Source organism: Arachis hypogaea, chromosome 9 (assembly GCF_003086295.3).
Source record: "Arachis hypogaea cultivar Tifrunner chromosome 9, arahy.Tifrunner.gnm2.J5K5, whole genome shotgun sequence".
Lineage (NCBI taxonomy): Eukaryota > Viridiplantae > Streptophyta > Magnoliopsida > Fabales > Fabaceae > Arachis > Arachis hypogaea.
The window spans coordinates 73059620-73131708 of NC_092044.1; the positions used below are offsets into that span (position 1 = coordinate 73059620).

At 36.9% G+C, this 72089-nt stretch overlaps 1 non-coding gene across 1 annotated transcript; it reads left to right on the top strand.

Moving 5' to 3' along the window:
- Positions 1-28925: 28925 nt before the first annotated feature.
- On the top strand, positions 28926-29033 carry LOC112713831 (small nucleolar RNA R71). The gene has a single exon (XR_003158792.1). It is a non-coding gene; the product is annotated as a small nucleolar RNA R71 (small nucleolar RNA).
- The last annotated feature ends 43056 nt before the right edge of the window (positions 29034-72089 follow it).

Here is a 72089-nt window from a genome sequence, read left to right on the forward strand (position 1 = left end):
CCTTAGAATTGCTAAAATCATCAGAGAGTGTTGGTGTTAAGCTGCACCAGTAAACTGTGAACCCGGTTAAACCGATTTTCCGTTTTTAACTAAAACTGACCAGGTAATCTTATAATATAATTCAAGAAGCTTCTAATACTAATATAATGATAATATTATCCTATTATCTATCGTCTCTCATGAATTGAGTCCGGTTCGTCAACTTAGACTATTTACAAAAAACAGAATCAAAACTCATAACCGATACGGTTAAAAAACTGGGTTCTTCCTGACTACATTATCGAGCTTGCCTCAGAAAAAGTTCTATCTTAAAGATGACATAATGACAATGAGGATTGAGATACTTGATGATATAGCAGAAGTTCTCCCGTTACTGATCTTCCAGAGAAATCCATATTTTCAGAAAAGATCTCGCGTACTCGAAAATCGGGGTTGTTACACCGTGCAAATCTCCAAGTCACGCGCACGCGTCAGGTGCACGCACGCGTCATCCCTCGCTGGTTATCCCCTTTAATCCTTGTGCTCCTTCCATTTATGCAGGCTTCCTTTCCATCCTTTAAGCCATTCGTGCCCTATATAGTTTGAAAACACTTAACGCACGGATCAAGGCATCGAATGGTATAAAGGGAATTAAAAATACTGAATTAAAGGCCAAAGAAGCACATTTCCAATCATAGCACAAAATCAGGAAGAAAAGCGTAAAACATGTGGATTCTGTGAATAAATATGGGAATAGTGGATAAAATTCACTCAATTAAGCACAAGATGTACCACGAATTAGTGGTGCATCACCCATTTCGGATAGTGAATGGGTGAGTCCCGTCCAAGTTGTGCCAAAAAAATCCGGGGTGACCACAATCAAGAATGAGAACGAGGAGCTTATAGCTACACGGGTGCAAAACTCTTGGCAGGTGTGCATTGACTACCGACGGTTGAAAATGGACACTAGAAAGGATCATTTTCCTCTAGTTTATCGATCAAATGCTTGATCAGTTATCCGGTAAATCTCATTACTGTTTTCTAGATGGCTATTCGGGGTATTTCTAAATCCAAATTGCTTTAGAAGATCAAGAAAAAACTACATTTATGTGCCCCTTTGGAACTTTTGCTTACAAGCATATGTCATTTGGCTTATGCAACGCACCGGCAACTTTCCAAAGGTGCATGATGAGCATATTTGTGGATCTTCTAGAGCAATGCATGGAGGTGTTCGTGGATGACTTTAGCGTCTATGGGAACTCTTCTGATCATTACTTGGATAACATTGCAAAAGTGTTGGAGCGATATACTAAATCGAACCTTGTCTTAAATTTTGAGAAGTGTCATAATATGGTTAGGCAAGGTATCATTTTAGGACATATTATCTCCAATGATGGTATTTCTATAGATCTAGCAAAGATAAATGTTATATCTAGCTTGCTTTACCCCTCCTCCGAAAGGGAAGTCCGTTCATTCCTTGGACATGCAGGTTTTTACCGAAGATTTATCAAGGACTTTAGTAAGGTAGCATTGCCTCTATCTCGATTGTTGCAAAAGGACATTGAGTTTGATTTAAGCAAGGAGTGCATGGAGGCTTTTGACAAGCTTAAGGTGGCATTGACCCAAGCTTCCATCGTGAGAGGGCCGGATTGGAGTCGGCCGTTCGAAATAATCTGTGATGCTTCAAACTATGCGGTGGGAGCCACGCTAGAACAGCGCGAGGGTAAGAATCCATATGTCATAGCCTTTGATAAATGAGACATTACTCGGTGGTCTAGAATTCCTCTCATAGAAATAAGAACTAATTCGTTGTAAGCATAGTTCTAAACCAACAAAGAATTACCACATCAAAAATTTGAGTTGTCACAAGTACAAACCCCAAATAAGAATTAACCGAAGTATTTCAACTCCGGGTCGTCTCACATGAAATTGCAATGAAATACTCAATTATTGGCTATGAGGATGCAAAGGAGTTTGATTTTATATTTTGACAAGAAAAGTAAATAACAAGAAAGTAAATGAACAATGAACTAACAAAAGAAATAGAAAAGTACTATTGGCTAGACATAGGTAATTGAGATCACCATCCTTGTCTACAAACCAAATATTGATAATTATGAGGAACCAAGCTTATTAAGTCTACCTTCAAAAGCCTTAAGTACGTATAATCTACTCCTAAGCTTGAGGTACGTCAAATGGCTTGATCAACATCAACCCATAAGGTCTAACCTCACTACTAATTAACCTAGTAGTAGGCTAATGTCAATGGCTATGAAGTTGATCACCAAGGGTTCTCAAATCACCAATTCATTGAGACCGAATGATTCAAGGTCACTCAATTCCCTTAGCCTAGGCCAAGAGTAAAAGAAACTACTCAAAAACTAGTGAAAGCATTTTAACAATGAGGAACCAAGCTCATTAAGTCTACCTTCAAAAGCCTTAAGTACGTATAATCTACTCCTAAGCTTGAGGTACGTCAAATGGCTTGATCAACATCAACCCATAAGGTCTAACCTCACTACTAATTAACCTAGTAGTAGGCTAATGTCAATGGCTATGAAGTTGATCACCAAGGGTTCTCAAATCACCAATTCATTGAGACCGAATGATTCAAGGTCACTCAATTCCCTTAGCCTAGGCCAAGAGTAAAAGAAACTACTCAAAAACAAGTGAAAGCATTTTAACAAACACCTAGAGTGCAAGAAAAGTAAACATCATCAAATGCAACAATTAGCAAAACCCATAACTATCACAAGCAAGAAATCAACAATAACAATGAAGATAAATATAGAAGAGCATGGAAACATAAAATTGCATTAAAGAAAAATAAGATCCAACAATTGTTCAAAAATATAAAAGAGAGCAAAACAAGAAATTAACTAGAGAAACTAAGAAGATTAAGACAATAGAATACTAAAATATCAAGAGAGTTTTCATCATGTTTTAGGGTAGAATTCTAGAGAGAGAGGCTCTCTCCTCTCTCTAGATTTAGGATAGAACACTAAAACATAATGATTGGATTTTTGACGGTTTAGAATTCCACAAATGAAGTCTCGTTGTAAAGTATAGTTTCTAAACCAACAATAATCCTTTCATGCAAAAAATTGGTTGTCACATGTACAAACCCCAAATAAGAATTAACCGGAGCATTTGGACTCCGGGTCGTCTCACGAGGATTGCAATGAAATGCTTAATTATTGGCTATGAAGGAATATTTTGGGGTTTTGGAATAAGAGACATGAAAAGTAAATGATAAGGAAATTCAAATAACAAAAAGGCCTTGGCAAAGGTTGGTGGTCAAGGATCTCTATCCTTATCACTAACCACAACATGAGAATTGGCAAGGATTAACCCCATTAAGTCATCCTCTAAATGATAAAGGAAAGTCAAATGGGCTATGTCAATCCAAGTCCATAAGTCCTTGTTCTCCACCAATTTAATCAGTAAGAACTAAGGTCAATGGCTCCCAATCATCAATTACTTGGACATTAGCAACTCAAGAGTTCCTAAATTACCTTCCCAAGCCAAGATCATAAAATTGTACTCTAAAGCCCAACCAATCATTTTGTCAAACACTTGGTGGGTACAAATGGAAAGCATGGTAAAAGTGCAAGAAATATAAATCTAACAACTACCAATTGCAATTAAACAAGATCAACAATTCAAATCAACAATAAAGAGGACATCAAACATCAATGGCATTAAAAAAATCCAAATCCAACAAGTGTTCATCACTCATAAGCAAAGAGGCATAAAAGTAAAATTAACATCACAAACTAAGAGAATGAAGGTGTAGAGGCAAGAATTCATAAAAGAAATAAGCTGAAAACATGAAATTGGACCTAGATATAGGATGAAATTAACCAAATCTAACCTAATTCTAGAGAGAAGAGGGAGCTTCTCTATCTAGAAACTAAACAACATGATGCTAAGCTACAAACAATTGCTCCTCCATTTGTCCAAGCTTGAATTCTGCATGAAATAGCATTAGAAATGAGTTGGATTGGGACAAAACGCTCCACAAATCACTGGCCACGAGTTGTTTTTAGTAAATCACGTGCACCAATCGGCGTGCATGTGTACAGTGCGTGTGCGCGTCTCTAGACATCTGGCAACTATGGCAAATTTTATATCATTTTGAAGCCCCGGATGTTATCTTTCCAACGCAACTGGAACTGCCTCATTTGGACCTCTGTAGCTCAAGTTATGATCGATTGAGTGTGAAGAGGTCAGGCTTGACAACTTTACGGTTCCTTCATTTCTTCATGAGTTCTCCCACTTTGCATGCTTTTTCTTCATTCCTTTAATCCAATCTTTGCCTTCTAAACCTGAAACCACTTAACAAACATATCAAGGCATCGAATGGAATTAAAGTGAGTTAAAATTAGCTATTTTAAGGACTAAAAAGCATGTTTTCACATTTAAGCACAAATCAAGGGAGAATTGCAAAACCATGCTATTTCATTGAATAAATGTGGGAAAAGGTGGTAAAATCCCCTAAAATAAGCACAAGATAAACCATGAAATCGGGGTTTATCAAATCTCCCCACACTTAAACTAAGCATGTCCTCATGCTAAAATCAAGAAAGAAGCAAAGGGTATCAACATTTATTCAATGCAAACTAACTAAATGCAATCTATCTAAATGAATGCAACTACTTGGTCAAAATAAGTCAACTTCTAAGAATACATATAAGTACAAGGGCTAAATCATAGCAATAAAAGAAAATCCACAATTCTATTGAATCATTGAAAGATTTTACAAACTTGCAAGAAAAGATGATCATAGATGGAAACATGTAATTGAGCGATCGAACCCTCACCGGATGTGTATCCGCTCTAGGCACTCAAGTGTATGGGGTTGATTCACTCGATTCTCCTCTAATCATGCTTTCCAAGATTTGTTTTTCATCTAACAATCAACAATTATTTTATGCGTACATACAAATATCATGAGGGCTTTTCCATAGGTTGTAATGGGGCTAGGGTCAAGGTAGGATGCATATGGTCAAGTGAGCTTGAAATTTCAATCTTTGATTAATTTAAACTTTCCACCTAACCTATGACAACCTATACAATTCTAAACAAACCTAGCTATCCATTCTTCACTTTTTCACACACTCATGCATTCCCTTTTGATCACTACATATATGCATTGACTCTTATTGAACTTCACTTTGGGGCATTTTGTCCCCTTTTTATTGCTTTTCTTTTTTCTTTCTTTTCTATATATATTTTTTTTGTTTTTCTCATTTTTTTTCTTCTTTTCAAACGAAAATATATACAAGAACATCAATGCATATGGTTTACACATGATTAATACATGAGTATGTACCCAATTCCCAAGATTTTCAACACAAATACAAAATATACTTTTATCTCTACCCAATATTTCCAACTTTCCCAAAATCAAATGATAAACACTCTCACTAGTCTAAGCTAATCAAAGATCCAAATTAAGGACATTTATTGTTTTTCACTCGGGCTTGTAATGTGCTACAATTAAGAATAAGTGGGTTAAGCATAGGCTCAAAATTGGTTAACAATGGAAGATAATAAAAGGTAGGCTATTTAGGTAAGTGAGCTAATGAAACAATGGCCTCAATCATATAAGTACATGTATACATAAAATAATGGACATATAAAATTAAACAAATCAAATATTACAATTATAGAAAGAGAATACTGCACACAAGAATGAAAATAAGTGGTTATGTATGATGTAACCACACAATTGCGGCTCAAATCTCACATGCTTGTGTTCTTAGCTCAAAAACTTGATCCACAAAATATATAATTCAAGCAAGTTCTAAAAAAAATTTTTTCAATCAATTGGGGTGTCCTCTAGATAAAATTCTTGAAAAATTTCAATATTTTGACCAAGCTTAATATATACATATGCAATGCAACCAAAATTCCTAAGAGACCTAAAAGTGAAATGCAAAAGTGTTGGGATTAGAAACTTGTCATCAAAAAATGCCGAGTGGTCGGACGACCTCCCCACACTTAAAAATTTGCACTGTCCTCAGTGCACTCAAAGATGAGCAAGGGGGGTATGGCGACCTTCCTAGTTGCCACCTCCAGCTGGTGGGTCAACTGGTTGCTGCATGTCCTTTTTCTGCTTCTATTGTTGCTTATGATGACTTATCCTGAAAATAGAAAATAGGAGATAATAAGACAAGTAAATGCACAAGCAAAGAAGCATGGATTGTTGGAATGATGTAATTCACTAGAATTGAGTGAGTGAGTTAATGTGACATTGATGAAAAATAGGCGTGTGGGTCCTAACTTGCATGTGGTTTAGAACTCACACCCTGGTATTTAAAAGTCATGTCACAATTATACAAAAGTATGTACTTCACTCAATCTAGTGTGCTTGAAGTACTTCAAGAGACTTGTAGGTTAAGGAAACCAAACAAGTAGTGAAGAAGCATAAAAGCATTCAAGCAAAAAATCAAGAATTGTGAAATTGGATAATGCATGGACATTGATTGATGTGTAAGTGAACTTATTCAACATAATGGTATATGAAAACCACAATCAATGACACCTATTGAAGTTGCTGCAACACCTAAGTGACATAGAGGTGAAACACATGGGTGCTATGGAACTTAGAAAAAAGAAGATAGAAGTGGAAATCCATCACATAGCAAGCATGGTCCACAAAGCTAAGAAAGCTAAAAAATATGTTACTAGGTAAGCTTTCGATCCATTTTCACAATTCTACAATCTCAATGCATGAAACAAGTGATGTGCATATAGGTAAACCACAAACAAGAATCACCTAAAAAAAATGCAATGATAATATACAATTGCCTAACAATGGATGACGAATGCATGGTGGCCAAAACATGCAATACAAAGAGGTAAGATGCATGAAGACAATGTAACATGTACTTGGTATTCACAAATGTTAAGCATGGAAAATTCTAAACCAAGTAACCAAATATAATCCCAACAAAGAAATCCAACAATGACAATTAACAACAATGATATTTAGATAACATCCTATTAATAATGAGCAGCAATAAACAGTAGACGAGATTAGTAATCCAACACTTATAATGGAAAACAAAAATTAAACTAACTAACTAACTAAAAGAAGTGGTGTTACATGATATTTGGTAGTGTTGGATGATGTTTGAAGGGTGGAAAGAAAAGAAGAGAAGAGAGAAGAAGGGAAGAAATGGAAAGAAGAGAAGAAAAGAAGGTGGGTGAAACAGGGGCAACCCACGCGTGCGCGTCATGTGTGCGTAAGCATGGATTGATGAAATGGTAGCGACGCGTATGTGCAAGGTACGCGTGCGCATGCCCTGGGGCACAAAATTGGCACACTTCAGGCACAACTTTCGGGTGATTGTATGGGAAGTGAAAACATTCAATCCACGCGTGCGCGTACATGACGCGTGTGTGTGGATGGTCGAAATTGCTTGATTCACGCGTACGCGTGAATCACGTGTGCGCGTGGATGGTGCTCTGTTTTTCAAAAATTTTTCTATGTTTTTGCACTAAACCAAGCATTCCAAACCTCCAAACAACTACCAAAACATCATAAAACCTTATTTAACATACTAAACTCCCGAATGAACATATCTAACCAAACAAAACATAAAATTAAACCTATTTTACCAATATGTACAAAAGATAAAGGAAAGATGTTACCATGGTGGGGTGGCTCCCACCTAGCACTTTTGTTTATTGTCCTTAAGTTGGACTTATGGGGAGCTATCCATCAAGGTGGCTAGTGCTTGAATCCATCCTTGAACATCCACCAATGCTTGGACTTCCATTGTGCTTCATCATTCAAAGTTACTATCTTCAAGCTTTGATGGAGTTCTTCACAAACCATGGGCTCCCAAAGTTGATCTTCCTTGTGCAATCCGGGATCCCACACTTTGTTTTCACACCCGTCCTTGAGTTGATCATGGTGATTTTCTCCGGGTGGCAAGAGGGATGAATTCTCATGGAAGCACCAAACTACCCTCCTAGACCCATCCCTTGCTCCTTGAAGCTTCAACCATAATGAGCCTAGACTTATAATGCCAACCACTAAACATCCTCCTCTTACACTTAATTCCACAAAGCGCCCTAAGTTGGCCATCCGTCTCAAGCAAACCAAATTCAAGTGGGATAATAAAGCTAAGAGTTAGAAGTTTTACCCACTTAAATGAAGGATTGGATGACAACCTAGGTGGAGGAATTCCCAACGGTCTTGATAAAGCATGCTCTACTCCCATCCATCCTCTCCTAGAGGCTTCCACCACTTGGCAAGGTTCTTCAAGCTTTACCTCTTGCCAAGCTTCCTCAAGTTCAAGCTCTTCTTCACCAATTTCTTCAAGCTTTTCCCCATCACTCAAATCATAGATAGGAGGTTTAGTGAAATCTACCTCATCATCAATACCAAGCATATTGGGGAAGGACTAATCAAGCTCAAAAGGATCACATGTTGATGCGGAATCATCATAAATAGGAAGGCTTGTTGCTTGGAACACTTCTTCCAATTCTCCAATCACATTGTTCCTTGGAGGTTGTGCACTTTCCTCCTCAACATCAACTTCAAACTCCATGGAAGAAGGCTCTTCAACTTGTGATTCCTCTATGTACTCAACATATCCTAAGGTGCCAACCACTACTTCCTTTGGTTCAATAACCTCTACCTCCTCCTCTTGTTGCATTTCTTGCTTTAACTCCTCTTCTTCACCTTGGAGCTTCAAGTCCATTCCCTCACTAAGCTCCTTGGGTGCTTCTCCACATTCAACAATGGGAGTGCCTTGATCGCATAGGCTTAGGCGGGATGAGACTATGTTACCAATGGCTTCTACTATGATAGCCATTTTTGCACTTAACTTCGCAAACTTCTTTTCATCCTCCTCTTGTCGCCTTAAGAGATGAGATCCAAGATCTCTCAATTCTAGCATGGGGGCTTCATCGGGAGGTGATGGTGGAAGAGAGAGTTCATTGTTTGAGGGAAGGATGTTGTAATTGGAAGGTGGTTCATATTGGTGAAATTCTTGAGGTGGTGTGTATGGATTTTGTAGTTCATGGGAGTATGGGTGTTCGAGTGGTGGTGACTCTAGCTATGGTTCACATGGTGGTCGGTATGGTGGGTATGGGTTAGGATCATACGGAGGTGAATGGTGGTATGAGGCTTGTGAGTATGGTGAAGGGCTATATTGAGGAGGGGGTTCATATGCATATGATGATTGTGGTTGGTAACCACAATGAGGGTCATCACATACATTAGATTGGTATGCATCAAGATTTGAATTGTACCCATAAGAAGTCGGAGGAGGTTGTCGCCAAGAAGGTTGTCCATAAGATTGGGGCTCCTCCCTCTTTTGATCTCCAAATCCTTGATGCATGTTATCATTGTAAATTCCAACTCCTACAACATAGTTAGAACCACACTCATAGCCAAAGTCGTGAGAATTCATAGTGAAAGAGAAAATAAAAACAAAAGCTAACAAGAAACAAAGAGAACAAAATCCTACAACTAGCAAAAACTAACAAACAAACCAAAAATCAAGATATTCACAATATATACAATAGCCAATAACATAGTACCATTGCGATCCCCGACGATGGCACCATTTTGATGATTGGATTTTTGACGGTTTAGAATTCCACAAATGAAGTCTCGTTGTAAAGTATAATTTCTAAACCAACAAAAATAATTTCATGCAAAAATTTGGTTGTCACATGTACAAACCCCAAATAAGAATTAACCGGAGTATTTGGACTCCGGGTCATCTCACGAGAATTGCAATGAAATGCTCAATTATTGGCTATGAATGAATATTTTGGGGTTTTGGAATAAGAGACATGAAACGTAAATGATAAGGAAATTCAAATAACAAAAAGGCCTTGGCAAAGATTGGTGGTCAAGGATCTCTATCCTTATCACTAACCACAACATGAGAATTGGCAAGGATGAACCCCATTAAGTCAACCTCTAAATGATAAAAGAAAGTCAAATGAGCTATGTCAATCCAAGTCCATAAGTCCTAGTTCTCCACCAATTCAATCAGTGATATCTAAGGTCAATGGCTCCCAATCATCAATCACTCGGACATTAGCAGCTCAAGAATTCCTAAATTACCTTCCCAAGCCAAGAGCATAAAATTCTACTCTAAAGTCCAACCAAGCATTTTGTCAAACACTTGGTGGGTACAAATGGAAAGCATGGTAAAAGTGCAAGAAATATAAATCTAACAACTACCAATTGCAATTAAACAAGATCAACAATTCAAATCAACAATAAAGAGGACATCAAATATCAATTGCATTAAAGAAAAATCCAAATCCAACAAGTGTTCACCACTCATAAAAAAAGAGCATAAAAGTAAAATTAACATCACAAACTAAGAGAATGAAGGTGTAGAAGCAAGAATTCATAAAAGAAATAAGATGAAAATATGAAATTGGACCTAGATCTAAGATGAAATTAACCTAATCTAACTTAATTCTAGAGAGAAAAGGGAGCTTCTCTCTCTAGAAACTAAACTACATGACACTAAGCTACAAACAATTGCTCCCCCCTTTGCCCAAGCTTGAATTCTACATGAAATAGCATTAGAAATGAGTTGAATTGGGCCCAAAATGCTCCACAAATCGCTGGCCATGAGTTGCTTTTAGTAAATCACGTGCACCAATCGGTGCGCATGCGTACAGTACATGTGTGCATCCCTAGACATCTGGTAACTATGGCAAATTTTATATCATTTTGAAGCCCCGGATGTTAGCTTTCCAGCGCAACTAGAACCGCCTCATTTGAACCTCTGTAGCTAAAATTATGGTCGATTTAGTGCGAAGAGGTCAGGCTTGACAGCTTTACGGTTCCTTCATTTCTTCATGAGTTCTCCCACTTTGTATACTTTTTCTTCATTCCTTCAATCCAATCTTTGCCTTCTAAACCTGAAATCACTTAACAAACATATCAAGGCATCGAATGGAATTAAAGTGAGTTAAAATTAGCTATTTTAAGGACTAAAAAGCATGTTTTCACATTTAAGCACAAGTCAATGGAGAATTGCAAAACCATGCTATTTCATTGATTAAATGTGAGAAAAGGTGGTAAAATCCCCTAAAATTAGCATAAGATAAACCACGAAATTGGGGTTTATCACCTATGCATAAAAAATATTGGATGGAGCCCAATCCAATTACACTACCTCCGAGAAAGAGCTATTGGCTATTGTTTTCGCTTTGGATAAATTCTGAGCTTATCTACTTGGCTCCAAGGTGGTGGTGTACTGGGATCATGCGGCATTAAAATATTTGTTGGCTAATAAGGAATCTAAATCGAGATTGATTAGATGGGTTTTATTATTGCAAGAATTTGACTTGGAAATCAAAGATAGGAGTGGTTCGCAAAACCTAGTGGCGGATCACTTGAGTCGCATTGAGCACACCAAAGGCAATTCCACTCCTATTAATGATTCTTTCCCCTTTGAGGGCTTGAAAGAAATCTTAAAAGTCATTCCTTGGTATGCACCAATAGCCAATTACTTGGTATCCCGCACCTTTCCTCCTAATCTCTCTAAGCATTAAAAGGATAAGCTAAAAAGCGAATCCAAATATTATGTATCGGATGACCCATAACTTTGGATATGTGGAGCGGATCAAGTAATTCGGAAGTGCATTCCACAAACCGAATACCAATCAATCTTGGAAGCTTACCACTCCTCCGAGGGAGGTGGGCATTATGGACCTCAAAGGACGGCAAGAAAGATCCTAGATTGTGGATTTTGGTGGCCAACTCTTTTCAAGGACTCCTCTCTCTTTTGTAAATCTTGTTCTTAATGTCTTAGATGTGGTAATATCTCCAAGAAGGATGAAATACCCCAACAAATCATGTTATTTTGTGAGATCTTTGATGTGTGGGGCATTGACTTCATGGGGCCATTTCCAAATTCTAATAGTTTTCTCTACATTCTACTTGCCGTTGATTATGTGTCCAAATGGGTAGAAGCGATACCCACCCGGATGGACGATGCTAATGTAGTCCTTTCTTTTTTGAGGAATAACATAATTTGTCGCTTTGGGTCACCACGAGCAATCGTGAGTGACCAAGGTTCACATTTTTGCAATAAAAGAATGGAAAGACTCATGAAGAAATATGGCATCATACATAAAGTAGCCATGACCTATCACCCACAAATGAACGGCCAAGCCGAGGTTTCCAACTGGGAGATCAAGCGCATATTGGAAAAGATTGTGAAGCCTAATAAAAAAGATTGGAGTGCTAAGCTTACCGATGCACTTTAGGCCTACCGAATGGCGTACAAGACGCCAATCGGCATGAGCCCCTTTCGGTTGGTATATGGCAAAACTTGCCACTTACCGGTGGAGGTAGAGCATAAAGCATATTGGGCCGTCAAGGAGTGCAATCCAAGGAGTACAATTAGTTGAATTGGAGTGTTTGAGGTTAGAAGCCTATGAAAACTCTAGACTTCACAAGGAGAGGATGAAAGCCGTGCATGATAAGAACATAAGAAGAAGAGAATTTAGAGCCAGCGACCTCGTCCTCCTCTACAATTCAAGATTAAGATTGCTGCCCGGAAAACTAAGGTCAAGATGGGAAGGACCCTATCTAGTAGAGAAGGCAGAGCCGGACAGGGTCTATCATTTGCGCCATCCCTCAAGTCCCGATATCTTCAAGGTTAATGGGCATCGTCTAAAGTTGTATCATGGTGAAAAGATGAAAAGCAACAAGGAGATTGAGGTATTCCTTTTGGAAGATCCACCTCATGGCAAAAAGATTTGAGCTCATGACCGTCCAACATAAGGGCTTTAAACAAAAGTTCTAGGTGCCTAGGTGGGAGACACCCCACCATGGTGACATCTACCTCTTTTGTCTCATTTGTATATAGTTTTTAAACTCTTACTTGATTTGGTGAATGCTTAGTTTGGATAGATTTGATTTTATTTGACCTAGTTGTGATATTCATGGAGATTTGCATTTATCTTAAGTAGGTTAGATCCTTAGTGTGGAAGAAAACACCCCATTTTTAAGCATTGCATAGAGTTTTCGGTGTTTTTGGTCCCTTTAGCCGAATTGCCTACTAGATTTACAATGAAAATGCATTCCTCCATGTCCATGAAAAAAGGGCTTCTATGCGTGGGCATACAAGATGTGTATGCGTCGCTGGCCATGCACAACCCCTGGTACAGAAAAACCGAGAGTTGTACCACACTTGAGCCAGAACTGAGCCCCACGCCTGACCCTACTCACACGTACGCACGCCTGGCGCGTACACGTCCCTCTGTTCATCTGCGCAAGGACGCGTAAGCGTGACTGCTGCGTCCGCGTCGATAGCGCCACTCTAACTCTTGGTACATTTTTTCCAAGAGTTGCGCGAACATCGCGCTAACATTGTGCTGGGAGCCTGATAAGCGGATAATTTATACGCTTTTTGGCATTATTTTTAGGTAGTTTTTAGTAGAATTTAGCTACTTTTAGGGATGTTTTCATTAGTTTTTATGCTAAATTCACATTTCTAGACTTTACTATGAGTTTGTGTGTTTTTCTGTGATTTCAGGTAATTTCTGGCTGAAATTGAGGGACCTGAGCAAAACTCTGATAAAAGGCTGACAAAGGACTTCTGATGCTGTTGGATTCTGACCTCCCTACATTCGAAATAGATTTTTTGGAGCTACAGAACTCCAAATGGTCCATTCTCAACGGCGTTGGAAAGTAGACATCCAGCGATTTCCAGAAATATATAATAGTTCATACTTTATTCGAGATTAGATGACGAAAACTGGTGCTCAACACCAGTTCCATGCTGCATTCTAGAGTCAAACGCCAGAAACACGTCACGAACCAGAGTTGAACGCCAAAAACACGTTGCAACTTGGCATTCAACTCCAAAAGAAGCCTTTGCACGTGTAAAGCTCAAGCTCAGCCCAAGCACACACCAAGTGGGCCCTGGAAGTGGATTTCTGCATCAATTACTTACTTCTGTAAACCCTAGTAGCTAGTTTAGTATAAATTGGACTTTTTACTATTGTATTCAGTGTCTTTGATTGTATTTTTTGATCTTTTGATCACGTTTGGGGGCTGGCCATTCGGCCATGCCTGGACCTTCATCACTTATGTATTTTTAACGGTGGAGTTTCTACACACCATAGATTAAGGGTGTGGAGCTCTGCTATACCTCAAGTTTCAATGCAATTACTACTATTTTCTATTCATTTCCACTTGTTCTTATTCTAAGATATTCGTTGCACTTCAACATGATGAATGTGATGATTCGTGACACTCATCATCATTCTCACCTATGAACGCGTGACTGACAACCACTTCCGTTCTACCTTAGACCGGGCGCATCTCTCTTGGATTCCTTAATCAGAATCTTCGTGGTATAAGCTAGATTGATGGCGGCATTCATGAGAATCCGGAAAGTCTAAACCTTGTCTGTGGTATTCCGAGTAGGATTCAGGGATTGAATGACTGTGACAAGCTTCAAACTCGCGATTGTTGGGCGTGATGACAAATGCAAAAGAATAAAGGGATTCTATTCCAACATGATCCAGAACCGACAGATGATTAGGCATGCCGTGACAGAGCATTTGGACCTTTTTCACTGAGAGGATGGGATGTAGCCATTGACAACGGTGATGCCCTATATACAGCTTGCCATGGAAAGGAATAAGAAGGATTGAAAGAAGATAGTAGGAAAGCAGAGATCCAACAGGGACAAGCACCTCCACACACTTATCTGAAATTCCCACCATTGAATTACATGAGTAACTCTATCTTTATTTTTTGTTTTATTTATTATTCGAAAACTCCATAACATTTACTATCCGCCTAACTGAGATTTACAAGATGACAATAGCTTGCTTCATACAAACAATCTCCGTGGGATCGACCCTTACTCACGTAAGGTATTACTTGGACGACCCAGTGCACTTACTGGTTAGTTGTGCGGAGTTGTGCTAAGTGTGATTCACGTTTTGAGAGCGCTACCAAGATTTTGGCGCCATTGTTGATGATAACAATTTCGTGCACCAGAGCCCAACTCCTTCTACGCGCAAGCGTACCTGATGCTTATGCGTCCATCTGCTTTCTGCCAAATCCATGCATGCGCGCACCGTGCGCGTGCATGTCGAAGACCCTGCAACCAACTCCTAGTACTTCGACCAGAGAGTTGTGCAAGTATCATGCTGACATTGTGCTACTGGCACAATTGTACCCACGCGTGCGCGCCATATGCACGTACGCATCCAATCTTCTTCTGTTACCCACGCGTACGCGTGGGCAACCATTCAGCGTCCCTACTGTCTTCTGCACATCTACGCGTACGCGTGGATGGCGCGCGCGCGTCGTTTTCGCGATGTGACTTACCTACAGTGCGCCTCTTTTCAAATTTTTTTCATTCCTCCTCTCTTATTTCCATCTTCTTCCTCTAGCCCCATCTTCTCTACCCCTTCTTTAACCGCTTCTGCCACCCTTTCTCAATCCCTCTTACCGGCGGCATTGATCACCGGCAACCACCGCCTCCGGCGGCCCCACACTCTTCTCTCTCCTCTCTTCCCCCATTTCTCTTCCTCTCTCTTCTCACTTACATTCTCCATTACCTTCTTCCCCCTCTCAAGGTATTCTCACCTTTCATTTTTTCTTTGTTTTGCTTCTTTCTCTCTCTTTCCCTAGTTGCATTTCCTTGCTTTCCTTCTTAGTTAGCTTTTATTCATGCTTACTTGTTTGTTTGCTTTCTTCTTTTTCTATTTGCCATGGGTGTTGAGGGTGGAGATTTCTCTTGCATTAGTGGGTTAATTTGTTATATTTGATCTCCTTGTAATTTGTGGTGCTCTATGATGATTGATAATGCTTTGTGGGATGCTACATTGTTACATTTCCTCCATTTGTTTGTTGCTTAAGAGTTGCACACCAAGTGTTTGATGAAAGGCATATATGAGTTTTTGTTTCAAATTTGACTTCATGTTTTCCACTTAGTGCACTTTCTCACTCACTTGCTTATTCCTATGTGCATTGAGCCAATTACTCTTCATGTTTCATACTTACATGCTCACCCCTTATGACTTGCATCTTGTTATTGATGTTTGAGCACATGCTTCTCATGCCTCTCATTTGCACGCTTATACCCCTCTTGCATCACATGCTAGTGACTTGCCATTGTGTCTATTGTTGTCTCAGTTATATATTGTAACTGTCATGTATTTAAGCCGCTTATTCTCTTATGGCATTCTTTCTCACTTGCATGCTTATCATTTTTGAGTGTTTCTTTGAGTTTAATGTCTCCTCCTTTTCCCCTTTCAGAGGATGGTCATCAAGAGGGATATGGGAAAGGCGCCGAAGAAACTGCCTACTAAAAAGACACCTCAAAGATCTACCAACAAGGCGCACCAAGCACCTACGGCTAAGCCCCTCCTCAAGAAGGAAAGGAGCATCATCGATGTTGATGCACTAGAGAAGGATAACCCTGCGAGGGATCCAACTAAGTTCCCCAACCGATACTATAAGCTCGTATACCCCCATGATAATTGAAAAGAACTATCATGCGGAGCCTCTTTTTGCCCCTCCGGCTCATGTTGTTCCGTTTGTGATACCCCGCATCAGGCGACGACAATGGGGGTTTCTCATGAGACAACCACAGGAGGCCAACTTATCTTGGGTGGTGGAGTTTTACTCCAACTACCACTCACCTACTCTTGCATCGTTTTTTGTGCGTTAGAAACAAGTCCCCGTCACAGAGGAAGCCATTCAAGGAGTGCTTAGGACCGGGCCATTAGCGGATGAGATCGACGCTTACCAAGAGGTCTTGTCGCAGCGTTGTGAATATAGTTTCAATTGGGATGCCATTCTCTAGGTCATTGCAATACCCGAGGCATTTTGGACTCAAGGGAGAATGAGACCCCGGCCCAAGGGCGTTGAACACGTTTTCTCACTATAGAGGCTCAGGCATGGACCCAAATCTTAGCCCATTATGTGAATTCAAGCACCCACGCGTCATCTATCACTGTGGAGCTAGCCTTATTGGTTTGGTGCATACTTATCGAGAAACCGGTCAACATCCCATCTATCATCCGACAAGCCGTGGGGCCTATCCATGCTAAGGGAAACCTACCCTTTCCCGCTTTGGTGACCGAGTTAGTTGCCGCAGCCGGTGTTCCCCGGGAGACTAAGGATCGGAGGGCCATGATCCCGGCGGATGGTGATGTTGTCCCAACCGGGAAATATCTCAAGCCTCCGGCGGACACCGATAACCTTGACATGGCCATTCCCACGGGCATTCCCACTACTTCACCCGCACCACCAAGATCATCCCACCAACGCCTTGAGGATCTCCACAAGAAGATGGATCGATATGAACGGCGGAACTAACACCCGTTTGCTTATGTGAAGAAGCTTTTGAGTTGTGTGATCCCACCTATGGAGGAATTGGAGATCTCCACATCTATCGTAACCTCAAGTGAAGATAGCAATGATGAAGGAGATGATGGACATTCCAGAGCCGATCGCCCATTGCGCTTTACTCACAGCACGGAGGACCGTGCTAACTTTTTAAGTGTGGGGAGGTCGGTCGACCAATCTCCATAGGTAAAACCCGAATAAATGTTGAATCTCTTTTGTTAATTAGGATAGATTGCATGATTAGGTTTTTGCTTTTTGACACCATTTGCATGATAGTTATTTCTTGTTAGGTCTACTTGGTTAGAGTAATGACTTCTTTTCCAAGGAACAAGAAATTTAGGGCAACCCTACCAATTTTGAGAAATTTTGATGTTAAGCTTGCTTGAAGAATGTAATTTGGAACATGGATTTTGAGTTAAGAACAAAAGCATGTGAGACTTGAGCTAATTGCGTGGCTACATCTTATAGCCACTTATCTTCCTTCTTGTGTACATTGTTCTCCCTCTATGATTGTAATCCTTGGTTTGTTTGACTCTATATGTCCATTATTCTATGTATGAATGCATGTATGTGATTGAGACCATCATTTCACTTAGCCACTTACCCGAATGGCCTTACCTAATAACAACCTTTGTAACCAACTTTGAGCCTACGATTAACCCACTTGTTCTTAATTTTAGCACATTACAAGCCAAAAGCAAAAAACCATGAATGTCCTTATTTGAATCTTTGATTAGTTTAGGCTAGTGTGTGTGTGTCATTCAAGTGTGGGGAAATGGTGGACATTGGTTGAGGTAAGAGCATGTTGTTGTTCTTGTTAAAAATATTGGGAAGTGGGTACATACTCATGTGTTGACTAAATATGTAGACCGTATGCGTTGATAGGAAGAAACAAAAGAAGAGAAAAACAAAAAGAAAAAAAGAAAAATAAATAATGAAAAAAAGTAGAAAGAAAACAAAAAGAAAGAGAAAAAAAAGGGGACAAAATGCCCCAAAGTAAGTCTCAATAACAATCAATGCATATGTGTAGTAATCAAAAGAGAACGCATGAGTATGTAAAAAAGAGATGAATGGGTAGTTAGGCTAGTACATAATTGTATAGGATGTTATATAGGTTAGATGGGAAACTTAAGTTAATTAAAGGTTCAAATTCTAGTCCACTTGGCCAAATATATGAACCTACCTTGACCCTAGCCCCATTACAACCTAAGAAAAGACCTCATGATATATGTATGCGTGCGTAGAATAATTGTTGATTGTTAGAGGAAGAACAAATGTTGGAAAGCATGAAATAGAGGAGAATTGAGAGATCAACTGATAAACCCATATTTCATGAGTTCTTTTGTGCTTAATTTGAGTGATTTATATAATCCTTCACCTACTTATTCACATTAATTGCATGGTTTTACTTTCCCTTCCTTATTATGTCGTATTGTGAAAAACTTGTTTCCTAAGCTTTAAAAATTAATTATTTTAATTACCTTTATTTCCATTCGATGCCGTGATTAGTATGTTGAGTAGTTTTAGATTTTCTAAGGCGGAATGACTTAGAGGATGGAAAAGGAAACATACAAAAATGGAAGGAGAAAGCAAAACGGAGCTTTAAGGAAACTGGTGTTCACGCGATCGCATAGACGACGTGATTGCGTGCCAGAAGCGAAGATTCAGCGACGTGGCCGCATGACTGATGCGACCGCGCGCCTTAAGCAGAACGCACATGACGCGGTCGCATGACTGACGCGACCGCGTGGCAAGGAAAAGCTCCGAATGACGCGACCGCATGACCCACGCGGACGCGTGACAGAGGCCACGCACCAGAAAATTACAGAACACGCCCCAGCGAGTTCTAAACCCCTTTTTGGCCCAAATCCAAGTCCAGAAAGCATAGACCAGAGGTTATAAAGTGGGGGAATCAATCCATTCATAGGAAAGCTCTCATAATTTACTTTTCATGTTTTAGATGTAGTTTTAGAGAGAGAGGTTCTCTCCTCTCTCTCTCTTAGGATTAGGACTTCTCTTAGTTTTAGGAGTGACTCTCAATCCCAGGTTCTTTATTTTTATTTATTTTCAATGTTCCATGTTTAGATTGATTTTCTTATTAATGTTATTTGAGATATTTCAGATTGATGATTGCTTTTTTTTTATTGATATAAATAATTTGGATTTTCTTGTTGCCCAATTGGCTTATGAATATTTTCCATGTTAGATTTTACTGCTTTGAATGAAATGAAGGTATTTCAGATATTTATAATTTTAATTTAGCTTTTTACATTCTTGGCTGTGGTTGATTAATTGGTGACTCTTGAGTTATCAAACTCATTGTTAATTGAAAATTGGAATTCATCCACTTAACTTACCTTCATAGTTAGAGGTTAACAAAGTGGGAGAAAAATCCAATTCTCATTACAATTGATAAGGATAACCGGGATAGGACCTCCAGTTCACATACCTTGCCAAGAGTTCATTTTACAGTTATTTATTTATTTTTATTGCTTTAAAAATATATTCGTACCTTTTACCTTAATCCAAAACCCCAAACACACTTTTTCATAACCAATAATAAGAACATACCTCCCTGCAATTCCTTGAGAAGACGACCCGAGGTTTAAATACTCGGTTATCAATTTTAAAGGGGTTTGTTACTTGTGACAACCAAAACGTTTGTATGAAAGGACTTTTGAAGGTTTAGAAACTATACTTGCAACGAGGATTTATCCACAAATTTCTAGACCACTCAAAAGTTCTCTCATCATCAACCCAATACACCGAGTAAATAGAGTGCAAACACTTTCGGTGAGGGTTCGAGACTCAATTCCTTGTTCCCGGCTCTCACGGGCGTTCTCCACGTAAGCTATGCACACCTCACTTTGATTATTGGAATTGGTAGAGTTCATATATTGTTTATTATTTTGCCCTACGTGCTTATATGTGTTCTTGGAAGATTGATTTGCTTTTGATCAAGTAGGTAGTAGCATTCATTTTAGTTGCATCCATATAGGAAGATTACATCTCCTACATCCCATTCCTTTGTGATTCTTTGGTCTTTAGCCCTCTTTTAAGCATGAGGACATGCTTGGTCTAAGTGTGGGGAGGTTGATAAACCCCATTTTTAGGGTTTATCTTGCATGGATTTCGAGGGTTTTATCAATGATATTTCACACTTATTCATATAAAAATGCATGATTTTGTGTTCCTTTCCCAATTGTGCTTCATGGATGAAAACATGCCTCTTTTAAATTAAATTAAATATATTTTAATCCTTCTCTATTACCATTCAATGCCATGATATGTTTGTTAAGTGACTTCAGAATTTATAGGGCAAGGATGGTCTAGAAGAGAGGATGGAAGCATGCATAAAGGGAATGGAGCTTGGAAAAATGGAGCCTTGGACTTTGTTACTTTGATTTTGATTAATGAATTGAGGAATTTCATTCAATTGTTTGATTGTTGATGCTTGCTTGAGTTAGATAGCTTGAATTCAATTCCTTTTCTTAATTTCATAATGTCTCTCACTATTGCTCACCAATTGTTTGAGGAAATGACAACACTAGTTATGGAGTAGATTCCTCTTTCTTGGCTTAGGGGTTGAGTTGATGGAGACACTTGAATAGTTAATATCATTTGTTGATTATCAATTGAGAAGTGCTAATTGACTTGTATGTCACTAAAGCTAGACTTCCTTAGGGTTAGGCTAGGACTTGTAACTCAAGTTGGTTATTTTCACTTGACTTTCCTCCCTAGTTAGAGGTTAACTAAGTAAAGCAATAATCAACTGTTGTCACACTTGATGGAAGCTATAATGATAGAACTTCCAATACTCACCCTTAGCCAAGACTTTTATCTTGATTGATTGTTGTCCACTTTTGTTAGTTTGAATTCTTACACTAAACTCCAAACCACAAAGGACTTCCTAACCAATGATGTGCATTCTAAGGCAATTCCTAGGGAGAACGACTCGGGACTAATACTCTCGATTATTGATTTTAGATTTGTTTGATGTGAAATTGTGTTTCAGTTAGACTATACTCACGATTGGATTTATTGCTAATTTCAATACCTGCATAAAAACCTCACATCAATGCCACCACTCAATCTTTATTTTCTTCCTTGCCAAATGGAACCATTTCACTTCTGTTCAAACATTTTCTTTATTTAATTAAAACAAGTAGGACAAGTATACAGTCAAGCAAGTGAAGTTCACCCAGACATTTAGACAAAACACTTATTTGGAATTTAAAGAAAACAACTAACAGAATTCAGTCACACTACAAGAAAATGGAACATTTGTAACAAAAAATTTGTATCAAATTTAAAATTGTTACAAATTATAATTTTTTCGTAACAATAATTAATTATTGTTACAAAATAAGAATATTTTGTAACAACAAGAAAATTTGTTACAAAATATTTCAATATTTTGTAACAACGTGATTTCTTTTGTTACAAATCATGTTGGCTTTCGTATCAAATCGATGTTTTGTTGCAAAATGTTATAAAATTTTGTAACAAAAGATTATATTGTTGCAAAAATTCATAACATTTTGTAACAAAATATCTATTTGTTTCAAAAGCTCTAAATATTTTGTAACAAAAAATTAATTTGTCACAAAATACTATATTTTTGTAACAAGTTATTTATTTGTCAAAAATTCAAAGATTTTTTGTAACTGATAAAAAATTTTGTTTCAACATATTAAATGTAAGACTTCAAATTTTTAAAAATTAATATAATAATTTATTATATTTATTTAAGATTTTATATTCAAAAATTTATTTTACTAAAAATATTTAAGTCAAATTAATGATACTTTAAATTTTAAATTATTTTAAAAATTAAATAATAAGTAATTTATGATTTATTATATTTATTCAAAATAAATTTTTAGAGATTTATATATTAAATAGAATATTTTCTTATTTATAATTTAATATTTAAGTAATTAAAAAATATAAAAATTTTATATAATTTAATTTAAATATTTAAGATTTTTGCATTTAATAATTTAAATTTTATGAATAAAAAAATTAATTTGATTATCTGCAATTTTATCTTAATTAGTAATTATTTAAAAATAATTATAAAATAATAATAAAATAATATTTTAAGAATAATTAATTTAATTACTCTAATTCTTAAAATTAAAATATTTATTTAAAAATAATTTAAAAATATATAGTTAAATAATATCTGTATATAATTATTAAATTAAAATTAATTTTCAGTTACTATACTACCTTTATTTTTATTGAAAATACTTATATTACCCAATCCCTAATTGTAATACAACTCACATACCCCACTCCCTAACATCCTGAGTTTTTGGATAATTAAATTTATTATATTTGTTGATGATTTTATTTTAAAAAAATTATTTTATTGAAAGTAATTAAATAAAAACTTTATGATAGTTTGAATTTAAAAATAATTAGGAGAAATTATCTTTTTTGTAATTGAAAAATAAAAAAAAATTGTACCATTCAATTTAAGTAATTTCTATTTAAGTAATTTCAATTATAAATAAATTATGTTCTATTTTATTCATTTACACTCTTGGAGATTAATTTATTAGAAATGATTAGATTAATTTTTATAAATATTTTAAGTTTAAGTCAATTAATATTTATGTATAATTTTTATTATAATTAATTATTTTATAAATTGAAATTAAAGTTTCAGTTATATAAAAATAATAAAAAGTTATATCATTTAATTGAAATAAATAATATTTTGAGTTTAAATTATATTTTATAAAATGTGATAATATGTTTATTTTATAATTTAAATTAAAAATAATTAATTGAACTTAACAATATGTTGATAAATAATGTTCTTAAATATTTTTAATAGACTACATTTAAGAAACCTAATTCTCAAATTAAGAAACCTAACCCTAAAATCCCCCCTTTCAGCTTCGCATAACAGCCTTCAACACACATACCCCTTACAGCGGAGAAGAGAGAAAGAGAAAGTGAGGATCCGAGAGAACAAAGGAGAAGGTGGAGACTGCTGCCTCGCCGCCGCCGCTGTCACACGCATCGCCACTCCGTGGAGCCGCACCTTGCTGCCGGTCTGCCATCGAACTACCGCAAGCGTTGTCACCACGAAGAGAGGGAGTAACGCATTGAAGAGAGGAGGAGGAAGGAGACCCATGCACTGTCAGAGCCGATGTCACCCAATCACCGCTGTTCTCTGTTCAAGCCTCTGCCAAGTCACCGTCGATGAAGCTTCTGCCGCTGCCGAGAATCGCGAGCAAACGCGTAGAGGGAGGAAGATGCAGGGAGAAGAAGGAGGCACTGTTCGAGTTGCTGTGCCCAGCTGCCTTCCGTGGAGCCGCCGCCGTCAATTGTCACTGGGGAACTACCGCCGTGCCTCTTGTCACTAGAATCACGGACTAGAGAGAAGGGGCTGCCTCTCCTATTACTGCTGCTTCGTTCTTTTATCGTAAGCGATCTCTGTTTTCAGTTCTATTGAATTCATTTCTGTTTTTGATTCCATTGAGTTTGAATTCTCCATTTTGCTGTTATTAATAATCGTAATGTTATTAAGTTTGGATTATTGCTGTGAATGTGACTGATTTTGTTGTTATGAGAGATTAATTGGTAGATTTAAGCTTGGATTGAGGTTGTGAAGATGTGATTGGTGTAGTGTTGAGACTATTTTGATTTGAGGCTGTGATTTGTGAATAATGAAATTGTTTGAAAGTGACTAATTACTCGAATTCCTGGTTACACTGATTTCTTGATTTAGTTGTGAAATTGAGATTTATTTGATGATGGTGGATATTGTTGCAAGATTGTTTGAGAAATTATTGGTTACTGGATATGTTAATTTGAGAAATTATTGGTTTCTGATAGATATCTGATAAGAACAGGTTTGGATTGGTCTATAGGAGGAGAGGTAAGGAGTAGATAAACTGAATTTTCACTGCTTTCACTACTTAATTCATAATTGTTGGTTGGCTGTTGGTTAGCTCCTTTAAGCTAGTTTAGCAGGTTAGGAGCAGGAATTCTAGGCTTAACTGCTGCATATAAATACTGGGGTTTATTTGGTTTTAGTTAGATAATTTTTGTTCAGTTTGGTAGTTCAAGAGAAGGGAACTTTCTCCAGAGTTGGTTAGATCCAATAGTGTACTTCAATAAGGGATCGTGAAAATCCCCTATTTTCTGCTAGACCCTATCAATCTCAAATGTTAATCTGTCCTAAACCTGTGATGTGCAGTGTATCGATCCTTGGCTCCATAGGAAAACATCATGCTCGGTGTGCAAGTCATCTATCACCTAATTTACCACTGGTTTTAGATGGATAATTTCTTATTCTACTACAGAATGTTGGCTGTCCCATTTTGGTCTGAGGTACAGCAATGGATGATAATATATTCCCGTTAGTTGATAAGTAATAGAAATGCTTCCTTTTTTCAGTATGCTGTTACTATATGGCCTGTTAGATATATAAAAAGTGAATACAAAGGGTCTAGAACTTACAAGTTGGTGTTTTGTTTCTAAACTGCTCTGAGATATGATTCATTTTGCGGTATGCATATATAGGTAACTATTCTGATTCATGGTCTTGTAAGATGTAATTGATCACTTGTAGGTCCTAATGAAGTCTGCCAAACCAGTGGCAAGTCTGAAGGCCGCAGTTTTTTTCCCATGATAGATTAGTTACAAATATACCTGATTGATGGGGCTACACAGGTATATACTGGGATTTAGACTTAGTAAATTTGTATCACACTATTAAGGGCCTGCTTGCTTTTCTACTTTTTGGAGGCATGCTATTGTTCGCATATAATATCTTGTGATTCCTAGTGCAGTTTCATGAAACAAGTCATGACATCACATTTATGATTTATCTCACGTTACTTGATGAACAAACCCTTTAATTTATGCCACTTACTTGTGATTGATATTTACTTGATTATGTGCTCTACACATACATGTGTATCACTTGTTTTGGCATTTTGAATTTTTGAGAAGTGAATACAAACTTGCTTGTTTTGAAAATTTAGAAACTTCTTGAACTTAAGGAACTTTTGACTATGCACCTAACTTTTTGTTTCGGTTTTTCTTATTTACAGGAGTGCTGAAATGGTGACCACATGCTACTTTGAGAGCTCAAGAATATTTTGATTCATAGTGACACTAATCTATGTTAGAACTTTTAACTCTTGGTTGAACTTTTATGTTAGAATTTTTATGTTTTGGTTGAACTAATCAATGTACTCACTAGATAATGTTATTTTGTTTGAAGACAATTTTAGCTAAAAGGATCTTGTTTGACTTATGTATGTTTTTGCATATTATATACATGTAAACTTGCTTATTAAAATCGTTAATATATTAGTTAATTTAAAAAATAATTTAGTAAATTATGCATGTAATTTGTAATAAAAAAGTTGTTACAAAATAATTAATTTGCTTTCGTAACTAAAGAAAAAAAATGTTACAAAATCATGTTACATTTTGTAACAAACTTTTTTGATAGGAAAAAAATTGACTGTCACAAAAAATACCTTCAAGATCGAAATTTGTTACCACTTTTGTAACGGCTTCTGGTTTTTTGTATCAGAAAAAATTGTTACAAAATATGGTATTGAATTGTAACAGTTCTATTTTTCGTTATAAAAACTTTTTGTAACGGGACTTACTGCAGTGGACCATTTTTTTGTTACAAAAAACTTTTGTTTCAAAATTTCGATGTTTTGTAACAATATTTTTTGTTACAAATGCGCCTTTTTCTTGTAGTGTCATAAGTATACTATTCATCAGGGGTGTATTCAAACTTCCAATATCAGCAATTCAAGGTACAAGCAATTAAGTGACAATACAACCTTTTGGCATCTTCTTTGTTATTCATCACCCTTCCTAGCTTTGGTATTCTCTTTCTCCCTGGATGATGGTGCATAGATTTCCCAAAGGTTTGATTGTCCTTCTACAAAACTATTGGAAGTTACTTGTTCCCCAAGCACTCGAGAAATGTAAGTCTATATGTATGCTTGTGATTTTCAGAACTTAAGTTGGTGTGTGAACACCAAACTTAATTCCTTTCTTACTTCTAAATGCAGCAAGGTGAACATACATGTGAAAGTGCAAGTGCTTTTATCAAGAAGTTAAACTATGACTGAAAATAAAAAACTTGTCAAGTAGTTTTTCTTATTGCTTGGAGCTTCTAACCAGTTATGATGAAAAATGCAATGTGCTCTTTTAGGGAATTCTACGGTGAAACACCAAATTTAGGATTGCACATTCATCTTTGAATTTCTTTGGTGTGCAACACCAAACTTAGCTCCTTACAATGTAGAGAAGCTTGCTTGACTTTTTCTTTTTTTTACTAGCTATGAAAAGAAAATTACCTTTGGTTGGGTTGCCTCCCATAAGCATTCTTTTAACGTCACTAGCTTGACATTGGTTCTCTATTAGGGAGGATTGTAGTGCCTCATGTACTCTCCCCGCACAGTGAAGCTTTCTCCACTTGATTCCTTGATGATTTCTAGATGTTCCAAGGAAAGGACTTTTCTGATTGTGAACACTTGAGGTAACTAAGATGGAATGGTTGGAAGATGGACTGGGATTGGTAGATGGTGGATTGATATCACCTTGTCTCCAGGGGAAAAACCTTCTATAGGAACCTTCTTGTTTCTCCACCCCCTTGGCAATTTCTTCATAGCTCTTTTCTCTTCTTCAAGTAGTGCTCCAGTGACTCTTGTGTTAGGGGGTCCTTGTTAGCTGCTCTTCCTGATTCTTATGGCTTAAGCTCTTCCTTGAGCTCCCTTGGTTGCTGTATCTCTTGAAATTATTGCTTGTTCACCCAAGATTGTTTCAGGGGCCCTGCTTCCGATTCACTGTTGCTTTCCTCCAGGCACATTTTGCTATGATAATCCTTCGGCTCTTTGGGTTATGGCTCAAATTCTGGTGTGGGTTTGAAAACATGGAAGGTGAGATGTTCATCATGTATTCTCAGTATTAACTCTCCTTGTTCCACATCTATGAGTGTTCTAGCAGTGGCTAGAAATGGTCTTCCTAGGATGATTGGATGGAGGTAACTTTCTTCCATGTCCAAAACAACAAAGTCAGTGGGGATAAAGTAATATCCCACTTTGACCGATACATTCTCGACTACTCCCTCAGCTTGCTTCTAAGTTTTATCAGCCAATTGGATGATTACATCTGTGGATTTGAGCTCATTGATTTTCAACCTCTTCATGAGAGATAGAGGTATCACATTATAGCTCCTAGGTCACAGAATCCTCTATCAATCCTTGTATCTCCTATGGCACAGGTGATATGAAAGCTCCCCGGATCTTTTTTCTTCAGAGGTAAGTCTTTCTTGATGAGGGCACTACATTCCTTGTTCATTATCACTGTTTGTCCCCCTTTCAAGGTTCTTTTCTTGATCAGCATCTCTTTCATGCACTTGATGTATGCAGGCATATGTTGGTGAATTTTGATCAAGGGTATGTTGACACTGAGGGATGCAAACATGTCTAGAAATCTTGAGTATGACTTCTCTTTCTCACCTCCCCTGAGTCTCTGGGGAAATGGTGCCCTTGGCACATAAAGTTTCAGCATTTCCTTCCTTGTTGGTTCTTTCCTCTGTACAGGTCCATTTCCTTGTTCCTTTTCCTACAAGTTTCCCTAGAAACTTCCTTGGCTGTGCTCTATTGGCTTGTTGGTATCTTCTTCCAGGATTTTTTCATTCACGAGAGTAGCTACCTTACATTCTTCCCATCTCACCTTCTTTATTTTCCCTCTTGGATTTTTCTCAGTGTCATTGGGAAAGCTATCAGTGGCTTAGGAATCTGTTGTGAGAGGTGTCCTACCTGAGATTCAAGCTTCTTAAAAATCTCTCCTTGACTTTTCATACTATCGCTTATTCTTTCTTGAAATTCCTATTGTCCTAGACTTCCTTGCAAAGACTGGTGAGCATAGCTTCAATCCTGGATAGTTTGTCCTCTGATGGTGTTGTGGGAATTAGATGTTGAGGCTGGTTGGCTTGGGCTTGATATGGTGGCTAAGAAGAATTGTTGTGTGGATGTTGATATGATCTTGGATTGAATTGTTGGTAGATGTACTGGTTGGGATTATGAGGTTTGTGGTCTTGGCCTTGGTTTTGTTGGTTTCTCCACCCAAAGTTTGGGTGGTTCCTCCAACCAGGGTTATAGGTTTTTTAGTATGGATCATGAGCTTGCCTAGATGAATTTCCAAGGTAATTGGCTTCTTCCCAGTTAACTCCTTCCTCTGTGTCCAACTCTCGTGGAGGTGATGGTTGAGTATGGATGGCTCCAGCCTGATTCTTCTCCATTTGCTTGGTTAAATCAGCTAGTTGCTTAGTGATCATCTTATTCTGGGCCAGGATTGCATCCATATGGTTTAATTCTATGACTCCCCTGTTGTTGCTTCTGTCTGAGGCATAAAAATACTCATTGTCAGCCACTGTTTCTATGACATCAATGACTTCTTCAATGGTCTTCTTCTTGTTAAGGGAGCCTCCAGATGAGTGGTCTACAGCTTTCTTTGATTCATAGGAAAGCCCTTCATAAAAGATGTGCAATTCCACCCACTCATTAAACATCTCAAGGGGGTATTTTCTTGTCAGATCTTTGAATCTCTCCCAGGCTTCATATAAGGTTTCACCATCCTATTGTTTGAATGTCTGCACCTCAGTTCTCAGTCTATTCACTCTTTAAGGAGGGTAGAACCTTGCTAAGAATCTGTTTACCACATCCTCCCAGGTTGTCAAGCTTTCTTTGGTAAATGATTCTAGCCATTTGGATGCTTTGTCCCTCAAAGAAAATGGAAACAATAGCAATCTATAGGTGTCAGGATGAACGCCATTAGATTTAACCGTATCACATATCTTTAGGATGCTGATTAGGGTCTTCTTGGGCACTTCCTCTGAAAGAACAATTATTTTGGATGAGAATGATGAGCTGAGGCTTCAATTCGAAATTATTAGCATGGATGGTTGGCTTTTGAATGCTGCTACCATAATTTCCTGGGTTTGGATTGATGTAAGAGCCTAGAACTCTCCTCTCTTGTCCAGCAGAGTTGGCTGCACCACCTCTGGCATGATTGTTCACCTCTCCTTCATGATGGTTTTCCATATCATCCTCCATGTTTATATCCAAGTCTTCCTCCCCTTCCTCTACACCAATAGCCTTCTTTCCTCTTGCTTTCCTCCTCAGTCTAAGGAAGGTTCTTTCTAGTACGTTGTCAAAAGAGGTTGAAACCCATCTTCTACCTGTCATACAAGTACCAAAATAGACAGCAATCAGCAAGTGAAGATTTCACATGTAATAAAAAAGTATGGTTAAAGAAATTGAGGCAATTAATCAAACAGTTAATGAGTCAGTAGATTAGTTTTGCTGGAAAGTAAAGAAGTAAAGAAAAATAAAGAGAAACAACAAAAACTGCAGAAAGTAAATATAACAGTAGAAATTGAAATTCAATTATCAAAAGAAAAGAAAATTTCTCAATCTAGTTATCCTCCAATTTAGTAATTGTCAATACAAAACCAATCCCCAGCAACGGCGCCATAAACTTGATGTCCTGAAAATTGTCTCTCAACTATTTTCTACCAACAAGTGCACCGGATTGTCATCAAGTAAAAACTCACTATAGAGTGAGGTCGAATCCCACAGGGATTGGTTGGTTGAGAAACTTTAATTGGAAAAGTGTTCTAGTTGAATGAAATCAAAATTGAATTGGTGTTGCAGAATGTAAATTAGCACGAAACTTAAAATGCAAGAAATATAAATGAACAGGAATTAAATTGCAGAATAATAACAGCAAAAACTTAAATTGCAAGTAATTAAAGTGCAAAAGCTTAAATTGCAAGAAATTAAATAGGAATGGGGATTAAGCATGAAATAAAATAACAGAATGTAAACAGAATGGGTAAAATCAGAATAGGGAGTTCATTGGGTTTCAGGAGATATTGAACTCTCTGGATCAAATCATTTTCATCTCTTTCTCAATCAATGCATTCATTGACTTTGATTGGCAATCTTAGATGATTGGATCCCAATGTCTTGGCTCACAAATCTCTCTAAGCATGAACAATTGCCCAATGTCTTGATTTAATTGCTCATGGGAAGAGTTGAAGTTCGGTTACTGATTATACCACGTAAATTCATATATCAAAGTATTGGTAGAATTAAATGTCACAATATCCATCCAACCCCCAATCTAATCGAATGTGAGAAAGTGTTTCTAGCTTGAATTCCTCATCCCTCTCTCAAGGATCAGAGGAATTCCAATTATAGATAGCTTCTCTGTCAAGACAACTACCTAATTGAATTAAGATCGAAAGCTTTCTAACAAAAATCAAGAGAAAAGAAAGAAGAAGAAGATGAAAACTATTATTGATCCATTGAATTACAAAAGAGCTCCCTAACCCAATGAAAAGGGTTTAGTTGTTCATAGCTCTCAAAATGGAAAATGGAATTGAAAGATACATTGCAGAATTAAAAAATTGCAGAAAAGAAAAATTGGCAGAGTTTCTCCAGTACTCTCTTCCTCTTCCTCTTTGTCTTACTTGAACTCTAAGCTATTTATACTACTTTCTTCAATTGATATTCAAATCCTCTCAATTGGGCTTTTGGCCTTTGTTGAAGTTGATCCAATTGGCTCCTATGCTGTTGAGAAGAGAGGTGCTTTGAAATGTAGAGTTCTGATGCCCACATTTAAGTTCACGTTTAAGGGAAAACGTTAAGTCAAACGTCCTTCAAAGAAAATTGATTTTGGACGTTTTGAGCAACGTTTGACTCAACGTTGGAGTGCCAACATTTTCTTGTCCACGCGTACAAGTGACATACGCGTGCGCATGGATGGTACAATTTACCAGTTCACGCGTTTGCGCTGCCTATGCGTACGCGTGTTTGGGGCCAGAATGCTCATCCACGTGTGCGCGTCTCCTATGCGTGCGCGTGGATGCAAAATCCCCAAATCGAGTTTTGAAACGTTTTCGCGCCCGTTGGCCTCAGTGTTTGACCAACAACGCTCCCTCCAACATTAATTCATCCACGCATGCGCGTCACCTACGCGTACGTGTGGATTTTCCAAATTTCATGCTCAACGTTGGCCCATTCACACATGCGCGTTACTTACGCGTGCACGTGGATTGTCAAAAATTCACAATCCAGGCGTGCGCATATAGCACGCGTACGCGTTGCCACATTTTTTCTATTTTTTTCAGAAAGCATTGTGTATCAAGCGTTGGAGGTAACGTTGGCTCACCAATACTCCCTCCAACATGAGTATCAGAATTATGCAGCAGATTTTGCTCTGCCTTCCCTCTCAACTTTTGAGGTAACGTTGGTGGTCCAACTTTGGCCACTAACATTGCTTCCTCTTCATCCTTTCCATGGCCATTTTCAACCTCCTTCCATGCATTTTTTCACCTATCTTCAACCAATACATGCATCAAATACTTGCTAATATCATGAGAGATTGCATCATTCTTAGCACACAAGTAGTTATGGCATAATTATAATGAAATTGCATCAAAATAACCATGGTTGAATGAATCTAGGGATACATGAATTTTTAACCCAATTGCTTACTTATAGCTCAAGAAAGTGCATAAAACCTACTAAAAACAAAAGAAAAAGGCTAGTGAAACTAGCCTAAGATGCCTTGGCATCAGCTGTCAGTATTTTCCTTTCTTGCTCCAGGCTTCTCCAAACTACTCTGAATTTCACCTAAAATCATAAAAATACAAGAAAAACTCAAAGTAGCATCCAAAGGTGAATTTTGCACTAAAATACAATAAAACTTAATAAAATCCAACTAAAAATAGTATAGAAACAACTAGAAAAAAGGTATAAGATGCTCACACATGATAACACCAAACTTAAACCGTTGCTTGTCCTTAAGCAATGACGAACTGATTTCTATCTGTAAAGAAATTCACAAGAATATAATCGCCTTGTAAGTATAGTTTCTAAACCAATAGAAAATCCTTTCGTACAAAAGTGTTGGTTGTCACAAGTAACAAACCCCTTTGAAATTGATAACCGAAGTATTTAAACCTCGGGTCGTCTTCTCAAGAAATTACAGGGAAGTATGATTTATTATTGGTTATGCAAAGGTATATTTTGGGGTTTTGAAAAGGTTTGAACAAATAATTTATTTGATAAGAAAAATAAATTAATAATTAATAAAACTCTTGGCAAGGTATGAGAATTAGAATTCCTATCCTAGTTATCCTTTTCAGTGATGATGAAAATTATATTTTTGCTCCCACTAAGTCAAGTGGATAAATCAATTTAACACCTAAAGTCCTAGTCAACTCCTAAGGAAAGACTAGAGTTATAGGAGTCTAAATCAATCAGTAAAGATATCAATTATCAATCACGATGAGTTTAACAACTCAAAATTTACCAATTAATCCACCAAAGCCAAGAATGTAGAAAGCTAAGTAAAAATCATATAACTGAAATACCTCAAATTGTGTTAAAATAGAAAATTAATCTAAACAAAAAGTGTTCATAAACCAAATTGAGAAAATAAATAAAAGGAACATTGAACCTGAAAATTGAGAAGAAAAAATCCTAAATCCTTTAAGAGAAATCTTAATCCTAAAACCTAAGAGAGAGGAGAGAACCTCTTTCTCTAAAAACTACATCTAAACCTAAAATTGTGTGTATGATCTGATATGTTGAGTCTCTGCATGTTCTATGACTTTAATCTATGTTTCTTGGCCGAAATCTGGGTCAAAACACGGCCTAAAATCGTCTTCAGCGTATTCTATAATTTCTGTAGATCACGCATGCCACGCGTACGTGTCATTCACGCGTGCGCCTCATTCAGCATTTTTCTTGCCACGTGTACGCGTCGTCCACACGTTCGCGTCATTCGTGCAGCTTCCAATCCACACATTCGTGTCAGGCACGCGAGCGCATCACTACGAGTTCTTCACAAGCTTTGAGCTCCCAAATTTGATCCTCATATATTCCTGGATCCCAAATCCTGTTTCTACACCTGTCTTCAAGTTGATTATCATGATTCCATCCGGGTGGTTCAGCTTTAGAATTCTCACGTAAGCACCCAAACATCTTCCTAGACCCATTCAATTGAGTTCGACACCAACTTTTGCATTTAAACTGTGAGCTTTCAACCAAAATGAACCTAGGATTGTGTTGCCTACCACTAACCATCTTCCTCTTACTTTTAATGTCACAAAGATCTCTTAGTTGACCATCCGTCTCCAGTAGCCCATATTCATGTGGGAAGGTAAAGGTCAAGAATAAGAATTTTACCCATTTGAATGTTGTGTTGGATGGTAATGGCCTTGTGAAAGGTGTTTCTAATGAACTTGCAAGCTCCACTCCCTTGTGCTCTTCTTTAACATCTTCCACTTCTTTGCAACCTTCTTTAATATCAATCTCTTCCTCTTGGTAACTTTCTTCTAATTTAATCTCTTTTTCATTGCTTACCAAGGGCACATGAGGCTGTGCTTCTGCCTCTTTAGTCTTCATCTCTTGATCAATCTCTTCCAAGTCTTCAACCATGATATGCCTTAGAGGTTGTGCACCCTCTTCAACATCAAATTCAAACGTCTCGGAAGGAGGTTCTATGATTTGAATTTCCCATGGAGGTTTCGCGTTTCCTAAGTCTTCAACCACTTCTGCTTCTTCAACTGTTACGGTTTCCTCCACTTGTTACAATACAAATTCATGCTCCTTACTATCCACCGGAGCTTCTAATATCTCCTTCATGCTACGTTCTTCATTTGATTGCCCACATGAAGCCATGGGGGTTCCTCGAGTTTCTGAACATCGAGAAGGTAACCGATTTATCGCTTGGTCCAGTTGGCGAAGGATTGCATTAAGTTTTTTCACCGTTTCCTTGAAATGTTCCTTTGATTCTTGTTGCGCTCGGCTATCATAAATAGGATCATGGTGCTCTTGGATTGATGGATAGGGACATGGTGTATATTGAGGTGGTGGTTCTAAGTATGGCTCATAAGGTGGTTGGTATGGTGGATACGGGTTAGGGTCATATGGAGGTGAGTGGTGGAAAGGGGCTTGTGAGTATGGTGGTCCAAAGTCATGTTAAGGAGAGGGTTCATAGGCATATGGTGGTGGTTATTGATAATCAAAAGAGTGCTCATCATAGCCATTGCCTTGATATGCATCACAGAATGGTTGTTGATAGTCCATTGGAGGTGGTTGTTGCCATGAGGGTTGATCAAATCCTTGTGGCTCCTCCCATCTTTGATTGTCCCAACCTTGATGCATGTTCTCATTGTAATCTCCTCTTCCTACAACATACTTGTAACCAGACTCATAGCCAAAGGGGTGAGAGTTCATAGTAGCAGGAGAAAATAAAAACAAAAACTAACAAAAAGAAAATATTTTGAAAAAGATATGATTTTTGAAAAAAGATTAGATAAGATTTTGAAAAAGATATGATTTTTAAAAAAAAGAAAAGATATGATATTTGAAATAAGATAAGATAAGATTTTGAAAAAGATATGATTTTTTTGAAAAAGATTTGAATTTTGAAATTTAAAACTAATATAAGATAAGATAAAAATTTTAAAATAAAAATCTGAAAATTTTTTTTTTTGAAAAACATTTACAATAACCAATAATAAGGCACACGTTTGCAATTCCCCGGCAACGGCGCCATTTTCACGAACTGATTTATATCGGTAAAGAAATTCACAATAATATAATCGCATTGTAAGTATAGTTTCTAAACCAATAGAAAATCCTTTCGTACAAAAGTTTTGGTTGTCACAAGTAACAAACCCCTTTGAAATTGATAACCGAAGTATTTAAACCTCGGGTCGTCTTCTCAAGAGATTACAGGGAAGTATGATTTATTATTGGTTATGCAAAGGTATATTTTGGGGTTTTGAAAAGGTTTGAACAAATAATTTATTTGATAAGAAAAATATATTAATAATTAATAAAACTCTTGGCAAGGTATGAGAATTAGAATTCCTATCCTAGTTATCCTTTTCAGTGATGATGAAAATTATATTTTTGCTCCCACTAAGTCAAGTGGATAAATCAATTTAACACCTAAAGTCCTAGTCAACTCTTAAGGAAAGACTAGAGTTATAGGAGTCTAAATCAATCAGTAAAGATATCAATTATCAATCACGATGAGTTTAACAACTCAAAATTTACCAATTAATCCACCAAAGCCAAGAATGTAGAAAGCTAAGTAAAAATCATATAACTGAAATACCTCAAATTGTATTAAAATAGAAAATTAATCTAAACATAAAGTGTTCATAAACCAAATTGAGAAAATAAATAAAAGGAACATTGAACCTGAAAATTGAGAAGAAGAAATCCTAAATCCTTTAAGAGAAATCTTAATCCTAAAACCTAAGAGAGAGGAGAGAACCTCTCTCTCTAAAAACTACATCTAAACCTAAAATTGTGTGTATGATCTGATATGCTGAGTCTCTGCATGTTCCATGACTTTAATCTGTGTTTTTGGGCCGAAATCTGTGTCAAAACGCGGCCCAAAATCGTCTTCAGCGTATTCTATAATTTCTGCAGATCGTGCATGCCACGCGTACGCGTCATCCACGCGTTCACGTCATTCAACATTTTTCTTGCCACGTGTACGCGTCGTCCACACGTTTGCGTCATTCGTGCAGCTTCCAATCCACGCATTCGCATCAGGAACGCGAGCGCATCACTAAGATTTCCTCTATTGCGCGCGGTCGCATGAGCCATGTGTCTGCGTCGCTTCTCGCTGGTTATCTCCTTGATTTCTTGTGTTCCTTCCATTTTTGCAAGCTTCTCTCCATTCTCTAAGCCATTTCTGCCCTATGAAACTTGAAACACTTAATACACGGATCACGGCATCGAATGGTATAAAGGATAATGAAAATATACAATTAAAATATCTTTAGGAGGCAAGTTTTCGATCATAGAATAAATTTTGGAAGGAATTGTAATATCATGCAATTCATATGAATAAGTGGGTGAAAAGCTAATAAAAACCACTCAATTTAGCACGAGATAAATCATAAAATTGTGGTTTATCAACATTCCCACACTTAAACATTAACATGTCCTCATGCTAAGCTCAAGTAGACAAAGAGAATGAATAAGGGAAAGTGAGACTCACGAAATGCAACCTATGCTAAAATGATTCTACCTACTTGGTGAAAAAGTGATTAAATCTTTCAAGAACAAATATGAACTGGATTTCACTAATTCAAATCACAAAATAAAGTACAAATAACTTGCAAGAAGAAAATAGCTCATGAAAGAAGGGAATAAGGAGTCGAGCATCGAACCCTCACTAGAAATGTATACACTCTACTCGCTCAGGTGTTTGAGGTTCGATTCTCTCAGTTCTCTACTAATCTTGCTTTCTAAGGCTTGCTCTTCATCTAACAATCAACAAAAATTTAATGCACCGATACACATATCAAGGGGTCTTTTAAGGGTTGTAATGGGGTTAGGGTCAAGGTAGGATTGTAATTGGCCAAGTGAACTAAAATCTGAATCCTTAATTAACTTAAACTTTTCCTACCTAACTTAGGACAATTCATGTAATTACAATGCAAGATCTAACTGCCCATTAACTATGTTTACCACACATTCATGCATTCCAAATTTAAGTACAACTCATATGCATTGATATTGTTACTTAACTTGGGGCATTTTGTCCCCTTTTTATTATTTGCTTTTTTTTCTTTTCTTTTCTTTTTCTCTCTTTATTATTTCTTTTTTCTTTTTTCTATTTTTCTTTTCTTAATCTATTTTTTTTCCTTTTTCAGTGCATATGATTAAGGTATTGAATGCATAAATATGTTCTTAACATTTTTCACATTTTCACACAAAGTCTAACATACTCAATTCCCAAACCAAACGTTTCTAAACCCACTGTCCCCACACTTAATTCATGAGCACTCTTACTAGTCTAAGCTAATCAAGGATTCAAATTAAGGACATTATTATTTTTCACTTAGAGTTAACGATGAGCTAAAGGAAAGAACAAAGGGGTAAAATAGGCTCAACATTGATTTGCAAAGGATAATAGAAGGTAAGGCCATATGGGTATGTAAGCTCAGTGAAACAAGGCCTCAATCATATAAGTGCATGCATACATCAAATAATGGAAATATAGAATTAAGCAAGACAAAGATCACAATTTTAGAGAGAAAAACACACACCAAAAATAAAATATTGGTTGATAGAATGCAACCAATTCAATAGGCTCAAAATCTCACTGGTTTTGTGTGTCCGAGCTCTAAAACCATGTTCCAAAATAAAATTTCTTCAAACAAGTTTTTCAAAAAGTTTAATTCAAATTAGTGAAATTCTATAAAAAGTTTCTTGAAAAAGAAAATATTACTTCAACCAAGTGGTAAAATATGCACAAAATCAAACAAACATGCAAATGCAACAACTAATTTAACAAAGAAAATTTAAACATTGGTGTTGAGATAGGAAGGTACTAACCCACGGAGATCGGTATCGATCTCCCCACACTTAAAGATTGCACCGTCCTCGGTGCATGCGAAGATGTACAAGTGGACGGGCTGCTCCAACTGATGCCTTTCTCTATAGATTGTGTAGATTAACTTGCATGTCTCCCCATTAAGAAGCTTTTGCTCTCTCTTCGTGGTGGCCATCCTGAAAGAAGAGAAAAAAGAAAGAAAGTAACCCAAAAATAAAGATAAGAACATAAATAAAATATGGTTTTAATGCCAAATAAGAAAAGTCTCAATTACATGGTAGCTACAACATACAAGTGAGAAAATAGTGGAAGCGAATGGCATATCAATAGTGCAAAAGTTGCAACAATGGGGAAGAGAGTGTGGGTAATGCAAGATAGTGTAAGTGCATATCACTGCAAAAGAAATATCAGTATTATAAAAATTAGCATTGACTTATGAATAATAATACTCAATTAGAATAAAACAAGTCACGAAGCACCAGAATAATTCAAGAAAAGATGCAATAGTTGAAGAAGTGAATTTTAACACCAATGGAAAAGAAAAAGAAAGTAAGAAAGGAAGAAGAAAGAAATAAGAAGGGAAAGAAAAGATTTAGCTTTGGGGAAGAAAAGATGAGATATCTTGGCCGATCTGGATAAGCTGTGTGCCCGCTTGTGACGCGGACGAGTGAGTGACGCGTTCGCGCGGATGTCGCTTCTATTAAATGACGCGGACGCGTCATCCTCGCGGCCACGTGGATCGATTTGTGCCATTAGCGCGAGGGCAGCCTCACGGTTGCGCAACTCTCTGTTTGAAACTCATATTGCCAAATTTTTAGGGTGACGCGGTCGCGTGGGGGACGCAATCGCGTGACTGGCCTTTCTTTTAAAATGACACGGACGTGTGGGGGACGCGTTCGCATGGTAAGGCTGGTGCTTCTAACACGGTTCAAGCCCCACTCCATCACAACTTGCCGCCATATACTCTTTTTACGTCGATTTTTAGGGCACGCATTTGCGTGGGTGACGCGGACGCGTGGGAGGCATTTTCCCACATGACACAGACGCGTCAGCGACGTGGTCGCGTGGGTCAAATTGTGCCAAAGGCACACCTCTAGCCATGCTCTCGCGTGACTCTGTAAAATCTCTTTTCATCCTTAAGGCACATATGACGCGGACACGTCGGCGACGCTGTCGTGTCACGTGCAATTTTTTTTCTTTTGATGCAGTATGCAGAATGTAATGCTAATATGAATGTTATGCAAAATTCCAGGTTCAATAAAAAAAACAAACAAAACAGATAAGAATTAAAACTGAAGAGGGACGATCATACCATGGTGGGTTGTCTCCCACCTAGCACTTTTAGTTAAAGTCCTTAAGTTGGACTTTTGGTGAGCTCCTTGTCATGGCGGCTTGTGCTTGAACTCGTCCTGAAACTTCCATCAATGCTTGGACTTCTAATAAGCTCTATCAATACCAAGTAAATTTCTCAAGCTTTGATGGAGTTCTTCACAAGCTTTGAGCTCCCAAATTTGATCCTCATATATTCCTGGATCCCAAATCCTGTTTCTACACCCGTCTTCAAGTTGATTATCATGATTCCATCCGGGTGGTTCAGCTTTAGAATTCTCACGTAAGCACCCAAACATCTTCCTAGATCTATTCAATCGAGTTCGACACCAACTTTTGCATTTAAACTGTGAGCTTTCAACCATAATGAACCTAGGATTATGTTGCCCACCACTAACCATCTTCCTCTTACTTTTAATGTCACAAAGATCTCTAAGTTGACCATCCGTCTCCAGTAGCCCATATTCATGTGGGAAGGTAAAGGTCAAGGATAAGAATTTTACCCATTTGAATGTTGTGTTGGATGGTAATGGGCTTGGGAAAGGTGTTTCTAATGAACTTGCAGGCTCCACTCCCTTGTGCTCTTCTTTAACATCTTCCACCTCTTTGCAACCTTCTTCAATATCAACCTCTTCCTCTTGGTAACTTTCTTCTAATTTAATCTCTTCTTCATTGCTTACCAAGGGCACAGGAGGCTGTGCTTCTGCCTCTTTAGTCTTCATCTCTTGATCAACCTCTTCCAAGTCTTCAACCATGATATGCCTTGGAGGTTGTACACCCTCTTCAACATCAAATTCAAACGTCTCAGAAGGAGGTTCAATGATTTGAATTTCCCATGGAGGTTCCGCGTTTCCTAAGTCTTCAACCACTTCTGCTTCTTCAGCTATTACGGTTTCCTCCACTTGTTATAGTACAAATTCACACTCCTTACTGTCCACCGGAGCTTCTAATATCTCCTTCATGCTACGTTTTTCATTAGATTTCCCACATGAAGCCATGGGGTTCCTCGAGTTTCCGAACATCGGGAAGGTAACCGATTTATCGCTTGGTCCAGTTGGCGAAGGATTGCATTAAGTTTTTTTACCGTTTCCTTGAAACGGTCCTTTGATTCTTATTGTGCTCGGCTATCATAAATAGGATCATGGTGCTCTTGGATTAATGGATAGGGACATGGTGTATATTGAGGTGGTGGTTCTAAGTATGGCTCATAAGGTGGTTGGTATGGTGGATACGGGTTAGGGTCATATGGAGGTGAGTGGTGGAAAGGGGCTTGTGAGTATGGTGGTCCAAAGTCATGTTGAGGAGGGGTTTCATAGGCATATGGTGGTGGTTATTGATAATCAAAAGAGTGCTCATCATAGCCATTGCCTTGATATGCATCACAGAATGGTTATTGATAGTCCATTGGAGGAAGTTGTTGCCATGAGGGTTGATCAAATCCTTGTGGCTCCTCCCATCTTTGATTGTCCTAACCTTGATGCATGTTCTCATTGTAATCTCCTCTTCCTACAACATACTTGTAACCAGACTCATAGCCAAAGGGGTGAGAGTTCATAGTAGCAGGAGAAAATAAAAACAAAAACTAACAAAAAGAAAATATTTTGAAAAAGATATGATTTTTGAAAAAAGATTAGATAAGATTTTGAAAAAGATATGATTTTTGAAAAAAAGAAAAGTATGGTTTTTGAAATAAGATAAGATAAGATTTTGAAAAAGATATGATTTTTTTGAAAAAGATTTGAATTTTGAAATTTAAAACTAATATAAGATAAGATAAAAATTTTAAAATAAAAATCTGAAAAAAAATTTTTGAAAAATATTTACAATAACCAAAAATGAGGACACGTTTGCAATTCCCCCGCAACGGCGCCATTTTCACGAACTGATTTATATCGGTAAAGAAATTCACAAACCCCTTTGAAATTGATAACTGAAGTATTTAAACCTCGGGTCGTCTTCTCAAGGAATTACAGGGAAGCATGATTTATTATTGGTTATGCAAAGGTATATTTTGGAGTTTTGAGAAGGTTTGAACAAATAATTTATTTGATAAGAAAAAAAATAATAATTAATAAAACTCTTGGCAAGGTATGAGAACTAGAATTCCTATCCTAGTTATCCTTTTCAGTGATTTTGAGAATTATATTTTTGCTCCCACTAAGTCAAGTGGTTAAATCAATTTAACACCTAAAGTCCTAGTCAACTCCTAAGGAAAGACTAGAGTTATAAGAGTCTAAATCAATCAGGAAAGATATCAATTATCAATCATGATGAGTTTGACAACTCAAGAGTTACCAATTAATCAACCAAAGCCAAGAATATAGAAAGCAAAGTAAAAATCATATAACTGAAATAACTCAAATTGTATTAAAATAGAAAATTAATCTAAACATAAAGAGTTCATAAACCAAATTGAGAAAATAATTAAAAGGAACATTGAACCTGAAAATTGAGAAGAAGAAATCCTAAATCCTTTAAGAGGAATCCTAATCCTAAAACCTAAGAGAGAGGAGAGAACCTCTCTCTCTAAAAACTACATCTAAACCTAAAATTGTGTGTATAATCTGATATGTTGAGTCTCTGCATGTTCCATCACTTTAATCTGTGTTTCTGGACCGAAATCTGGGTCAAAACGTGGCCCAAAATCGTCTTCAGCGTATTCTGTAATTTCTGCAGATCGCGTATGTCACGCGTACGCGTCATCCACGCATACGCGTCATTCAGCATTTTTCTTGCCATACGTACGCATCGTCCACGCGTTCACATCATTCGTGCAACTTCCAATCCACGCGTTCGCATCAGGCACGCGAGCGCGTCACTGCGATTTCCTCTATTGCGCGCGGTCGCGTGAGCCATGCATTCGTGTCGCTTCTCGCTGGTCATCTCCTTGATTTCTTGTGTTCCTTCTATTTTTGCAAGCTTCCTCTCCATTCTCTAAGCCATTTCTGCCCTATGAAGCCTGAAACACTTAACACACGGATCATGGCATCGAATGGTATAAAGGATAATAAAAATATACAATTAAAAGATCTTTAGGAGGCAAGTTTTCAATCATAGAATAAATTTGGGAAGGAATTGTAATATCATGCAATTCATATGAATAAGTGGGTGAAAAGCTGATAAAAACCACTCAATTTAGCACGAGATAAATCATAAAATAGTGGTTTATCAAGCAACCAAAAACAATATATGACCAATGGACGAGAAAAATTACATCAGGTTAGAGTTGTCATTCAAGCTCAGGTCTAATTACTGAATGAAGCTATTAACACTCTATTTCTGAATAGCTTTGGCACCTCACTTTTCTTTAAAGCTCAGAAATACTAGCATCCTTTAGAACTAGAATCCGGATGATATTATTGATTCTTTTCTTTAGGATCTTGTTGATTCTTGAACACAGCTTTTATTTCTTTTTGGTGCTTTGCACCTTTGGGCCTAGCCGTGACTCTAAGTGTTTTGTTTTTAAGCTTAACTTGATACATAAACACCACAAGCACTTAATTGGGGGAACCCTTTGGATTCGACTTTTCTTTGCTTTTATTCCCAGACAGTGGTGCTTAGAGCCTTAACCGTACTCTTTACAGTATTGGATCACGACTTTAAGTGTTCAGTCTCAATGGTTAATTGACAATTTGACACCACAAGCATATAGTTAGGGAAATTTTGACCAATTTAGATCAATTTTAGATCAATTTTGACCCTCCTAGCCATTGATGCTCAAAGCCTTGGACCTTTCTCTTTTGATTTTCTTTTTTTTTTTGCTGTTTATTTTGCTTCATAAATCAATCTTTTCATGTATTTCAGAGAATCAATAATACTTTTCTAAATTCCTATTTCTCAAGAACCAATATACTCAACTCCAATATCAACTATACACAGTTAATTCATACATTCAAAAGATAGAGATAAGGCCACCACATCAAAGTAAATAGAATAACCCATAATATAACTCAAGACCTTATGCAATTTACTACTTCTTTTTCAAAAGATTTTTCTTTTTAAGCTTGATGCTGAATACATAAGACATCTTTAAATAAAATGGAAAATAAACTACCAAGCTAGAAAGCAGAGAAAAAAATCCTAAGAGTGACCATGCAACTAGAATGGAAAACAGAAACAAATTGAAATACTAGGAAAACAGAGAAAAATATAGATAGGGAGAATGAAACTAGACCACCTCAGTAATGGCGGCTACTGCCCCCTCCAGAGAATCCTCTGCAGCGTTTAAGCTCCTTAATGTTGTGCTCCTGCCTCCTCTGCTCCTTCATCAATCTCCATTGATCTTCCATCATCTGATGGAGGATAACAAACTAGTCATGATGCTCCAGCCTTAGCTGATCAACTGATGATGTCAGCTCCCCTAAAGATGTGGTCAACTGATCCCAATAGTCATGGGGAGAAAAGTACATCCCTTGAGGCATCTCAAGAATATCCTGTGGAGGTGGTGGAACTGGCTCTTGCTATGGTCCTTGTGTGGGCTCCCTAGCATACTTCAAACCCTTCCTTGTGATGGGTCTCTCCTTGTCAATCATGGTATCTCCCTCTATGTGAGCTCCAGCTGCTACACATAAGCGGTGCATGAGATGAGGGAATGCCAGCCTTGCTTGAGTGGAGGGCTTGTCAACTACTTTGTAAATCTCTTGAGGGATCACCTCATGTACCTCCACCTCATTGTCGAGCATAATGTAGTGGATCATCACTGCTCTCTCATTTGTAACCATGGAGCGGTTACTCATAGGGAATATATAACGTTGGATGAACTCTAACCATCTCCTAGCCACTGGCTTAAGGTCAAGCCTACCCAATTGGTAACGCTAACCTTGAGCGTCCCTCCTCCACTGAGCTCCAGGCATGCAGATATCAACAAGAACTTGATCCAGCCTTTGGTCAATGTTAACCCTTCGAGTGTATGAGTGAGGGCCATTTCATGATTCTGGCAACTGTAGCACCACCCTCACACTCTCGGGGATGAAATCTATGATGTGCCTTATTACCATGGTGCGCCAGTTTTTCGGCTCCGGGTTCATGCTTGTATCATGCTTCTTTGTGACCCAGGCGTTGGCATATAATTCTTGCACCATCAACACTCCAACTTCATTCACGGAATTGGCCAAAATTTCCCAATCCTGTCTCAGAACATGGTACAAGATCTCTGAGTACTCATTCTCCTTCAGCTTGAAGGGAACCTCAGAAATCACCATTTTCTTCCTCACCACGTCATAAAATGGTTTTGATGGGCCTCGATAAGGAATCTTGTGGTCTCCCATGGCTCGGAAGCAGAAGCGGGGGCTTTTCCTGTTCTTTTTCTTGAGGACTCTCCAGTTTTTGGTGCCATGGAGGTAAGATATACGAATCAAAAAGTAGAGCTTCCAACACCAAACTTAAAAATTGTACTCGTCCCCAAGCAAAAAGGGATACAAGAAAAGGAAAAATACGAAAATAGAAGAACTAGAGAGATGGGGGGATAGGGTATAGGCTTCGACCTTTAGGAGGGAAGAAAGGAAAAAATGAGGAAGGGAATGTATATGGTAAGGAATATGTAAGAGTGGAAGAAGAGGGAATGGTGTGGGTTAAGATGGATGAAGTGATGAGTATTTATAGGAGTGGAGTGGGTTCGGTCATTTGGGGGGAAATTGGGGGAAATTGAATTTGAATTTAAATGGGGTTGGTAGGAAGAAAAATTGATGGGATCGATGAGAGGTTATTGGATAGAGGTAAAGGTAGGGTGAGGGAATCAAGAGAAGTGATAGGTGATGAGATGGATGAATGTGGATGGAAAAGTGGATGAGAGGAGAGAGAGAAGGGATAAGAGTGAGTAAATGGTAAAGTGGTTAGAGGTTGGGTGGTATCCATTGGCCTCAAAGCTTCGAAATTCGAATCTGCTGCCTCCCCCTGGGTGTTCAACACCAGGATTGGCATTAAACGCTAGAGGGAGATCCCTCCCCCCTCCTTTTGGGTGTTCAACGCCAAGAATGGGCGTTGAACGCCCTAGGGGGATAAAAAAATTGGCTTGGATTGACCCCCTTGTGGCGTTTAACGCCCAAGCTCCCATTCCCCCTCTGGCGCTGAATGCCAGATCTAGCGTTCAACGCCAGCAAGGGGTATCCTCCAGGGTGTTCTGTTTGTCCTGCTATGCTTTTCCGTTTCAATTCTAAGTGCTACATATGATCACAAACGTTAGAAAAATGAGAAAAAAGTATGAAAATAAATAGAAAATAAAATGATATAAAATCAAATTTAAATAAACTAAAATAACATAAAAGAAGGTAAAAGTAAACTATAGGATATGTATGGTTGGGTTGCCTCCCAACAAGCGTTTCTTTACCATCATTAGCTTGATGGACATCTCCTTTTACGGAGGTTTATAGGGGCTCAGATCTTCCCCCCTCATGGTGAACTTCCTTCCTGTGCCCTCATGTATCAGTTCAACATGCTCTAGAGACAGAATCTGGTTCACGGTGTGTGGAATGACTGGACTTCTTTTGAAGCCAACTCTCATGCCATGTGAGAAGTTTTAAGTAGAAATCTTCTTGTTCCTCCAGCCTCTGGGTACTTTCTTCTTGGTACCTCCTTCCTCAATCGTGGGTGGTGAATGCCCAACACCAAACTTACGTTTGATGTCCAGGGACTCTGTATGACTCTCCACTGAGCGAGAAGGTTGAAACACTATGTGTTGTATGGTAGTACCTCCTTTATTAGAGAAAGAGTGAGGGTTGGGCATCTTAAACATTATATGGTCCTCCTACAACCTCAGAACCAACTCTCCTCTCTCAACGTCTATCAAGGCCTTCCCAGTGGCTAGAAATGGCCTTCCTAGGATGATGGAGTCATTCTTGTCCTCGCCAGTGTCAAGTATCACGAAGTCTGTAGGGAGGTAAAGATCTTCAACCTTTACAAGGACGTTTTCTACCATTCCATATGCCCACTTCAGGGACTTGTCTGCCATCTCTAGTGAGATCCTTGTGAGCTGCACATTTTAGATCCCCAACTTCTTCATCAGAAAGAGAGGCATAAGATTTATGCTTGATCCAAGGTCGCATAGTGCCTTCTCAAATGTAATGGTCCCTATAGTGCAAGGAATTAGGAAGCTTCCGGGATCTGGCATTTTCTGAGATAGCTTCTTTTGTACTAAAGCACTGCACTCATTGGTCAACACCACTATTTCATCTCCCTTTAGGGCCGTCTTCTTAGAAATTGCACTTTTTAAACAAGCCATATAGGGGGTTTCTTCTCCAATACCTCAGCAAAAGAAATATTGACTTGTAGCTTCTTGAGGACTGCCAAGAATTGAGCAATTTGTTCATCCTCAGTCTCCTTTACCACGTTCAGGGGGTTTTGTGCTTCAGTCTCCTTCATCTCCATAGGGGCATGTACAAGTGCACTCCTAGTCTCTTCTTAAGCCTTGTTCTCCTTCAAAACCTCAACAACATATTCCTCCTTGATTTCGTCCTCCTTGTCCACAATAAGGACCTTGCACTCTTCCTTTGGATTTACCTATGTATTTCTAGGAAGAGTGTTGGGTGGTCTCTTAGGTATCCTACTGCTCAACTAACACATTTGTATTTCCAAGTTCTAAATTGAGGACCGAGTCTCTACTATAAAGCTATGAGTGGTCTTGGAGAGGTTAGAAACTATTGTTGCTAGGTCAGAGAGGCTTTGTTGAGGCATCTCCATCTACTGCTGAGAGGGTTGGAATAATCTGTTGTTGAACCTATTTTGATTGGTTCCACCCTGATTGTTGAAGCCTTGCTGCCTCCTCTCCTATTCTCTCGACCCAAAGTTTGGGTGATTCCTCCATCCCTGACTAAAGTGTTTGCATAAGGATCATTATTGGAATTTCTAGAAGAATTTTCCATGTAATTCACTTCCTCCATGGTGGTCTGAGCATTGTCACCAGCGTCTCCTTCATAAGATGCCTCTTGAGTGTTGACAGTTAAAACTTGCGTCCCACTTAAATGTTGGAAGACCATGTTAATCTGCTGGGACATAAGCTTGTTTAGAGCCAACATGGAATCCAGTGTGTCCACTTCCATGACTTCTCTCTTTTGAGCACTCCCAGTGTTTACAAGATTCATCTCAGAAGTGTACATGTATTGGTTATTGGCAACCATCTTAATGAGCTTATGTGCTTCCTTCGGCGTCTTTTTCAAGTGCAATGATCCACCTGCAGAGTGATCCAGTGAAATCTTGGCCAATTCGGAAAGGCCATCATAAAAGATCTCTAGCATGGTCCAGTCTGAGATCATGTCGGGAGGGCATCTCCTGATCAGCTGCTTGCACCTATCCCATGCCTCATAAAGGGATTTTCCCTCTTTCTGTCTGAAGGTCTAGACTTTCACTCTAAGCTTACTCAACTTCTGGGGTGGAAAGAACTTGGCCAAAAATCTAGTGACCACCTTGTCCCATGTGTCCAGGTTTTCCTTAGGCTGAGAATCCAGGCATAGCTTTGCTTTGTCCCTTACAGCAAAAGGAAAGAGCATGAGCTTGTAAACCTCCACGTTCACTCCATTCGTCTTAATAGTATCACAAATCTGTAGCAAATCAGATATGAACTTGTTGGGGTCCTCCTGCGGGAGTCCATGAAACTGACAGTTCTGTTGCACCAGAGTGACCAGTTGAGACTTGAGCTCAAAATTATTGGCACCTATGGCAAGTTCTGATATGTTGCGCCCATAGAAGTCATTAGTGGATGCAGTGTATGAGCCAAGCACTTTTCTGGCGTGCTCCTCAGTGTTTGGATTTCCTCCAGCCATATTGGCCTCTTCAGCTTCATTCTCAAAAGTTTCTGTGAGATTCTCTCTGGCTTTGCAAGCTCTAGCTTGTTGCAAACGCCGCCTTAAGGTCCTCTCAGGTTCAGGATCAGGATCAAGAAGGGGTTCTTAATCCCTGTTCCTGTTCATAAACAACAAGAAACAAAGAAAAGATGGGAGTCTCTATGTCAGAGTATAGAGGACTCCCAGTGAGGTATCCTAATAAAGAAATAAAGATAAACTAAACAACTAACAAAAATATTCGAAAATAAAGATGGAAGATTTAGCCTAAGAAGTTTCAAAAATTAGAAAGTAAGGGGTTCAAAAGTTTTTGAAATTTAAAAAGAAAGAAAAAGAAAAATTAAAGAAACACCAAAATTAAAAATTGAATAAAACAAGATAAAGTAAACAATTAACTAAGAAAAGATTTGAAAATAGAGATGGAAGATTTAATTTAAAGTTTTTTCAAAAATTAGAAAGAAAATATTTTAAAAAATTTTTTAATTCAAGAAGTAAGAAAGAAAAACTAAAGAAACACCAAATTTAAAATTTGAAATTAAATAAAAGATATCTAAAATAAAACTCAAAAATCAAGGAAAAGATAAATAAGATAAAGATCGAAAATCAAGAAAGATAAACAAGATAGGATTCGAAAATTTAAAAAGAAAATTAATTGAACCAAAAAGAAAATCACTAATGGGACACCAAACTTAAAATTTGAAATTAAATAAAAATATGATAACTAAAACAAGGAAATTTTGAAAATAAGAGAAAGATAGATAAAATAAAACTAAAAAATTAAGGAAAACAAACAAAATAAAATTCAAAAATTAAAGAAAGCAAAATGAAATACTGAAAGACACCAAACTTAGAATTTGAAATTAAATAAAAATAAGATAACGAAATTCGAAAATCAAGAAAGAGATAACTAAGATAAAATAAAAAATTAAGAAAATAAACAAAATAGGAATCGAAAATTAAAAAGGAAAAATAATAAAAACTAATAAAAATACCTAATCTAAGCAATAAGACAACTGGTACTTGTCAATCACAAACAATCCCTTGCAACGGCACCAAAAACTTGGTGTGCGAAATTAGAACTCGCACAATTTCATCGGCAGGTGCACCGGATCGTCCAAGTAATACCTCAGGTGAGTGCGGGTCGATCCCAGAAGGATTGTTGGATGGAGCAAGCAATAGTTATCTTACTGGGCTTAGTTAGGCAAACGTAAAATATGGTTGTTGTTGTAAACGCATAAACAGTAAAATAGCAAGTAAAGAAAGCAAATAAACAGATTTGGAGTAAAACAATGATGAAAAAACAGTTAAAGTCTCAGAGATGTTTATCTTTCCAGATTTAAGACGTCTTACCAACTATTTCAACAATGAGTGATTCATTCTATGGCAAACCATAAGTGATTAAAACCTAATCTCTTAGCGATTTAATCTCCTCTAATCCTCATCAAAAGCCACTCTTGTGGTCATTCAATTCAGATTAGAGGGTGAAGTGTAGAAAACTAGTTTAGCACCACAAAACCACAATCACCCAAAGCTAACAGGATTTTATGTCACATATCCTAATTAGTCCAGGTAATTCACAGTTTAGAAGGAGTGTTTTTAAGCTATAGCTCAAGCGAGATAGCTCTCTCGAGAATCACAAGAGCTCATGTAGAATAAGGGTCATACTCTCGTTCCACCCATATTCATAAGATTAAAAATGAAAAAAACACCTTAGAATTGAATCAAACATTAATTAAATTAGAAGAATAATAACCTTAATCCATAGAAATAAACAGAGCTCCTAACCTTAACGAGAAGGTTTAGTTGCTCATGACTTTACAAAGAAAATAGGTTTCTGAAAAGGATACAGAGGAAGAAGATCTGATGTCCCTAAACCTCAGTGATCTCCTCCTTAAATAATAAATGCTAAATCTAAAAGATATTATTTTAAATTAAAAATTACAGAGATAAAATAAGATAAGCCTAAGAGGTTCTAAATCCACTTTGGAGGCCTAAAAGCATGTGAAATGAGCTATATGTTGGTGTTCAGCGCCAGACTGGGTGTTGAACGCTAGAGAGAGGGGGAGCGAAATTCTGTTTTTATGCCCTCTACTAGCGTTGAACGCCAGGTTGGGCCTTCAGCACCCAGGGGGAGCTGTCAGCATTTTTTTTGCTCTAGACTTCTCCAAACTGCTCCAAATTTCACCTAAAATCATAAAAATACAAGAAAAACTCAAATTTGCATCCAAACGTGAATTTTTCTCTAAAATACAATAAAACTTAATAAAATATAACAAAAAATAGTATAAAAATAACTAGAAAAATTGTATAAGATGCTCACACATCATACATTATATTCTTTGACTATGTATTATTATATGAGCTTTAGAACTGTCGTGGCACTCCGTTATCATTTACTTTACGACATGATGTAAGGCTTAGGGTAATAGGGTGTAACACCCTAACTTTGAGCATGTCATGATCGTACCAAAAGTGAGGCGTTACTGACCTGTTTTCCTTATGTACTATTTAATATTGAGCCTTTATTTCGGTATCGCATTTCAAATTTTAAGAAAATGCCGGAAAATTTATTTCTCATTAATCAAAATCATATATCAAAGAACACAAGTAATAATAATCACATAATTATTAATAATAATAAATATTATACAAAAGAATTCAAATGAGACTCAGATACGATTCTTATCCCTTTGTATAAAATAAAATCTAAAGCAACAAGGGCGAGGGAACTTTATAAAAAGAACAGGTATCACAAGTAAATCTACTAATCGTCCACAGCTTCATACTGAATCTTCGAACATGTCGCTGAAAGGGTGAAAGTTTTTGGGATGAGAACAATCCACACGTTCTCAGTAGGGAATGAGAATGCCGTAAAAGTAATGAATTTAAAGCAAATAATTAACTTACTCAGTAAAACCATTTTATTAAACCTTTGGAAATACTTTTTACTTTTAGTTTATATAATTAATTACCTTCTTTAAATTTCCGAACTTAAACAAATCTCAATCACAACCTCAGTTCTCAATCACCTCAATATACCAACTAATAGCACAAGAAACAGATCAATACACAAACAAATTGCAATAAGACAAACAGCACAATCACAGAGAAACTAGATAAACAAACACAATCAAATACAAATGTGCAAACAACATGATGCATGTCTATTCCTAACACAGGCCATGAGCTCATGTGTCAGTTGCCTACCCGCTCTTGACATTACCCGGGCACGAGTCCCAGATATGGCTTTCCAGATGCATACTGTGTGCTTATAAGTCATACAGCTAAGCCGCATCCAGTGTGACTTTCAATGTGCTTACATCTGGAAAATAGTTCTCAGTCTGTGGGCATCCCCACCATACATTTGGCACTAAGGCCTGAACAAAGTCGCATTTATTCTCCTGTGGCAGACAACCTTTTAAAGCCTTTTCTTTATCCTTGGCCTCTGGTCTCCTGTGGCACACCCTTTTAGTTAATACATTCTTTTAATCTTTATTCTCTACTCTCCTGTGGTAGAGATTCCTTTCCTTAATAAACTTAACTCAAATCATTACTTAAACCAAACCCCTTTCCCAAAAGATAGAATTTAAAACATTATACTTTTCTTAATAAATCGAATTCAAAAATAGAATAAATCTTTTCCCAACTAAATAAGTCTCAAATAATTTTACTTTCCAAAACCAAATGTTTTAAAATAGCATTTAAAATATTGTCCCAAATTTTATAAAAATTTCAGCAGCATTTCCTCTAAAATTCGGACTATGCCACCCTTCCAGGATCCCAACCAAATCATTTTCAATTCTCAAAGATCATCCTTGATACATCAGACATTCCAAATCCACTGCCAAATCATTTTACAAATCTAAAAGCTAACCAGGTTCAATTTCAAAATCATTTCTCGAAATAAGCTTGTAAATAATATTTTTAATACAAAGTTTGCTTCTTAATGTAAATACATATTTAAATCAGGTTTTCAAAACAAAATCACTTTTTCGTATACTTTTACAAAAATTCAGACAAAACATTCTCTTAAAAATTAGATTTCAACACCCCCAGGCTCCCTCATTTTCTCAATAATCAGCCTACTTTGTTTTAGTTTAGTAACCAACGGTTCACTTTAACATTCAATACTACAATACCCAATCAAACTAGCATATTCAATTAACAACAATCACAACCTAATCAAACAATAGTTCAATAACCACCATCTAACATAAGAAATTTGAATCAGAATTTCCAGCAATTTAGTCATAGTCACAATCTTAACTCAAAATCAATCTTAAAAAGCAAAATCAGCATTACCTACCATCTTCAATGCCATCATTCAAACATATTTCAATCGAGGAACAAAACATGCTTTCACAATTACAAACACCCAATACATTTTCAGTAAACTTTCACACCAATATACACGTTCTTTTAACAAAGATCTCAAACCATATGAAATCACCAAGAGACACAACCAATCACACATTTACTCCGTATCCGAAATCTATCATAGATCAAGCATTCATATATTTGCAATAATTCAATAAACTTCTTAGGCATTAAAAGTTTAAGATATTTAATTTAATAAAATATTACCTACCTCAGCTAGCCAAAATCCACAAAATTAAGCGTCACTCTAACTTTGTTCCAACTCGCAGCAGCAGCAGCAATAACTTTTAACCGAATCAGTAACAACAATGCCATCAAACAATTTGCAATGGTATTGAAATAACCCTAACATATTAACATCTCAACATTCTTGATCAACCATGAAAATAGAACGATAACAATGAGGGTTTTGGAACAAAGACAACTTACTAAAACTTGAAAAGAACAGAGGAATGGAGCAGCAGCAGTAATAGCTTTGTTTAAGCACAAGCAACCACACTGCCACCATCACGGCAGCAATGACTTCGGCACACAAAAGGAGAACCAAAAACAGAGACAAGGCTGAGCAACTAATGGAGACGGTGGCTTCAGCAACAACAGTGGCGGTGACTCCTGCCAGTAACAACGACGAGCTCCCGTGACGATGACGGCGACTGGGTGCGGCGGTGGTGACTAGATCGACTTTCTCTCTCTCTCTCTCATCTTTGTGCACTATCTTTTCCTATCTCTTTAAAGCTCGACAGTGGCTGGTCATTGGCGGAGCGCGATAGCTCCTCTTCACCGACAGCGGCGGTGACTGATGCGAGAAGGCGGTGGTCCCAAGCTCACGACTTTCATCCTCCACTGATGAGCGGATAATTTATACGCTTTTTGGCATTGTTTTTAGGTAGTTTTTAGTAAGTTTGAGCTACTTTTAGGGATGTTTTCATTAGTTTTTATGTTAAATTCACATTTCTGGACTTTACTATGAGTTTGTGTGTTTTTCTGTGATTTCAGGTAAATTCTGGCTGAAATTGAGGGACTTGAGCAAAACTCTGAAGAAGGCTGACAAAAGGACTGCTGATGCTGTTGGAATCTGACCTCCCTGCACTCGAAATAGATTTTCTGGAGCTACAGAACTCCAATTGGCTCGCTCTCAACGGCGTTGGAAAGTAGACATCCAGAGCTTTCCAGCAATATATAATAGTCCATACTTTATTCGGAGATTGACGACGTAACTTGGCGTTGAACGCCAAGTACAAGCTGCTGTCTGGAGTTAAACGCCAGAAAAACGTCATGATCGGAGTTGAACGCCCAAAACATGTCATAACTCGGAGTTCAACTCCAAGAGAAGCCTCAGCTCGTGGATTGATCAAGCTCAGCCCAAACATACACCAAGTGGGCCCCGGAAGTGGATTTATGCATCAATTACTTACTCATGTAAACCCTAGGAGCTAGTTCATTATAAATAGAACATTTAACTATTGTATTAGATGTCTTTTGACCACGTTTCATCTTTGGTCTCAGTTTTGTATTATTCTTAGGAGGCCATTGAGCACGTTTCAGGGGGCTGGCCATTCGGCCATGCCTGAACCTTTTACTTATGTATTTTCAACGGTGGAGTTTCTGCACACCATAGATTAAGGGTGTGGAGCTCTGCTGTACCTCAAGTATTAATGCAATTCTATTGTCTTTTATTCAAATCCCTCTTATTCTTATTCCAAGATATTCATTCGCACCCAAGAACATGATGAATGTGATGATAAGTAACCCTCATTATCATTCTCACTTATGAACGCACGTGATTGACAACCGCTTCCGTTCTACATGCAACAAGAGCTTGAATGTGTATCTCTTAGATTCCCCAACAGAATCTTCGTGGTATAAGTTAGATAGATGGCGGCATTCATGAGGATCCGGAAAGTCTAAACCTTGTCTGTGGTATTCCGAGTAGGACTCTATGATTGAATGACTGTGACGAGCTTCAAACTCCTGAAGGCTGGGCGTGATGACAAGCGCAAAAAAATCAAGGGATTCTATTCCAACCTGATTGAGAACCGACAGATGATTAGCCGTGCTGTGACAGAGCATAGGAACGTTTTCACTGAGAGGATGGGATGTAGCCATTGACAACGGTGATGCCCTACATACAGCTTGCCATGGAAAAGAGTAAGAAGGATTGAGTTGAAGCAGTGGGAGAGCAGGCGTCCTTGAGCCATACAGTATCTTCATTCGCTTATCTGAAATTCCTACCAATGAATCTGCATGAGTATTCTATCCCTTTTATTATTTATTTTCTTATTTCTATTTTCGAAAACCCATAAACCAATTTAATCTGCCTAACTGAGATTTACAAGGTGACCATAGCTTGCTTCATACCAACAATCTCTGTGGGATCGACCCTTACTCACGTAAGGTTTATTACTTGGACGACCCAGTACACTTGCTGGTTAGTTGAACGGAGTTGTGTCCACTCGTGCCAATTTCAAATTCCATAATTTTACAATTACGTGCAACTACAGCACCAAGTTGATGAATGCAACTCAAAGAATAGTGATCACAATTTTCGTCCACCATCCACGTTGCTCTTCCCTCTCTTCTCTCGAATCCCAACGAATAGAGGCGGCGATGGTGCCAAGCCTCCTCTGGCGACGCTTTTCCCTCTCTTCTCTCGGATCCCACTCTCTCTTCCGTTTCTTTTCTTTTCTTTTCCAGGTTCCAACCGTGTGTATGGGTTAAGACTTAGGAGTGAAAGGGCGTGATGGATGAGTTAAAGAGGTGATGAGAGTGAGTGAACGTGTCACATTGAGGGATGCATGAGTATTGAGGAAGAGGATTACGTGTGTGTTGGGTAGAAGGGATTAGGGTTAGTGAAATTAGGATTTAAAATTGGGGATTTAGGGTTTGAATAGAGTTTTAATTTAAAATCAAATTTAATTCAATATAATTAATTTTAAGAATACTTATTTACTTCTCAAATTACTAAAACTTTAAATTTTAATAAAGCAAAACCCAAATTACTAATTTCAATTAATTAAAAACTTCTAATTAAAATTAAAATTTGTATAAATTCGAATTAATTTAAAATTCGAAATCTCTTAACTTTAGTTTATTTCCTTTTTAGTAAAAGCAACTTTCTAAAATAAAACCATCTATATATAAACATAAATTAATTTATTATTTATTTTCTAAAAATTTGGCATCTTATATAAGATGTTACAACTTTCATACATTTTGTCTCTCTTTTACCACACTTTTTCTTCTCTTATCTTCTCATTTCTCATCTTCTCAAACACTACCTTTTACTGTAGCAAGAAAAATTTTTTTCTAGTAAAAGTGAAGCAATAAATAATATACACAAGGTAGCACTAATAGCTACACTACAATCAACACAAGTTTAGATTTTTTTTACAAGTTTTTTATTTAATGATAGTTTTTCCCTTTATGATGTAAGTAGATTTTTTTTTTAAGTTTTGAATATAAAAAAAAATAATTTAGGTTGTTATTGTTGAAATTAGTTAGTGTTTGTTTGCTAGTAGTAATGATTTTTAATGTGCTGTTGTATTGGATTAGTGTTTTAAAATTATATTCTTTTAATGAGTTTATTATTTTGTTGTTGCTGTATGGCATACTAAATTAAATAAATTGACATAAATATATTAAATTGTATTAACATATAAATATTAAATATTGAATACATAATATTTATTTTTTTAAGGAAAATATATATTATTTACATATATTAAATAAATATAATTTTTATAATATATTATTTTAGTATATATATATATAGTATATTATTTTATATAATATATGAATGAAATATATTAAATATATTTTTGGGTTATGACAAATAATATTTAATTTTTTATGGAAAAATATACTAAATATATTTTATAAAATATATTATTAAAATCATATTTCATATATTTAAATATATTAAAAAATTCTTTTAAATAATTATTTAATTTATTATTTTATAATATTTAATTAAATTTTTATTCTCTGTTATTAAATAATTGAAATCAAATACAATTATATTGTAAATATTGCAAAGCTTTATAAAAATCTTTTCAATCACCAAAAATTTTTTCAATTAATTACCTTTTCTTAATAAATTATACTTTACGGTAATTTATCTTATAATTAAATTTGGCCTGCACTTCAGCAATGACAAATTTTATTTTTAGAGATAGGTTAACTTCAACCAATGCCTTTATCACTTCTACAATTATATCTGAGTTCAATTTAACATGATCTTAAGAAATAATAGTATTGGTGCACTGTATAACTACCGTTGTACTCCTTATCACCCAAAAAAAATTTCTGTTAGATTTTGTTTAGTAAAATTTTTATCTTTTAAAAATAGCTTATGAAAATTGTCTTTTAAAAGATAGCTTTTTAAAAGTTATAGCACCTGTATTTAGTAAAATTAAATTAAAAATAGCTTTCGATAAGTACAAGAACCACAATTATGTTTTGTAAAATAACTTTTAAAATTAAAAAAATCATAATAGACATAAATATAAAAATTAAATTAAAAAATTAATTAATGTATGACATTATATTAGACTTTTTAATTTTGATAAGTACAAACCAACTTTTAAAAGTTCCACCTTAGATGCTTTTAAAAACATTTCTATTTTTTAAAAGCTGTAAGTATAAGCACATGGTCTTTTTAATTTATCAAATACAAAATAAAGAGTTTGTACTTTTAACAAGCACAAGCACCTCTTAAAAAATTTTTAATAAACCAAGTCTTAATAGCTTTGATAAGTCAATCGTAGCTTGTTCCGTATTGTACATACTTGGCATAAAATGTGGTTTGCTTAGATTCACACACTAGGTATTTCACACCTGGTATTTCAATCATAGCATTTGTTACGGGATAGTAGGACTGAGACTCAGTATTATATTTGGCAGTAAGAAACTGGAACTAAAATTTTAGTCTCGGGACACAAAATTTCAATCTATTCAATACTTTCAGAAAGTCAGCACACAAGGGACTGAAATTTTTGTTGGTGGGGATTGAAACTTTAATAATTTTAAATTTTCATTCTACCCCTTTCCATCTTTCCCTCTTCAACATTCCGTAACCTCATCTCACACTCCCTCCATATCCTCTTTCGCAACCTTCTTCATCGACGGCGGCAAGCACGGCTCCTCACTCCCTTATCGGTGACGTCGTCGCCTCCTACTTCCTCCAACTGCAACACTCTCTTCTCTCTCTCTCTCTCTCTCTCTCTCTCTCTCTCTCTCTCTCTCAGCTCGTATGCAATGATGACATCTCATCTCATTCCCTCATGTGAGGAGTTTTTATTCTGCATATTGATCATTTATTCCACCACCTTTTTGTACACATCTTTCTCCTGAACATGGCTAATGCAGTGAGGTACTGACCATGGTAGGGATTAGCAACACACATCATGTTCGTGGTGTCATACATTTGCTGTAAGTTCCAGGACGATGAGAGAGATGTATTTCTGAAAGCCACAAGAGGTGAGAGGCGCAAACCCTACCATGAAGAAGTGAAGACGAGGGAATGGGATAAGGTTCACAACCAGCTTCCTCAGATCAGAAATCAATTGTCCAGGGAAGTTTTTAAACATTGGATATTTGATTCATTAACATAAATTGAATTCCTAGTTGCGAAAAAAAGAAAAATAAAGTTTGTGGTTGATTGTTACTTGTGTTGAATTCATTGGAGGCCATTTGAAATTTTCTTATAATGATGATTCTAATGACATGAGGAAGAAGAAAAGGGATGAGGGATTTTTTATTTTTTAATTAATAAGGGTATTTAAGTAATTTTACTTGTCTTAGTTTCTATTTTTATCTCAAACCAAACAAGATACTAAAACATATCTCAGTCATGTACAGTTTACACTAAACACAATAGCGGGACTTATTTCAATCTTTATCTCCTAGTTTTTGTCTCTCCGTCTCAGTCTCAATCTCTCTTCCAAACACTACCTTATTGTACTATTAAATAATAATAATAATAATAATAAGGATACTTACCAGCATTGACATATTCAGAAAACTCTAGTGAATTCATGATATCCAAATCCAAAGTGTGCACGAAAGAATGCTCTTCATATGAATGTTGGTTTGCTAGTGTGTTTGCCACCTATGTAACATTAGGCTCAACTATTAAATCATATTCATTCCCATCTTTATTTGGACCAATAATTTGATAATTGCTTTCAAATTCCTCTTTGCTTTCAATATTATAACCCATCCAGTCGATGTTAAGCTCTGGTAAATCAAGCAAACCAATTCTTCAAACTCAATAACTGACACATGTTCCTGCATTTGTTGGAAGATCGAAAATACTCCTTGCATACTTGCTTCTCCAGCCACATACAATATTTAAAATTGCATGAAATTATCAAATACTAACATAGGTTGTGTAAGAATCGAAAATTAATATCTGTTTCATTAAAATAAAATAATCAGTTAATTGCTCAGAATAGATTTGAAACTTTAGAAGCATTAATTTGAAAATTTAAGGGTGAGATTTGGATTCAGTGATTTTTTCGACTAGAAAAATATAATTTTCTGCGAAAAGTTGCGTAAAACCGCATACTAGTAAATTAGCTAACAGTACTGGCTTAAGTCTGTCCGGTACTGCGAGAGAGAAAATAAAACTGTAAAAAAACTTATGAAAATATTTAAAATTAAAAATCGAGCACGAATTCTAAAGGTTTGGCTCAAAGTAGGGCTAAATAGGCCAAAAACGCTAAGCGGTTGGACCAAGTCCAAGTTGGGCCCAAGTCCAACATATAAATAACCAATTAATGAGCCAATTCAAATCAAAACTCACCTAGAGAGGGAAGAGAATAGCTGCATTGAGGAAGAGTGAAACCCTCCAAAATACTATTCATGTTCCTTCTTCATTTGCTACGCGAAACTCTCACCGAGTCCGTCAGTTTTAGCGAGGAATTACTGGTAAGAATTCGAAATTCACACTTGGTGGACGAAATTGTGATCCATACTTCTTGTACTTGTATGAAATTTAATAATTGGCTCTATTTGAAGTCACAACTCCGTTCAACTAACCAGCAAGTGCACTGGGTCGTCCAAGTAATACCTTACGTGAGTAAGGGTCGATCCCACGGAGATTGTTGGTATGAAGCAAGCTATGGTCATCTTGTAAATCTCAGTTAAGTGGACTCATAAAGTCAAATGTGATTATATTGGATAAATAAAAATAAATAAAATAAAAAGGGATAGAAATACTTATGTAAATCAATAGTGGGAATTTCAGATAGGCGTATGGAGATGCTGTGCTCCTCTTGAATCTCTACTTTCTTATTACATTCATCCAATCCTTCTTACTCCTTTCCATGGCAAGTTGTATGTAGGGCATCACCGTCGTCAATGGCTACTTTTAATCCTCTCGGGAAAATGGTCCTATGCGCTGTCACTGTATGGCTAATCGTATGGAGGCATCACCCTTGCCGATGGCTACATCCCATCCTCTCAGTGAAAATGGTCCAAATGCTCTGTCACAGCACGGCTAATCATCTGTCGGTTCTCAATCAGGTTGGAATAGAATCCATTGATTCTTTTGCGTCTGTCACTAACGCCCAGCCTTCAGGAGTTTGAAGCTTCGTCACAGTCATTCAATACCGGAATCTTACTCGGAATACCACAAACAAGGTTAGACTTTCCAGATTCCCGGAATCCTACTCGGAATACCACAGACAAGGTTAGACTTTCCGGATTCCCATGAATGCCGCCATCTATCTAGCTTATACCACGAAGATTCAGTTGGGAAATCTAAGAGATATGCGCCCAGCCTAAGGTAGAACGGAAGTGGTTGTCAATCACGCGCGTTCATAGGTGAGAATGATGATGAGTGTCACGGATCATCACATTCATCAAGTTGAAGTGCAACGTATATCTTGGAATAAGAATAAAAGAGAATTGAATAGAAAATAATAGTAATTGTATTGAAACTTGAGGTACAGCAGAGCTCCACACCCTTAATCTATGGTGTGTAGAAACTCCACCGTTGAAAATACATAAGTGAAAGGTTCAGGCATGGCCGAATGGCCATCCCCCTGAATGATCAAAGGACCGAATGATCAAAGACTAAAACAGTCAAAGATTAAACTGTCAAAAGATGTCTAATACAGTAGTAACTTATCCTATTTATACTAGACTAGCTACTAGGGTTTACATGAGTAAGTAATTGATGCATAAATCCACTTCCGGGGCCCACTTGGTGTATGCTTGGGCTGAGCTTGATCTATCCACAAGCTGAGGCTTTTCTTGGAGTTGAACTCCAAGTTATAGCGTGTTTTGGGCGTTCAACTCTAGATCATGACGTGTTTCTGGCGTTTAACTCCAGACAGCAGCATGTACTTGGTGTTCAACGCCAAGTTACGTCGTCAATTTCCGAATAAAGTATGGACTATTATATATTGCTGGAAAGCTCTGGATGTCTACTTTTCAACGCCGTTGAAAGCGCGCCAATTGGAGTTCTGTAGCTCTAGAAAATCCATTTCGAGTGCAGGGAGGTCAGATTCCAACAGCATCAGCAGTCCTTTTGTCAGCCTTTTTCAGAGTTTTGCTCAAGTCCCTCAATTTCAGCCAGAAATTACCTGAAATCACAGAAAAACACACAAACTCATAGTAAAGTCCAGAAATGTGAATTTAACATAAAAACTAATGAAAACATCCCTAAAAGTAGCTTGAACTTACTAAAAACTACCTAAAAACAATGCCAAAAAGCGTATAAATTATCCGCTCATCACAACACCAAACTTAAATTGTTGCTTGTCCCCAAGAAACTGAAAATCAATTAGGATAAAAAAAAAGAGAATATACTATAAATTTCAAAATATCAATGAATATTAATTCTAATTAGATGATAGGGACTTGTAGCTTTTTTCTTCTAAACAGTTTTGGCATCTCACTTTTTCCTTTGAAGTTTAGAATGATTGGCTTTCTCTAGGAACTTAGAATTTCGGATAGTGTTATTGACTTTTCTAGTTAAGTATGTTGATTCTTGAACACAGCTACTTATGAGTCTTGGCCGTGGCCCTAAGCATTTTGTTTTCCAGTATTACCACCGGATACACAAATGCCACAAACACATGACTGGGTGAACCTTTTCAGATTGTGACTCAGCTTTGCTAGAGTCCCCTGTTAGAGGTGTCCAGAGCTCTTAAGCACACTCTTTTGCTTTGGATCACGACTTTAACCACTCAGGCTCAAGCTTTTCACTTGGACCTTCATGACACAAGCACATGGTTAGGGACAGCTTGATTTAGCCGCTTAGGCCTGGATTTTATTTCCTTGGGCCCTCCTATCCATTGATGCTCAAAGCCTTGGATCCTTTTTACCCTTGCCTTTTGGTTTTAAGGGCTATTGGCTTTTTCTGCTTGCTTTTTCTTTTTCTTTCTATTTTTTTCGCCATTTTTTCTTTTTTTTCGCAAGCTTTTTACTTTTCACTGCTTTTTCTTGCTTTAAGAATCAATTTCATGATTTTTCAGATCATCAATAACATTTTTCCTTGTTCATCATTCTTTCAAGAGCCAACAATTTTAACATTCATAAACAACAAGATCAAAAATATGCACTGTTCAAGCATTCATTCAGAAAACAAAAAGTATTGTCACCACATCAATATAATTAAATTAAATTCAAGGACAATTTTCGAAATTCATGTATTTCTTGTTCTTTTGAATTAAAACATTTTTCATTTAAGAGAGGTGAAGGATTAATGGGATTATTCATAACTTTAAGACATAGTTACTAAACACTAATGATCATGAAGTAGAGACACAAAACATAAATAAACATGAAGCATAAAAATCGAAAAACAGAGAAATAAGAACAAGGAATGAGTCTACCTTAGTGAGGATGGCGCCTTCTTGAAGAACCAATGGTGCTCTTTGAGCTCCTCTATGTCTCTTCCTTGCTTCTGTTGAATGATCCCTAGTGATTTTGGTGCTCCTATCCTTAGTTGCTCCCAATAATTGTGTGGAGGACAATTTATCCCCTGGGGTATCTCAGGGATCTCTTGATTTGCAGTCAAATGTTCTACCACTGAGCTATAAACCATTTAGATGAGTCTTTCCATCTCCCATGACTTAGAGGTGGAAGCTTTTTGTTTTCCCTTTTCTCTTTTTTTTTCTTTTTTTTTTTGAGGTTTCTCTAAATTGTTGATTTTTAGTCTCTCTTGACTTCCTCTTCAGAGTCCTTTCAGGTTCAGGATTAGCTTCATCAAGAGTGCCTTTTTCCTTGTTCCTGCTCATATAAAAGAGAAGAGGAAAAGAAAAGGAAGAGGAATCCTCTATGTCACAGTAAAGAGGATCCTTATTATTAGTAGAAGAAGAAAGGGGATAATGGAAGGAGAGGGATGAATAGTCTGTATAAAGAGTAAGGATAGGGGAGGTGATAAGAGATGAAGAGAAGTGTTAGTAAATAAATAAATAAATAGAAGAAGATGAGAGGGATTTTTGAAAATATTTTTGAAAAGGAGTTAGTAGTTTCGAAAATTAAAAATGAATTAAAATTAAAATTAAAATTTGAAATAATTAGTTAATTACAAAGAATTTTTTGAAAAAGAGGGAGGTATTTTCGAAAATTAGAGAGGGAAAAGTAGTTAGGTGGTTTTGAAAAAGATAAGAAACAAACAAAAAATTAATTAGTTAGTTGAAAAAGATATTAAAATCAAATTTGAAAAGATAAGAAGATAAGAAGTTAGATAAGATATTTTAAAATCAATTTTTTTGAAAAAGATAAAATTTTGAAAAAGATATGATAAAGAGATAAGATAAGAAGATGTGATAAAAAGATATGTTTGAAAAAGATTTAATTTTTAAAATTAAAATTAATTACTTAACTAACAAGTAACTACAAGATATGATTCTAGAATTTAAAGATTGATCCTTTCTTAACAAGAAAGTAACAAACTTCAAATTTTTGAATCAATCACATTAATTGTTAGCTAATTTTCGAAAATTTGATATAAAGATAAGAAAAAGATTTTGAAAATATTTTGAAAAAGATTTTTGAAATTTTCGAAAAAGAGGAAAAATTGGAGAAGATATGATTTTTGAAAAAGATTTTGAAAAGATAAGATTTTTAAATTTTGAAAATTTGACTTGACTTGTAAGAAATAACTAATTTTAAAAATTTTTGACTAAGTCAACTCAAATTTTCGAAAATTATGAGAAAAATAAGGAAAAGATATTTTTTTGATTTTTTGAATTTTTAATTATGAGAGAGAAAAACACAAACATGACCCAAAACATGAAAATTTTGGATCAAAACACTTAATGCATGCAAGAACACTATGAATGTCAAGATGAACACCAAGAACACTTTGAAGATCATGATGAACATCAAGAACATATTTTTGAAAAAAATTTTGATGCAAAGAAAACATGGAAGATACCAAACTTAGAAATCTTTAATGCATGGACTCTAACAAACAAAAACTGCATATGAAAAACAAGAAAATACACCAAACAAGAAAACATCAAGATCAAACAAGAGGACTTACTAAGAACAACTTGAAGCTCATGAAGAACACTATGAATGCATGAATTTTTCGAAAAAAATGCAAGAAAAATTTTTAAAGCATGCAATTGACACCAAACTTAAAAATTGACTCAAGACTCAAACAAGAACACAAAATATTTTTGGTTTTTATGATTTTATGAATTTTTTTGTATTTTTATTAATTTTTTCAAAAAACATTATTAGAAAAACGAAAAACAAATAAAAAAATTTTGAAAGATTTTTTTGAAAACTTTTTGAAAAGAAAATTACCTAATCTGAGCAACAAGATGAACCGTCAGTTGTTCAAACTCAACAATCCCCGGCAACGGCGCCAAAAACTTGGTGGATGAAATTGTGATCCATACTTCTTGTACTTGTATGAAATTTAATAATTGGCTCTATTTGAAGTCACAACTCTGTTCAACTAACCAGCAAGTGCACTGGGTCGTCCAAGTAATACCTTACGTGAGTAAGGGTCGATCCCATGGAGATTGTTGGTATGAAGCAAGCTATGGTCATCTTGTAAATCTCAGTTAAGTGGACTCATAAAGTCAATTGTGATTAGATTGGATAAATAAAAATAAATAAAATAAAAAGGGATAGAAATACTTATGTAAATCAATAGTGGGAATTTCAGATAGGCGTATGGAGATGCTGTGCTCCTCTTGAATCTCTACTTTCTTATTAAATTCATCCAATCCTTCTTACTCCTTTCCATGGCAAGTTGTATGTAGGGCATCACCGTCGTCAATGGCTACTTTTAATCCTCTCGGGAAAATGGTCCTATGTGCTGTCACTGCATGGCTAATCGTCTGGAGGCATCACCCTTGCCGATGGCTACATCCCATCCTCTCAGTGAAAATGGTCCAAATGCTCTGTCACAGCACGGCTAATCATCTGTCGGTTCTCAATCAGGTTGGAATAGAATCCATTGATTCTTTTGCGTCTGTCATTAACACCCAGCCTTCAGGAGTTTGAAGCTCGTCATAGTCATTCAATACCGGAATCTTACTCAGAATACCACAGACAAGGTTAGACTTTCCAGATTCCCGGAATCCTACTTAGAATACCACAGACAAGGTTAGACTTTCCGGATTCCCATGAATGCCGCCATCTATCTAGCTTATACCACGAAGATTCTGTTGGGGAATCTAAGAGATATGCGCCCGGCCTAAGGTAGAACGGAAGTGGTTGTCAATCACGCGCGTTCATAGGTGAGAATGATGATGAGTGTCACGGATCATCACATTCATCAAGTTGAAGTGCAACGTATATCTTGGAATAAGAATAAAAGAGAATTGAATAGAAAATAATAGTAATTGTATTGAAACTTGAGGTACAGCAGAGCTCCACACCCTTAATCTATGGTGTGTAGAAACTCCACCGTTGAAAATACATAAGTGAAAGGTTCAGGCATGGCCGAATGGCCAGCCCCCTGAATGATCAAAGGACTGAATGATCAAAGACTAAAACAGTCAAAGATTAAACTGTCAAAAGATGTCTAATACAGTAGTAACTTATCCTATTTATACTAGACTAGCTACTAGGGTTTACATGAGTAAGTAATTGATGCATAAATCCACTTCCGGGGCCCACTTGGTGTATGCTTGGGCTGAGCTTGATCTATCCACAAGCTGAGGCTTTTCTTGGAGTTGAACTCCAAGTTATAGCGTGTTTTGGGCGTTCAACTCTAGATCATGACGTGTTTCTGGCGTTTAACTCCAGATAGCAGCATGTACTTGGTGTTCAACGCCAAGTTACGTCGTCAATTTCCGAATAAAGTATGGAATATTATATATTGCTGGAAAGCTCTGGATGTCTACTTTTTAACGCCGTTGAAAGCGTGCCAATTGGAGTTCTGTAGCTCCAGAAAATCCATTTCCAGTGCAGGGAGGTCAGATTCCAACAGCATCAGCAGTCCTTTTGTCAGCCTTTTTCAGAGTTTTGCTCAAGTCCCTCAATTTCAGCCAGAAATTACCTGAAATCACAGAAAAACACACAAACTCATAGTAAAGTCCAGAAATGTGAATTTAACATAAAAACTAATGAAAACATCCCTAAAAGTAGCTTGAACTTACTAAAAACTACCTAAAAACAATGCCAAAAAGCGTATAAAAATGTGAATTTTGCATAAAAACTAATAAAAATATAATAAAAACTAACTAAAACATACTAAAAACTATGTAAAAACAATGTCAAAAAGCGTATAAATTATCTGCTCATCACAACACCAAACTTAAATTGTTGCTTGTCCCTAAGCAACTAAAAATAAAATAAGATAAAAAGAAGAGAATATACTATAAATCCCAAAATATCAATGAAGCTTAGTCCAATTAGATGAGCGGGGCTAGTAGCTTTTTGCTTCTGAATAGTTTCGGCATCTCACTTTATCCTGTGAAGTTCAGAATGATTGGCATTTATAGGAACTCAGAATTAAGATAGTGTTATTGACTCTCCTAGTTTAGTATGTTGATTCTTGAACACAGCTACTTTATTAGTCTTGGTCGTAGCCCTAAGCACTTTGTTTTCCAGTATTACCACCAGATAGATAAATGCCACAAACACATAACTGGGTGAACCTTTTCAGATTGTTACTCAGCTTTGCTAAAGTCCCCAATTAGAGGTGTCAAGAGTTCTTGAGCACAATCTTTTTTATTTGGATCATGACTTTAACCACTCAGTCTCAGGCTTTTCACTTGGACCTTCATGCCACAAGCACATGGTTAGGGACAGCTTGATTTAGCCGCTTAGGCCAGGATTTTGTTCCTTTGGGCCCTCCTATCCATTAATGCTCAAAGACTTGGATCCTTTTTACCCTTGCCTTTTGGTTTTAAGGCTATTGGCTTTTTCTGCTTGCTTTTTCTTTTTTTTCTTTTTTCTTTTAATTTTCACCATTTTTTTTCACAAGCTTTGTTATTCACTGCTTTTTCTTGCTTCAAGAATCAATTTTATGATTTTTCAGATCATCAATAACATTTCTCTTTTTTTTCATCATTCTTTCAAGAGCCAACAAATTTAACATTCATAAACTTCACTATAAAAAATATGTACTATTCAAGCATTCATTCAGAAAACAAAAAGTATTGCCACCACATCAAAATAATTAAACTAATTTCAAGATAAAATTTGAAATTCATGTACTTCTTGTTCTTTTGTAATTAGGAACATTTTACATTTAAGAAAGGTGAAAGATTCATTGAATTATTCATAACTTTAAGACATAGACACTAGACACTAATGATCATGTAATAAAGCTAAAACATAGTCAAATATAAAGCGTAAAAATCGAAAAATAGAAAAATAAGAACAAGGAAAATAAAGAACGGGTCCACCTTAGTGATGGTGGCTAGTTCTTCCTCTTGAATATCTTATGGAATGCTTGAGCTCCTCAATGTCTCTTCCTTGCCTTTGTTGCTCATCTGATGAGCGGAAAATTTGTACGCTTTTTGGCATTGTTTTTAGTATGTTTTTAGTATGATCTAGTTAGTTTTTAGTATATTTTTATTAGTTTTTAGTTAAAATTCACTTTTCTGGACTTTACTATGAGTTTGTGTGTTTTTCTGTGATTTCAGGTATTTTCTGGCTGAAATTGAGGGACCTGAGCAAAAATCTGATTCAGAGACTAAAAAGCACTCGAAGTGAATTTTCTGGAGCTACAGAAGCCCAATTGGCGCGCTCTTAACGGCGTTGGAAAGTAGACATCCTGGGCTTTCTAGCAATATATGATAGTCCATACTTTGTCCAAGATTTGATGGCCCAAACCGGCGTTAAAAGTCACCCTCAGAATTCCCAGCGTTAAACGCCGGAACTGGCATAAGGATGGGAGTTAAACGCCCAAACTGGCACAAAAGCTGGCGTTTAACTCCAAGAGAAGTCTCTACACGAAAATGCTTCAATGCTCAGCCCAAGCACACACCAAGTGGGCCCGGAAGTGGATTTTTATGTCATTTACTCATTTCTGTAAACCCTAGGCTACTAGTTCTCTATAAGTAGGACATTTTACTATTGTATTTTCATCTTTCAATCTTTAGATCTTTTGATCATGTTTTTATGATTGAACCCTCTTTGGGAGGCTGGCCTCACGGCCATGCCTAGACCTTGTTCTTATGTATTTTCAACGGTGGAGTTTCTACACACCATAGATTAAGGTGTGGAGCTCTGCTGTACCTCGAGTATTAATGCAATTACTATTGTTCTTCTATTCAATTCAGCTTGTTCTTGTTCTAAGATATCACTTGTTCTTCAACTTGATGAATGTGATGATCCGTGACACTCATCATCATTCTCACCTATGAACGCGTGCCTGACAACCACCTCCGTTCTACCTTAGATTGGGTGGATATCTATTGGATTCTTTAACCGGAATCTTCGTGGTATAAGCTAGAACTGATGGCGGCATTCAAGAGAATCCGGAAGGTCTAAACCTTGTCTGTGGTATTCTGAGTAGGATTCAATGATCGAATGACTGTGACGAGCTTCAAACTCGCGATTGTGGGGCGTTAGTGACAGACGCAAAAGAATCACTGGATTCTATTCCGACATGATCGAGAACCGACAGCTGGATAGCCGTGCTGTGACAGGGTGCGTTGAACATTTCCACTGAGAGGATGGGAGGTAGCCACTGACAACGGTGAAACCCTTGCATACAGCTTGCCATGGAAAGGAGTAAGAAGGATTGGATGAAGATAGTAGGAAAGCGGAGAGACGGAAGGGACCAAGCATCTTCATACGCTTATCTGAAATTCTCACCAATGAATTACATAAGTATCTCTATCTTTATCTTTATGTTTTATTCGTATATCACCCTTATCCATTTGAGTTTGCCTGACTAAGATTTACAAGGTGACCATAGCTGCTTCATACCAACAATCTCTGTGGGATCGACCCTTACTCGCGTAAGGTTTATTACTTGGACGACCCAGTACACTTGCTGGTTAGTTGTGCGAAGTTGTGATAAAAAGTTGAGATTGCAATTGAGCGTACCATGTTGATGGCGCCATTGATGATCACAATTTCGTGCACCAAGTTTTTGGCGCCGTTGCCGGGGATTGTTGAGTTTGGACAACTGACGGTTCATCTTGTTGCTTAGATTAGGTATTTTTTTCAGAGTTCTTAAGAATGAATTCTAGTGTTTCAAGGTGATGTTCTTATCATCACCAAAGCTGATTGATCTTCATCAATTTAGCTCTTGAATGCAATGTTCTGCTGAAGCTTGGCTACCCATGTCTAATTTCTTTAGACTAAAGCTTTAGACTAACATTGCATGATTCCTGGAATTCTCATTAAGAATTTTGATATCTTTATTTTCTTTTTCCACTTAATTTTCAAAAAAATCCAAAAATATATTTCTTGTTTGAGTCTAGAGTCTCATGTTAAGTTGGTGTCAATTGCATGTTTCTGTTCTTCTTGCATTCATTCATGTGTCTTAAGGATCTTCAAGTAATTCTTGATGATTTCATTACTCTAATCTTTAAATTCTCTTGACTTGAGTGTTTGTGTTTCTCATATGCATTCTCATTTTGTTAGTGTCAGCAGTATACAAACTGCTAAGTTTGGTGTCTTGCATGCATTGTTATTTGATTTTAGTTACATTTTGATTATTAAAAATCCAAAAAATATTTTTAATTTGTGTCTTTTCAAGTCAATAATACAGAGAATCAAAGATTCAGAACATACTGCAGAGGAATCACACAGAAAAAGGGTTGGGCGTTCAAAATGCCCAGTGAAGAAGGCAGACTGGCGTTTAAACGCCAGCCAGGGTGCTTGGCTGGGCGTTTAACGCCCAAAAGGATAGTGTTTTGGGCGTTAAACGCCAGAATGTGCACCATTCTGGGCGTTTAACGCCAGGATGGCATAAGAGGGAAGATTCTGTTTTCAATGCAAATTTTTTTCAAGTTTTCAAAATTTTTTCAAAATCAAATCTTTTCAATCAAATCTTTTTCAAAATCAATTTCTTTCCATTTTCAAAAATACTTGCTATCAATTAATGATTTGATTCAACATTTCAAGTATGTTGCCTTTTCTGTTGAGAAAGGTTTAATGTCTGAATCATATCTTTTCTTGTTAGCCAAGTTATTAATTTTTAAAATCAAATCTTTTTTTAAAATGTTTTTCAAATCATATCTTCTCAATCACATCTTTTTAAAACCAATCATATCTTCTTAACCACATCTTTTTCAAAATAGTTTTCAATCAAATCTTTTTTATTTCTAAATTCAAAATCTTTTTCAAAAATCACTTTACTTCTTTTTCAATCTTGATTTTCGAAAATCAATTGAAGTTTTTCAAAATGTTTTTAAAATCTTTTTAAATTATTTTCGAAAATTTCTTCCCCCCTTCTCACATCCTTCTATTTATGGACTAACACTATTCCTTAATGCACAATTCGAACTCCATCTTTCTTGATAAGTTCGAATTTTCTACCTTTTCTTTCTATTTTTCTTTTCCTCTGACACCTCAATGAATCTCTATACTGTGACATAGAGGATTCCATATTTCCTTGTTTTCTTCTCTTTCATATGAGTAGGAGCAAAGACAAAAGCATACTTGTTGAGGCTGACCCTGAACCTGAAAGGACCTTGAAGCGAAAACTAAGAGAAGCTAAGGCACAACTCTCTGTAGAGGACCTAACAGAAATCTTCAAAGAAGAAGAACCCATGGCAGCCGAAAACAACAACAATACCAACAATGCAAGGAAGGTGCTGGGTGACTTTACTGCACCTACTTTCGACTTCTATGGGAGAAGCATCTCTATCCCTGCCATTGGAGCAAACAACTTTGAGCTTAAACCTCAATTGGTTTCTCTAATGCAACAGAATTGCGAGTTCCATGGACTTCCATTGGAAGATCCTCATCAGTTTTTAGCTGAATTCTTGCAAATCTGTGACACTGTCAAGACTAATGGGGTTGACCCTGAGGTCTACAGACTTATGCTATTCCCTTTTGCTGTAAGAGACAAAGCTAGAACATGGTTGGACTCACAACCTAAAGAAAGCCTGAACTCTTGGGAAAAGCTAGTCAATGCCTTCTTGGCAAAGTTCTTTCCACCTCAAAAATTGAGTAAGCTTAGAGTGGAAGTCCAAACCTTCAGACAGAAGGAAGGAGAATCCCTCTATGAAGCTTGGGAAAGATACAAACAATTAATCAGAAGGTGTCCCTCTGATATGCTTTCTGAATGGAGTATCATAGGTATTTTCTATGATGGTCTCTCTGAACTATCCAAGATGTCTTTGGATAGCTCTGCTGGAGGATCTCTTCATCTGAAGAAGACACCTACAGAAGCTCAAGAACTAATTGAAATGGTTGCAAATAACCAATTCATGTACACTTCTGAAAGGAATCCTGTGAACAATGGAACTAATCAGAAGAAAGGAGTTCTTGAGATTGATACTCTGAATGCCATATTGGCTCAGAACAAAATATTGACTCAACAAGTCAATATGATTTCCCAAAGTCTGTCTGGAATGCAAAATGCACCAAGCAGTACTAAGGAAGCTTCATCTGAAGAAGAAGCTTATGATCCTGAGAACCCTTCAATGGAAGAGGTGAATTACATGGGAGAACCCTATGGAAACACCTATAATCCTTCATGGAGAAATCATCCAAATCTCTCATGGAAGGATCAACAGAGACCTCAACAAGGTTTCAACAATAATAATGATGGAAGAAACAGGTTTAGTAATGGCAAGCCTTTTCCATCATCTTCTCAGCAATAGACAGAGAGTTCTAAGCAGAACCACTCTGACTTAGCAACCATGGTCTCTGATCTAATCAAAACCACTCAAAGTTTCACGACTAAAACAAGATCCTCCATTAGGAATTTGGAGGCACAAGTGGGTCAGCTGAGCAAGAAAATTACTGAACTCCCTCCTAGTACTCTTCCAAGCAATACAGAAGAAAATCCAAAAGGAGAGTGTAAAGCCATCAACATGGCCGAATTTGGAGAGGAGGAAGAGGCAGTGAATGCCACTGAGGAAGACCTCAATGGACGTCCACTGGCCTCCAATGAGTTCCCCAATGAGGAACCATGGGAATCTGAGGCTCAAAATGAGACCATAGAGATTCCATTGAATTTACTTCTGCCATTCATGAGCTCTGATGAGGATTCTTCCTCTGAAGAGGATGAGTATGTCACTGAAGAGCAAGTTGCTAAATACCTTGGAGCAATCATGAAGCTAAATGACAAGTTATTTGGAAATGAGACTTGGGAGGATGAACCCCCTTTGCTCACCAAAGAACTGGATGACTTGTCTAAGCAGAAATTACCTCAAAAGAGACAGGATCCTGGGAAGTTTTCAATACCTTGTACC